The 72,089-nt window shown below is 43.3% G+C and overlaps 1 protein-coding gene across 1 annotated transcript; it reads left to right on the forward strand.

The window, feature by feature from the left end:
• The first annotated feature begins 4,305 nt into the window (after nucleotides 1-4,305).
• KCNJ2 (potassium inwardly rectifying channel subfamily J member 2) lies at nucleotides 4,306-16,456 on the forward strand. The gene is made up of 2 exons (XM_082213293.1): nucleotides 4,306-4,666; nucleotides 10,866-16,456. The coding sequence occupies exon 2, from the start codon at nucleotides 11,081-11,083 to the stop codon at nucleotides 12,356-12,358; it is 1,278 nt and encodes a 425-aa protein (XP_082069419.1). The 5' UTR covers nucleotides 4,306-4,666; nucleotides 10,866-11,080; the 3' UTR covers nucleotides 12,359-16,456.
• The last annotated feature ends 55,633 nt before the right edge of the window (nucleotides 16,457-72,089 follow it).

The following is a 72,089-nucleotide window of genomic DNA, read 5'->3' on the forward strand; positions in this document are numbered from 1 at the left end:
ATGTTCTAAGCATGGTGCGGGCTGTTGCCGCCTTGAAAACAAATACCATGGAATGCACTGAATGTGTGTTAAAAACCAGTTCTACCAAACTTTAAAATGTGCCCTTATCCTCAAGTGAATGAAAGCTTGGCCTCTGAAGCAGAGCGGTTAATCCGCCCCATTCAGAAGCCATGTCAGTCTCATAGTTTATTTGTGCTGCTCAGTGTTGTGTGGCGACACCAGCGACTGTCTATAACATTGTTTGGCCTTCAACATTCTTCACCTGGGCAGGAGGTGTGGAACCACACATGATCTCATGCTTCTCTCAACATTCAGAGCGTGCTTATACCTTACCTACTTAGCTGAACATTTCATATTTGTGATCAATTCTGGCCCACAAAGCCTTCTGCCATGATAAAATGGTTCCATCTTTTAAGGGTGTGTGTGAGAGAATATCTCTGCAGTCCAACTAGATCAGGGGTTAGCAAACATTTTCAGCAGGGGACCGGTCCACTGTCCCTCAAACCTTGTGGGGGGCTGGACTATATTTTGAGGGGGGGGGGAATGAACAAATTCCTATGCCTCACAAATAACCCAGAGATGCATTTTAAATAAAAGGACACATTCTACTCATGTAAAAACACCAGGCAGGCCCCACAAATAACCCAGAGATGCATTTTAAATAAAAGGACACATTCTACTCATGTAAAAATATGCTGATTCCTGGACCGTCCGCGGGCCAGATTTAGAAGGCGATTGGGCCGGATCTGACCCCTGGGCCTTAGTTTACATACCCATGAGCTAGATAATACACACATTACCATGGGGTATGGAAGATGTCACCTACTACTGCAATACATTAAAAACAAGGCAACTGAGTTTCTAAAAGGGAGTATTCCTTTGGTCCCCGTCCCCCCCCCCCCCCCGCTGGTGGTACCTACCTGAAATCTAACTATCCAAGATAAAAGTAACTTGAAGAGTGTTTAGGGCAAGTTTGTATATTACATTATCCACTGGAGTGACACTGGTTTCCTGAGAAATGTATTTTGTGACATATGCCATTTCCTCCCTTGTGACTGCCTCCTTTTAAAAATATGATCGGTAATGCAATAGCTTCGTTTTCAGACTGAATGTCAGGCGTACAGACCTTTTGTGTTAGCATCTGTCAGAACTCTTCCACAACTGCAATCTCTCCTCATGCTCCCTTCAAATATAGATTACTTACTGCACCAAACCAGAAACAGCTGTCCATTTAATCAGGCAAACAAATGGGAATCACCGGGGGGTGCCTTCTAGACCTGATGCCATCGCCTTCTATTGAGAATGTCCACCAAATGTGATCAGCCAATATGACGAGCCCGTGGAAATATGACCCACCTTCACTGTCGGATTCTCCAAATACAAATGTGTGGAATAAAAGATGCACTTACTGATGACCTACAAGACCTGAAAAATAAGGGGGGGGGAGGCTAGTGACTTGAATACAGTGGTACCTCAGGTTACAGATGCTTCACGTTACAGACTCTGCTAACCCAGAAATATTACCTCGGGTTAAGAACTTTGCTTCAGGATGAGAACAGAAATCGCACGGCGGCAGTGGGAGGCCCCACTAGCTAAAGTGGTGCTTCAGGTTAAAAACAGTTTCAGGTTAAGAACGGACCTCCAGAACGAATTAAGTTCTTAACCTGAGGTACCACTGTATATACTTCTGCTTCTGTTCACATCAGCATTTCAAAACCGAAGTACAGTGGAACCTCGTGTTATGTACTGTCCTCCTTGCGAATGCTGCAGGTTACGAGCTCCGCTAACCCGTAAGTAGATACCCCTTGTTGCAAACTTTGCCCCAGGATGCGAGCGGAAGTTGCGTGACGGCAGCACGGCAGCAGCAGGAGGCGCCATTAGTGGAAGCGCGCTTCATGTTACGAGTGGTTTCAGGTTACAAACGGACCTTCAGAACTGATTAAGTTCGTAACCGGAGGTACCACTGTATACATTCCACCCAAAATGTATTCTTGATCTTCTACTGTGTGTACTGAACTTTAGCCTTTCTTTACCGAAGTCCTATTTCTTAAGTCTAAATAATATAGAACCATAGAGTTGGAAGGGACCCTAAGGACCAACTAGTCCAGGGGTGCACAAACCTTTTTCAAAGAGGGCCAGATTTGATGAAGTGAACATGCGTGAGGGCCGACCAAAGTTGTTGACCTTTTTTAAGGACTGAAGTTGTGAGCTTTTTTCTTTTTTCACAGTTTTACCCCAAAGTTGTTGAGCTTTGGGATAGAAGCTGCAACCTTGGTGTTATCAGCACTACCCCTCTAACCAACTCAGCTATCCAAGTCCTCACTGGACCCTAAAAGAAACAATAATGCACAGAATTAAAACAGCACCATGTCTGTTTATAGCAGCAAAATGCACAGATGAGAAAAACTGGCTATAGACACATTACATGAGAGGCACACATTGGCTTATGCACACAAAATAATTCTGTATGTTTCCAACTGCAAATTTCTCAGGAGGGGAGAGAAATGAGTAGATATTTTCCTCATTTTCAGAAATGCATACTGATAGAAACTCCATATTCAATTAAAAATTTAGTGATATGAGGACATGAGTTGGTGTGGAACTCTAAAATATCCTGCATAAGATGATTCCACCTCTAGTTTGAAGATGGACATAGGATGACGGAGGCTATAAGGAACAGAATTTGTGCCTTTCATGCTCAGTGTCTTACTACCTGATTGGAATAACTGTGGCCACGGATTTATTTATTTCTGGACAAATTAGCTGGTGACAGGGCCATTTCGGGTGGTGGGTGGGAGAGAAAATAAACGGGTGCTTGAGATGAAGTCACTTTAATAACTTGATCGCACAGCTTGATTGTTCGAACGTGTTCTGTGATATTTTAGGGACAATAGTTACACAACCACGATTTTAACTGTTGCTAATTTGCTGCGTTTCGTTAACAGAGGCTCAGATTTTCTTTGTCTCCATTCCTCCCAGGGCAAGGCATTCGGCTTTTCACACACGTTCGTCAGCCGTTTTACTCCTCCACAAATAAAAGACCCTCCTTGCTTTGTTAATGTCTCATTCACTCACACTCTGCCTACATCGCTTTGCTACCATTCAGCCTCTCCCCTGAGCTCCCTTCAATTCCCCCCACCAACACTCCCAATTATCTCTCTCTGCAACCCACACAGCATCCCCCACACCATCTTCTCCCAGTTTTTCGCTCCGGTTTCTCCATCACGCCCCCGCCCCCAGAACCCAACCTCAGGTGCAATTCTCTATCAGCCCCTCATAACGTCTCTTCGCCCCATAGATTTCCCCCCAAAACCCGGTTTTTAAAAGAGTGAGTGAGCAGTCCTCGATTTTACCCCCACAGGCACCCTTCCCCCCCAACCATCCATTTTTTCCTGCGCTTCCCCCAGTTCACTTCCCAAGGGTTGCCACTTTTCCCTGCACCCTTTTAACAGCACGAAATCCAGAAGGGTGCCATTCTCCCTATCCCTGCGATTGCTGGATTTCTGCTTAAACCTCTTGTCAGGGGGGAGGGAAAGAAGGAGTGGCAACCCTGAGCTTGCCTTTGATGTTTCACACAACCCCCCCCAACCCCTCACTAGACACGCAGCTCTCTTCTCCAGACCACCTGCTTTAAAGTCTCTGTTCCTCTCCACGCCAACCTGCTCTGCCTCATATTTTGGGGTCAACCCACCTGCAAAAAGCCCTCGCGTCCAAGCTTGTAAAAAGGCAAGCAAGACCCAGCACCACCATCGCCTGTGCGCTGCTCTTTAGGGTGAGCAAGTCTCTCACTTCCTGGCTCCTCCAGACGTCCTCCCCCTTAAAGTGATTAAAGACACTTTCTTTCTCTTTCTTTCTTTCTTTCTTTCTTTCCTCTCTCTCTCTCTCCCCTCTCTCTCGGGCACCGCGCCCTCCTCCCGACCCTGCCGCACTTCCTCAGCGAGGAGAACCACCTAACTGTAGTCAGACTGGCTCCCCAAAGGTCCTTTAGTCCAACCCCCTGCGATGTAGCAATCTCCACTGAAGCATCCACGGTGGAAGTCCCCTCTCGGCCTCTCCCACGTCCCGCCACGCGTCCATCCACCGCCACCGGCCGCTCCACGGCTCCTCCCGCAGGGCCACAAATGCTCCGAGGGCGCAGCGGGACAATCCCTCTCCCTACCAGCCAGCTACCCCTTTCCCACCCGCCCCGTAGTAAGCAAACCGGGGCTGGAAGGCGCACTTCCCCCAGGGTCGGTCCTCCTGCAACCCCTTTCCCACCCACCCGCGTTTCAATTCCCTCCGAGCCGCAGGAGGACTCCGGAGCTGCTGGACGAGGAGCTGGGCGCAAGCGGATGGCAGTCCCGGGGAGGAGCTCCGTCACCTCCGCTCCCCTCTCTCCTACTGCCTGAGCGGAGCTGCGGCCCCGGAGCCCCAGGCGCTCCCGGCCCCGCCCCCCGGCGCTCATTGGTCCGAGGAAGCCCCCGTGGGCGGAGACTGGCGAGCCGGTATTAAAAATCACATGGGCAGCGCTCAAAAGAGAGGCAGTAGCTTATTCCGTTGTATCACTTGCCAGCGGCAGGCTGAGGCTAGGGAGCGCTTGGGGATGGTTTTCCTTTTTTTGCTCACCTCTGGATCTAACACCCTTTTTAACAATATAATTTTTGCCTAGCTTAAAATCCACCGACAGGTAAGGAAGCCTTTCTCTTTCTCTTTTTTGACCTTCGGGAAGCGGGGTGGCTTGGAACCTCTCAGTCGAGAGGAATATTGCGAACTGTTGCTCTTTTGAGTCAGAATGTAACCCTATAGCCCCCACAGATCGATAGGCTTGAGGGTCTTGAAAGAAAGAAGTAAGAAATGGTTTGTTTGTTTGTTGCTTGCTTGCAGCAGGGAGATTTCCCCGGAGGTCCAAAAATGGAAACATTTTATAAACTTGCTTTCAGGTACCAGATTCAGTAGCTGCTAAAATTGTTGCAGGTAGATTTGTCTGCAATTGCTGGCGGTTCTTCTGTGCTCTTAACTTTCACTGCATCTAATTGCCTTTGCAATGGACTGTTTTGGATGGAGTTTAGTAGAAAAAAATGCTGCCAGCTCTGCTGAGCTCTGGATTATTTTTGCTATTTCCTTTTTTTGCCTCTGGTTTGCAACTATGCTGTGACTCAGGAATAGGTCACAGCATCAAGACCTCTTAGGTCCTCCTGAAGCTCTGAAACATATTTCAAAACAGCCTAAAATACCACATGTCGACCTTTCCCCAAGATGCTCCGAAGCAGTTTGTGGATTGTTTGTACCCCACCCCTCTTATTTTTTTTATTTTTTATTTAAAAAAATCTTGGTATTATTCCATGCCAAAAGCAGGCATCGAAAGAAAAGATCAGCATGTCTTACGTTTGGGGAGAGATTGCATCACTTTAGCTTGATTCATCAGGGTTCCCCCCTCCCCGGGCAAAATATAAGAAATAAAGAACAAATCATTTTGGCTCTGCTGTAGCCTGTTACAGACGTTGCCATCTGAAAATAGTTTGTGCTGTAGCAGGAATGTTTAGAGCTTGAAGCAGCTTCTGCAGCTGAAAAAACTATTGTGAGGAAAACCTCTTCCTTATCACTCTTCTCCCCCCTCCCAATACTTCCGCTTCCCAGATTCTTTCGTTCTCTCACTGTGCAAAATTTCTGTATTCTGCCCCTTACCTTTTTTTCTGCATTCCTTTCTTTTTCCATCTTAAGCAGCTTGCCAACGACCCCCCCCCCTGGTGATGACTCTGGTCATTTGTTGTTAGTTTGTCATCATCTAGAAATATCTTGCCATCTTCTCCAAACAAGCAGGATCTGGGATCTGGGATCAAAAGCCTCTCAGCCTTCCCCCTTTCCCCTCACACACTTCCTTCTACAAACTTTCTTCTTGTTGTTGGCATTGTTGTTTAAAACCACCCTCATTGTTTTGGTCCTCTGTCTCAGTGAGGTATTGGAGGGCCGGTCCTGTGCATTGTGGTGCCTTAACAATAAAAAATGTAAAAATTAAGCTGAGAATATTAATAGACTGCCAGTAAGGGGAAGGCAGAATAGACTCCTGAACCACTTGAAGAGGAGGGCATTGCTCTGATTATTGATTTGAGCTCTAGCTCACAGCCATTCTGTTTACTCAGGGCACAGGAAGGTAGTAGTTAGGTTCACTTAGCAACATGTGCCTTGAACAGCCTCAGCAGAGGTGTGCAGCGACAACTGGGGAATAACTGCTGCTTGCTCATTAACTATTTCTCTCCCCCTGTTCGCTCAACCCTGAGCAGCCTGAGAGTGCTGATTTTTTTTCCTTTTTAAGAATGCTTCTCACCTATTTCATCATTGCAATTTTCAAACAAGCGTGAATGTGTTTAAATTCAGAAGGCTGCTTGTGCTCCAAAGCTTCCTCCCAGACACAGTTTGCTCAGATTCAGAGCCCATTATTTGGGGTGGAAGTAGGGGGGAAATCCCCTGACTCTCTCCATCTGTCAACACATACATGCAGAAACACATCTACAGAGGCAATGGGGAGTAAATGTAATGCATTGAACTTATTTATGGGGTATGTTCAGGTTGCATGAGGCTAGCTCAATACAGTGGTGCCTCGGGTTACAGACTGCTTCAGGTTACGGAATGCTTCAGGTTACAGACTCCGCTAATCCAGAAGCAGTGCCTCGGGTTAAGAATGTTGCTCAGGATGAGAACAGAAATCGCACAGCGGGAGGCCCCCTTAGCTAAAGTGGTACCTCAGGTTAAGAACAGTTTCAGGTTAAGAACGAATTAAGTTATTAACCCGAGTTACTACTGTATACAGCAGTGGTTTAATAACCTTAGCAGTGGCATTGGAATTGAAGCTTCATTCTGAAAGATTCTGATCCCAATTCTATTTAGGGTTTTGGAGGAGCCAGCTCTGGAGTTCTCTAACATGTGGGTTCACAGTCAACTTACTTCCCGCCCCCCACTTTTCTTCAAGTAGAGTGTGGGAAGACTGCTGGTAGGCAGGAGAAGTAGCAACAGCTTGGAAGGGGAGAAAAGCCTGCAGACTTTTACCCACCTCTCAGTACTGTGAACTTGTTGTATAGGAATAGAGCAGGTGTTGGTAACATGGGTTTGGTAAATTGTGGCTAGGAGAAGAAAGTGCACCGTCAGAAATGATGTTGGGCATTCTCTTCGGACAGTGAGTGGTGTCTTCATTTCCGAAGGAAGGTGTGTGTGTGCGTGCGTGTGTTGGACAGCTGAAAGGGAGGGAGAGTTCAGAATTTTCTGAGACTTTGCCACTACCCTATTAATGCTGGGGCTATATGCTCATAAAGCATTCCACAGGGCCTGACCCCTGTCCTGTCCAAATTCTACATCTGTGCTGTAGGTCTGCTGCTGCTGTATCAGTTCTGTTGTCTCTGTGGTTCCCACAAAATTCATGTGTGCGTTAGATGCTTGCACTGTTCTTCTAAACATCCCCAGAACCTGATTCTGCTTGGATAAATAGCAGGAATTTTGCCATTCACTTTGTGGACATAAGATTTCTGCTACTACTAATGTGCCATTGTCAACCTTGTCTGGTGATTCATCGTGAAGGTTAACTTGTCCCTCTGCCTGCTCCCTGTTTGTATCCTAGTTACAGTGGGAGCAGAAGTGGGCAATTTGTGTTGTTAAAAGAGAGGGTGGTTATCCTATCCTATTTGTGTTGTTAAAATAGAGGGTGGTTATTATCCTGTAATAAGTGTTGTGTGTGGTATGCCAAAGTTTTGTTGCATGATGAACTTCTAGTCTATAAACACTTGAAAGAGTTATAACCCCAGGCTCTTTGTTTAAGAATTATTTTAGCCAACCTGCACATAAAGGGTTTGCTTCCAGAGGCAGAGTGCCCGTAGTGGTGAAACTCTATTAGCTAATAATACCATGCAAATGTACAACATATGGAACAATTACTATTGCTGGTAGTGGAAATCTGCCAGTAATAGGTACTTGGTGCTATTTCTAGGGTTCTAATTTGAGCAGGCATTTCATAGGAAGCTGGTATTACGTTGGAGTGATGCTTGGAATTTGATCAAATGGCCAAAGGTCAAGGTAGTTTTCCAAAGTCTCATGTAGACCTTCTTTCAGTCTCTTTCTCTCTCTCTCCCCTCCCTTAAACTGGCTTGTTTTCCTCCTTTAAATCTGAGAAAAAGATCAGCCCAAACAGCATGCCTACAAATGTAATTTGAACATGGGCATGCAGCATGATGACAATAATAATAATAATAATAATAATAATAGGATGTGGTTTCTGACATGGAATAATCTGCAGACCAATAAAGCTATCTTTCAGTTAACTGTTTTTGTTTGTGTATAAACAGAAACCTGATTCTTTCTTAAACTGATATTCTAGACTACGTTTATACATCAACAGTAAAATAGTGCAAATTGAACACTGAAAGTAGTTTTGCCTAAGGGGTTAGATATTGGCTGAGCTATTGTTTAACTAAAAAACAAAACATTAGTTGCTGGAAAAATTGAACTTTTGCCTTACAAATGAATGATCAGACAGGTATAAATTAACTAGAAAACTAGTGCACATTTGAATAACCCTTGATTGTTGAAAGCTGCCAAAACACGTAGCATAATAATAAGTTTGACTAATTTCAAGAAGATGTCACCCATTACATACTGCATTTAGCACTCAGGGACAGATCTATCCTACATCTAGCCTAGACTTTCCATCTGTAATTATTATCGGAAGATCTGCTTTCTGTTATCTGGGAAAGTACCTAACATGTAAGGTTACCTTATGCAGCTGTGACCTGGAGAATTAGACAAAAGTTTATATAGCATCATCTGGAGCCATGCTTTGAGAGTCACTTGACCTATGAAAAATCTTCTATATTTGAATTGCTATTCTAGACTTTTAAGTGTTATTTGATGTTTGTTTGAGTTTGAAATTTTGCTGTGGGATGACCTGTGGTTTTGACCCACTGAGGATGTGCATCAAATTTCGTATGATGCAAAGCAAGTGCTCCTCTTCATTTTAAGAGTAAAATGTCAGCAATCCCACTGTTGTCTCACCTGCTGCATTTTAAATTGATCTTACGAGGAGTCACGAAAGGAAATGGAAACATCTCTACAGTTATAGTCCTAACCATTAGGGAGTAAGTCTGCAATCCTAGACCTACTTACCTGATCCCCATTTAATATGTTTTACTTCTGAGTAAACATGGTTAGGATTGTGAATCCAGTGGCCCATACTTCTGACTGAATATGCTTGAGGTGGTTAAGACTTCATGGCTGCAGTCTTATGCACACGTGCCTTACAGCAAGCCTCTTTTCAAATAAAGAAGCAGCATTCTGGGTTAGATTTTTTTTAAAAAAACAAACCCCAGCAGCAAACAAACACATAGGGACATGAGCCAGTCCTGACTATATGGCAGCTCCTTCACATAGCAAATTCACGAAGTTCCAACCACACAGTTCAGGCAGCTGAGCTGCAGAAATTTAGATGGCAGCAAAATGGATGGATGCAACAAAAGAGATCTAGACAAGGAAGCAGGCTTTGAAATGCATAGGCAGATTAGCATCCGATTGGCTGTGTGGGATAAGAACATGCATTACCATAGACATGACTAGTTGGGAATGAGCAGAGCAGGATGAGGGCCATTGTTTCACTACTATATTAAATGCCCTTGGAAATTGCATACATGTTGAATGCTGGTCTGTATATTTTGGTTCAGCCATATTTTGATTTAGGTCCCAACCTGTGCTTACTTAATTTATTAGTTAAAACAAAACAAAACACAAGCAATAAAGGTGAACCTGGATCTCACTCACAGTTCCATGAGGTTTGCTTCTGTATATTTGCTCTACTACTATCTTGCAATGATCACTATGTCAATGTCTAGCATCAAGCTGCTTTAGATTCACTAGCAACATATGGCTTTGCGGACTGAATTCTGAAAAAAATGAAAACAAAATTCAGTGCTTAGTTTCCAATCAACTTTCATTTAATAAGAGGAGGGATGTCAAATACTGCAAAAGGGTAAACTTGGATTGGATTCAAATGCATTATAGAAATATCGAGTTGGAAGAGACCTCAAGGGTCAGATAGGCCCTGCAATGCACGCAGTTCCCCATCCAATATTGAAACCATACCGGACCCTGCTTAGCTTTGCAAATGTGCTAGCAGTTTTATTGCTGCACCACTATCTTATGTTAAAACTGGTATAAATTACATCAATGATTCTCAGATCTAGGAATCTCAAAATGGATGGCTTAAAACTAATCAACAAGATACCAGACTATTGGCAATTCAGACTGGTGGCAGTGTAATACTAGAGTTTAAAGTGAGTCCCCTTTATACCCTTAAGAAAGGTTTTATGCAGCCAGAGACCAGAATTGGACAAGTGAGCCCCAATAGCAAAATGCTGGACAGTTTAAGGAGTGTTACCTTGTTCCTTATTTTTGCAGAGTAACTAAATGAGACATTCCCTGACCCTGACAAAAATGTGTTTCTGCTCATTGCATACTGTGTTAGATTAAATTCATTATATCATCTTTGGCTGAAGTTGTCATCCTGTATCGGCCGAATCTCCTGGGATCGCTCAGTCGGTAGAGCATGAGCCTCATAATCTCACGTTGGGCAAAACATTCCTTTGTTGCAGGGGGTTGGACTAGATGACCCTCATGGTACCTTCCTATGCTATGATTCTGCATATAAAAACTCGAGCTATTAGGTGATGCTTTCTTTTAAGATTAGCTGTGTGATTTCCCGTGGCTATGCTGAGTTGCCACTGAACAAGATGATGTCCTCTGGAACGAACGAAGCTGGGAGCGGGATCCATACAAGATCATGTGAGGGCAAAAAAATAGAAATGCGATCCCAACAGTTGCTGACACAACTTTCTCTCTCTCTTTTATGACAGGCCATGTCTCCTTGTGGCAGATGATTGGCTGCTAAGTTGGCTGCGACGATTGGAAGGCTCCTTGGCGCAGTCAAGGTCTGACAGAGGCCCCGGCTTCTCTCTCTTTTTCCTCTGAGTGTGTTCCCCGAGAGCATTCAAAACTGTTTCTCCAAAGGGTTCTGCAGAAACTCAGACTGTTTTCTAAAGCAGAAGCACCACAGTCCACAGCGGAAGCGATGGGCAGCGTGCGAACCAACCGCTACAGCATAGTTTCCTCGGAAGAGGACGGCATGAAGCTGGCCACCATGGCTGTTGCCAATGGCTTTGGGAATGGCAAGAGCAAGGTGCACACCAGGCAGCAATGCAGGAGCCGGTTCGTCAAGAAAGATGGCCACTGCAACGTTCAGTTCATAAACGTGGGAGAGAAAGGACAGCGGTACCTAGCAGACATCTTTACCACCTGCGTAGACATCCGCTGGAGGTGGATGTTGCTCATCTTCTGCCTGGCTTTCATCCTCTCCTGGCTGTTTTTTGGTTGTGTGTTTTGGTTGATTGCCTTATTGCACGGGGACCTTGATAAAAAGGAAGGACTCTGTGTCTCTGAAGTTCGCAGCTTCACTGCGGCCTTCCTTTTCTCCATTGAAACGCAGACGACGATTGGCTACGGCTTTAGGTGCGTCACGGATGAGTGTCCCATCGCAGTCTTTATGGTGGTTTTCCAGTCGATAGTCGGCTGCATCATTGATGCCTTTATCATTGGTGCTGTGATGGCTAAGATGGCCAAGCCGAAGAAGAGGAACGAAACTCTCATCTTCAGCGACAATGCGGTGATAGCTATGAGGGACGGAAAGCTGTGCTTGATGTGGCGGGTTGGGAATCTACGCAAAAGCCACTTGGTGGAAGCTCACGTGAGAGCCCAGCTCCTCAAATCCCGAATCACCACTGAAGGAGAATACATCCCGCTAGACCAAATTGACATCAACGTCGGGTTTGACAGTGGGATAGACCGCATATTTTTGGTGTCGCCTATTACAATTGTCCACGAAATAGATGAAGAGAGCCCACTGTATGACTTAAGTAAGCAAGATATGGACAACACAGACTTTGAAATTGTAGTAATATTAGAAGGCATGGTGGAAGCTACTGCCATGACTACCCAGTGCCGTAGCTCCTATCTGGCAAACGAAATCCTCTGGGGCCACCGTTATGAGCCTGTGCTGTTTGAAGAGAAGAACTACTACAAAGTGGATTATTCTAGGTTCCACAAAACGTACGAAGTGCCGAACACACCCCTCTGTAGTGCCAGAGACTTAGCGGAAAAGAAATACATCCTTTCTAATGCAAACTCATTTTGCTACGAGAACGAAGTAGCCCTCACGGGCAAAGAGGAAGAAGATAGTGACAATGGAGTGCCCGAGAGCACGAGTACAGACACACAGCCAGAGATGGAGCCCCACAGCCAAGCTGGTGTCCCCCTAGAGCCTAGGCCTTTAAGGCGGGAATCTGAAATATGACTGATGGAAATGTTTTCCGCTCTGGTTAAAATATATCTGTCAATAACGGGCAGGCTACATGCAGGAGTGGCCGCAAACAGTTTTTCAGATGACGGTACTGTCAAACAGAGATAGGCATGCAGGCCAAAAAGTCCTGCTAGGCTGGTTTTCAAAACGCTGTCTTCATGGGAGGTACAGCAAAAGTGTGAATTGGAACATGAAGCACTATGTCTGTGCTTGACTAGAAAGCACATATATGTTGTAGAATAAATTATGTATATATATTTTTTACAAAACTTGAACTTGCAGGCAAGCTTTGGTTGAGTGGTATTGTTTGTCGTCTATTTTTCTCTCTCTGTCTCCCAAAATGCTTCTCCCTTGGGAACAAGAATGTTTTTAATGGCATAACAAAGGCAAGAGACGGCCTTACTATTTTTTTAATGTTGCTGCTAACTACATGAACACAAATTGTAATTATTTTTTGTCGCAGTGTAGTATTTGTTTTTTTCCTTTTATATATCCTTTTTTAAAAAACAACAACAACAAAAACGCAAAACAAAAACAGAAAAGGGGGAAATTCTCAGTGTTGAACTTGTTAGTTTCAAAGCTCTCTGTCAGACAAAGTGACTGGTGATGTTAGGGAATCTGAACTTTTGATGAGGCCAGTAGATTGGTGGCTAGAATCAATTTCTCTTCGTACTATCCAGTTACATAAGAAGTATTATGTAACACAATGCCATGCAGTAGCCTACAGCAAGATATATATTTTTAAATTTGTGTTTGGGAATGGAATGGGAGTCACCCCCCCAAAAAAAAATCCAAAATGTGTTTTGATTTCAAAGCTACCTAAGTGAATACCAAAGAGAAAAAATGCACACATTTGCACAGCTTTTTACTTAAACAGAGCAGGTTGCTTTCAGACTATCTTTCTTCCCCAAAGGTCCTTACGCATGTAGTATTTTTTTTTAAATGCACCTTATTCTAAAACAAAATACTCCTTTTTTTGCCCCACCCTTTTCTGGGCAAATAAACTTCTGATCTTAAAGAGGAGGAGGAGAAGAAACTGAGTGAAAGGGAGCAAACATATGTTATTTCCTGTTTGCAAAACAGCAAGACTGTGGCAGAAAGTCAACTAAGAAGTCATGCATTCCAGACCAGTTTTTAGAACACAGAACCCTGTTAGAAGTGGAGCAGGATTTTGCAGGGACTGCAATCCTAGAGGCAGCTGGGGAAAAGCCCTATTAGTATGTCTTACTTCTGAGTGGACATGTATAGGATTGTATTGTGAGCCATCAAACGGAACCAAGGCCATAGTTACAATCCATTTGAGGTTTAATCCAGCTTTGCTACACGTTGGCAAAACCATGGTTTCAGCCATAGAGATAGACTTGACCATACGCAGTAGGCTGCCATGAACAAAGCAACAGGCTGCTCCCAGGAGATAGGAAACTGACGTGGAATAATCTGATGCAAGGAGATCAGTGGTTTTGTTTTCGATGGGACAGCTTCTCCTTGCCAGGGTGATGGGGGGGCGGGAAGTATGCTAAAAATTTTCTAGATTGCTTGTCAGGGGGCTGGGGGTGGGCAGGTGAGTTTGAAGGGAACAATACTGTAAAAGAGTTCCCTCTTTTTGTTTTCTGACGACTTGAGAAAGCCACGATGGGATGATCGACAGACATAGCAATATATCTTCACCGAAATCTTTAAACAGCTATTGCGACCGACTGCTGAACCATGGCTTTAATGGCATTTGGGGGCCCCTTGCCAAGAATGCTTTAAAAATTCTCCCTGCCTCGTAAGATCAAGTGTACCGTTTCAGTGGCACCCATAGGTTATAGACGTACGAGCCCTACCAGCAGGTGGAAGAAGAAGGTGATAACTGAGGGAATAAACCTTAAATTCTTTTACAGTATTGGATCTCCCTGTATGCCATTAAAAAATAGCTTGTTCTGGGTCTAATGCTGTTCCTAATAATCATCTGCGAAGCTTTCCGGGCCACAGTTGCCATGTCAGAAGGAGACAAATTCAGTAATGTGGCATTTCCCAGCTAGAATGAACTTTGCAGAGTTGGTGGGTTCGAAACTGCAGAAATTGGAGATGGTGTTATATAGGCAGGTTTGTTTGTTTTTCCTCTTAAGTCAGATATTGTTTATGTACCATGAACTGAGGCTAATTCTGAAGAGTGAAAAAAGGAGGTGGGGGGGCACAGTACTAAATATGCATGGCAACCTGACTGGAGTCTCTGGGTCAGGGAAACAATGAAAGCAATTGAACATGACTCGTGCTGCTATTGTGATATATTTTGCAAAGGAAAATAAAGAGCAAACCAAAGAGTATTTAGTGACATGTCAAACAAAGAAGGGAGGAAACTACTCCAAAATGCACAAAGTTCCCACTTGCAAGATTTGAGACATTAAAGGGAAAGGTGGTTTGAAAAAGTGTTGAATATATTTGTTTTAAAAACAAACACACAGAGAAAGGGATTTTGTTTTTTTTTCCCTTAAAAAAAATCAAATCTAATATTTCTTTTCTTTTCCTGGTGCAGAGTTGATTTTTCTTTTCCTGAGAAGCAGGGTTTTGTTTTTCAGAATTTTTTTTAACGAAAATGTACATTTTTAAAAATAAAGTTTATCAAGTATTTTCATATTTAAAGCCAAATGTAAATAGAGAAGTCCATTGAAAAAGAAAAACGATAGGAGAAAAGGCCAAGATGGCATCAGTTAGAACCTATGATGCTACTGGTTAGCATGGTTTTTAGCAAATAACTGCAAGCCTTATGGGATTTCTAATGCTATGAGTTATTTTTTTGTTATTTATTTAGGCATGGATGTTTAACTTGATTGTGTTTGTCCTCGCTATTGGCTTTTTTCTTTCCTTTTTACTTGCATTCAGATCGCTACAGACTTGATGAGAGTGTTGGGGGTATGTTTCTCTTCCTCAAATAACCCTTTGTCTTTACCTGTTTGCTTCTGCATGTGAAAAAAAACATGCTAAAATGAAACCTTCCTTTATGTATATATCATGGTACCTACTGGCCCTTAATTGTCCTCATGATGTTCTTTTTTAACAAACAAACAAGCAAGCAAGCTCAACTTGCCTTGGGAGGCTCAGCCTTAGGGTCCATGACCATTGTGAAGCTATTGAAAGATTATTTTTGAAGCAGCTGATCACAAGGGACAATTGTGCAAAGTGTTGAGCAAGTATAGATTTGTGGTGCAATAGCTCGCCACTTACACCGATGGGAAATTTCCCCACTGACATCACTGGAATGTAGACTGCATGCAGACCTGAGTCCTCAAGCCACAAATAAGAGCTTTGAGACAAGCAGTAATTTTCCTTTTCCCTAGAAATACTTGAATGGGGGTGGGGTGCGGGCTTCTCTTGTACGTAACTAACAGTGCAATCCTGAGCAGGTCTACTACTCAGAAGTAAGTTCCATTGCTTCAACAGGGACTTACTCCCAAGGAAGTGGGCACATAGTATAGGGTTGCAGCCTTATTATCTCGCTCGTGCAACAAAGGCTATGGGTTGCTGTTGTTTCTCAACCGTGGCCTGGTGTGCAAGGTTTTAAAATGAATAAAAATGTGTGTATTCTTTGGGTACATGGTTCAGTCACAGATTCACGCTCCCCCCCCATAACTATTCATTCTATTGCGCATGCATTTGGCAAAGACAAAGGGTTCTGAATCTGATATTTTTGCTCTCTTATTTTTGCTCTCCTTTTATTTGTTGGGGTGGGGTTGCAAAGTAAAAACCGATAAGTACTGTAATGTCTTCTTTTTCTAAAACAAAACAAAACAAAAAAACCCAAAAACCTGGCTGCTGTTGTTGATCATTTTTAAGGTAGGAGAGTGCTGCGCAGTTGCCACCCCACAGGCAACTGGAGAGACCTCTCTCTTCTCGTAAATGGATTTTCTGTCCTGCAGCTGTTTGTAAGGTGAACAAAACCAACAGGCATTTGACAATCGTTCTCCTTTACTTATTTTTCCTGTTTGCAGCCTTTTGTATCAAAGTCTTCCTAATGTACTGCACAAATCATGGACTGTACAAAATTTTTATATATATATTATGTCTTATTTTATTATTTCTTAAAAAAATAAAAATAAAAGTATTCTTGCATATTTGACGCCGAATCTCTTTACAAGCAGCAACACAGCAGCTTGATTGCATAAGCATGCTCTGCCCGTCTGAGTGCAATGTGCAGCTAGCTACCCTCTTTTTGGATGTGTCCCAATCGCTGTAGCAGATTCTCAGCCTGTATGAGATTATGCATTCTAAGCCTGTATGGGATAATGATCAGGCCCCATCTCATTTATGACAACACGAACAGTGGGAATCTAGATCACACCATTTGAGGCATGGGGTAGCTTGTGCTACAAAATTAACTTGCTCCTTATTTCTCTAGTAAGTGTCACTGTCAGGCCTGCACAAGTGTGTGTGTGTGTGTGTGTGTGTGTACAGTGGTGCCTCTGGTTACGAACTTAATTCGTTCCGGAGGTCTGTTCTTAACCTGAAACCATTCTTAACCTGAGGTACCACTTTAGTTAATGGGGCCTCCTGCTGCCGCTGGTGTGCGATTTCTGTTCTCATCCTGAGGTAAAGTTCTCAACCCGAGGTACTACTTCCGGGTTAGCAGAGTCTGTAACTTGAAGTGTTTGTAACCCAAGGTGTTTGTAACCCGAGGTACCACTGTGTAAACTGAGGTACCACACACACACACACACACTAAAACTGTGTGATCTTAGTGTCATCTTTTTAAAAGTGGACTCCTTTACAGTTGAAGCTTCGCTGTGTTTGTGAACAAAAACCTTATTCAGCTTTGCATATTAAATGTTCAGAAGCCTGATTGAAACCTGATGGGTGGTATCCAATTTTTACCATATGCTGAGTAGGGCCATTGAAACTGATAGGCTCAAATTAATCCCACTGATTTCAATGGGTCTACTACTCTGAGTTTCCCTTAGCTGGACGCCAACCTATCCTACTAGTGGTCTGCCTCTTCCTCTCCAGTGCAGGGGAACATTTTATATAGATAACATTTCAAAGTTGCAACCCTCCCCTCTGCTGATGTGACACTAGTGAAACATTAGGCCCTCTCCCATTGGCTACTACCATGAGCTGCAATTCCTCTTCCCATCAGATAGGATGCTGCCTCTTCTAACATGATGCTCTTTTAATCTGAAAATGCCACAATTGGGAGGTCATAGAATTGTAGTCCAAGCTCCTGCAATGTGGGAATATTCAGCTATCCCATACTACAGAGGTTTCCAACCATTCTGAGTCCATGGCTCTTGTCTTGACCAACTACATTCTTTCTGCGGCACCCCTGTGGGGCTCAGGAGCCCAGTTACGTCACCCCTTGCCTGCGGAGCTGGCAGCCTCTCACCCTTTTTCGAACACCCTCCCTTTGGGAGTGTTCCCTCAGCCCTCTTCTTCTCTTTCCTTGGGGGGTCTTCTGGGCAGCTGCTGCCACCACCCCTGGTCTCTTAGCTGCCCCAAAGAGAAGTGCCTTCTCACATTGTCCCACAGGGGCCTGGGACCAATCCTGTCCATTCCCAACAGCAAGGGCTGGCAGACTTGCTTGCTTACTCTAAGGCCGCTTCAGCTCCTGACAATCAGTACCCCCTGAGCGGTCCCATTCACCTGGGGAACATGTAGCTAAGCTGCTTCAACAAACAGCTGTGAAAGCCTTTGAGAGGCAGAGACATAAGAGGGCATCAGAGGAGGGAGGGAGGGAAGGAAAGAGGGACAGAGGCCAGCATTGCCCATGGCACCCCTGACCATCATTCAAGGCACTGACCATCATTCAAAAACCACTACCATATAAGGATCAAACCAGCAACGTTGTCATTATCAACTCCATGCCCCAACCAACTGATGATTCCAGGGCATAGGGCAGTTACCTGTAGGAGCTGTTCACATGCAGCCCTATTCAATTCTCACCTGCCCATCCATGCTTTCAATATCTGATAACCCAGCCCCACTTCCATACAAATTTCAGAGAGGAAATTGACCATTTGGCTGTTTACATGCAGTTCTCAGTGAAAGAAGGTGTTTGATATACTAGTAGCATGAGTATAAGCAAATTCAATATTTATGAATGCCCAGTGGCATTTTGGTTCCAAGATCTCTCCCAGTACTGATCTAGTGTGGCATAGAAACTATGTCCCTGCAGTTCAGATCTTTCCTCTGCCACAAAGGCAATTCTCCCTCCATCTCCCAGTCTCAGGCACTAAGTGTATTATGATAATAAGAGTGATCTTATACGGCTGGGTTCCATAGTGCATTGTCTAAGCTAGTATTGTTAGATGCAGACAACCATAGCACTTTCAGTAGTGGAGGCTGTTGCCCATAGAACTAGCTGGAGCCAATGATAGCCAGAGCCAAGTAATTCTAGTTTTGTCCCCATCTTTCTCCCTGCTGTGTTCTTCAAGGGCAATGCTGAGACTAAGATGGAGGAAGTTGACAGCCTGTGAGACCTCCTGGGCTGGTTGTAAGAAAAATGGCAGACAGGTTGGCAGGGGGTTGGACTTGATGGCCCTTGTGGTCTCTTCCAACTCTATGATTCTATGATTCTATGACTGCTAATGGCAGACTGTGGTTGCTGCCTCAATTGCCATGTCCAACAGGTAGATCTACTGGTAGATCGTAGGGTGTTCCTGGTAGATCTCTGGCCCCTCAGTGATCTACTCCCCCCCAAAAAACTCAACAACTTTGGCTTCCCCCCAAAAGACTAAAAACGTTGGCTTCCTTCAAAAAGCTCAATAACTTTGCCTTTCCTAAAAAAGCTCAGCAACTTGTGCTTCCATCAGATTAAGGTCCACTATTTGACTGCAGATTCAGAACTCTAAACTGTGTTTTATATGATCGACGTTTTTTTATGCTCTGTGTCTATCATCACAATGCTCATTCAAATCATTCACTTCATTCAATCATTTTTTAGATTGCAGTCTATTGGGAGTTGGACGTCCCTGCCCTAACAGATCTGCTTCCATTGACTTTCAGAGGCTATTTTACAAGCACAGTAGCAGATGGCATGGTAGAGTGGCAGAACACACCTAACCTGAGAGCTGAGTTACTGTTGCTTACTAGAGAGGAGGGAGGTGGGGAGGGAGGTGGTGTCGAGGTTGGCGTGATGGCAGACCTTCCGGCAAGCATGCCAGATTGCCTCTGCCATTGTGTCTGCACCATGCTGACCTTCCTGCTGCCTTGCCCCTCTCCATAAGCAACAGCAACTCAGGTCTCAGGAGGTCAGGTGAGCGCTTCTGATCCTCCAATCTGTCTGCTACTGTTTACAAATACACTCTTAAAGATCTATACTAATGCCTTTCTGGTGCTGTGCTATAGTCAGAGGTCCATATTAAGGAGATTTGCAGCAGATTCCCTCACCACCCGATACACGCATTCTAAGGAAAGGCCCTCAGGCATATTTCATGAACTCAAATTTGCATGCAAAAACTCAACTTTGATATTCTTCCAATTATTGATGTTGAGGGGGTGGGGGAATGGAGGTGTCAAAGTATAATTAGCATGCTAATGCTTAACCATATTGCTTCTAGCATCAATCTGACTTAAGATTCAGTTGTTGAATGCTATCCCTTAGCAGGATTAACTGAACAGGAAAAGCCAGAGCTCAGACCTTTGCAAGGAATTTCAGATCTTAAATTCACATGGTATTTTGCTTCATTATCCATGCGTTAATCAGGTAAACAACTCAAATATACTACATTTCCCCAAAGACGTTTCGGTATATTTTTTTAAAAGCTATAAGATAGAATAATGCATTGCAGCTATGAATTGGACTTAATAGGGAGTCAGCTGCAAAAAGCAAAACCACAAAATGAAACACTTTGGTGAATAAATGCTTTTACTACTCTGATCTATCATGAACATATTATCACAACATCCCTTCTTTTGCAGAGGAGTTTTTCCTGTGGGAGAAAATCTCTAGTGGTTGTAATTTATCTCCATGCCAAATAAGAGTGCTTACCTCATTGGTAGTCTTGCATTAACTGAAGTGGCTTATGTTTGCCCTACATATTCTTTATTTATTCTTTATATTTATTAGCTGGCTCATAAACTTATTTCTCTAGATGATGCCCAATGTTCACACAGAGATATTTGTTAGCTCCAGGGCAGATGCATATTCATATATTGTGCCCAAACAAGGTATCAAATACACCAACAGCAATCTCTTACAGCAATAAAATAACCCACAAAAAGTCGTAATGCATAAGAGGCTGGATGCACATAGCACCCCCAGAATATGACCTTGAAACCCCAAAATCTAATAATATGCAGCACACATCCTTCCTTCTCAATTTAGTTTTCTGCAGTGTGTTTCTACAATACATATCTGGCATTGGAATCTGTGGAGAACAACAAACCATGAACCATAGTTTAGACATAAAAACAAGGCAGGCTATCACTTGACCCTTTCTCAGAGTGGCAAGAATAGAGGAGGAACAGATTGGGTACTTTTGAGCAGTATGCAACTTGCATGCTGCTCATTCAGTTTAAACCATATTTTATGTTAACTGTGGTTTGATGTATGAACCAGCTCCCCAACCCTGCATGGCTTGAGTGGCTGCAGTGTAGCACATATAGACTGCAGTGTAGACAGAAGAATGACTAGACTCCAGTTGTTTTTCTTTCGATTGGTCAGCATAAGAATGCAGGAATGCAGATCATAAAGTAGCAATTATTCATATCGCAGTGACTGATCAACGAAAAGTTAAGTTGGTTTCTTCAGGAAGGAAGTAAACTTTTCCAGCTTTTTGATGTGCAAGCAATGTAACTTGAATTAGACCCAAATACATATGCTGTGTATTTCAACGAATAGGAGAAACCTATTGAAAATGGAATCCACAGCTTTGCCCCCATTTCTGTTCTATGCGGCTTGCACAGTCTGGGCGATAGTCCTTCTCTAAGACACTTTGTAAAATGACAGCATCTCTAAACTGCATTTCCCCCATTAGTAAAAGGGGAAAGAATGCTGTAATGAAGTCATGCTTCCAGGGAACTCCGTTGGTATTACAGGAGCTATTCATGTCACAGCCAGCTGTGCCTTCTCGGGGGAGATTTGAGATGAAGTGAGCTGTGATCATTGGTGAGCTCTTTCATGCATCTGTTGGCACCTAGCCATTAGCAGCTAGGTTTGCAAACACCATGTCTCCTTTATTCACTGTTCTGAGCTCATGTGGGCATCATCATTCTTTTATTACCGGTATATCAGACCCTCCAAGTGCCCCTATTTTCCAGGGACTATCTTATTTGAAGAAGCCATCCCAGTTTCCGATTTGATCCTGGAATGTCCCACTTTTCCTTAGGATGTCTCTATTTTCACTGGAGAAATGTTGGAGGGTATGGAGTTAACTGACCCCCCGAGCCATTTGAAGGCAATCCTGTACAGTCGTACCTTGGAAGTTGAACGGAATCCATTCCGTAAGTCTGTCCAACTTCCAAAACTGTCAGAAACCAAAGCATGGCTTCTGATTGGCTGCAGGAAGCTCCTGTAGCCAATCGGAAGCTGCAGAAGCCCCATTGGACGTTCGGCTTCCAAAAATAGTTCGCAAACTGCAACAGTCACTTCTGGATACACGGCATTCGGGAGCCAAAACTTTTGAGAACTAAGCTGTTCGAAAACCAAGGTACAATTGTATAGGGAAGTTATTTTTTTAAAAAATTTTTAATGTTTTATTATGTTTTTATATATGTTGGAAGCTGCTGAGAGTGGCTGGGGCAACCCATTAAAATGTGTGGGTATAAGTAGTAAAATTATCACTATGGAGTGGGATGTCCCTATTTTCATCGGAGAAATGTTGGAGGATATGTTATATAATGTAACCCTAACACTGATGCCTAAATATCTGCAGGTCTCTTTAAGAGAGAGTTTCTCAGTGAAAAAGATCTAAAAAGTGTGTTACATTCCAGACCACATTTTTCATCTCCAGTAATTATTTCCAAATTTGCATCTATAAATCAGCAAAAATAATCACATTTGTATCACTCCCTACCTCACTCCTTGATTTGCTTCAATCTGCTGTCCAGTTGCTAATTGTTGGTGAGAAGCTTCCAGGTCTTCCCTGCTCTCCCCTTTTAGGGTTATCTTTAAACTTAACTTGGACGGGACAGCCTTTCAGCTAAAGAACTATATTGCAACCAACTAGCTACTTACTATTGTTACAAAAGTTGGGTGCCACCCCCCACTCTCTGCTGAGTGGTAGCAAGTTCCAGAGGGTTCCAGGTATTCACCTTGGGACCGTGTTCCTTTGGAGAAATGAGACAGAGTGGAGACTGTTGTAGCTTTAAGAAATATGGCTTATTCACCTATTTACACCTTCAGTTTGCATGGAAGGAGTCCAAATCTTACAGTAGGGTCATTTCAAGAGGGGCTTATTCCCCACAGCACTGCAACCATGGAGTCCAAGGCATCTCTCCCAGCCAGCCTGCAGACAGCCTGCCCAACATGGATCCCACTCTTTCTTCTTTTTTCTTCTTCTTCCCAGAATACCCTGCCAAAAACACTGTTTTTCCTGTCACTCCACCCAGTTACCCTGGCAACCTTCAATTAACCCCAGTAAATGTTCACACCTCAGGGCAAAGGGTTATCTTGTAAAGTGGTACCTCGGGTTACAGACGCTTCATGTTACAGATGCTTCAGGTTACAGACTCCGCTAACCCAGAAATATTACCTCGGGTTAAGAACTTTGCTTCAGGATGAGAACAGAAATTGCACGGCGGCGGCACAGCGGCAGTGGGAGGCCCCATTAGCTAAAGTGGTACCTCAGGTTAAGAACAGTTTCAGGCTAAGAACGGACCTCCAGAACGAATTAAGTTCTTAACCCGAGATACCACTGTATTGCCAAATAGGTACAATCAATATCACTACAAGTGTTATCCAAAGAGAAGTTAGAGATTAATAAAGTTGATAAATACAATAGACAACATCTTTCAGTGCACAATCTTATAAGTTGAGAAAGGAATTAAGAAAAAATGAAATTATAGACCTTTCACGGCATGTGGTTCAAAGAAAGAAGTAATGTTTGCAGAAGTGTATGCTAGAAGAGTTAAGAAAAGTTAAGTCCAGCTATTGCAGGTGTGAGTATACTGTGCTGTTGTCAATGGTTGTATCAGTGGAAGGGGCAAAACCTTGTTTGCTATCTGCCTTTTCAATGGTGCTTGTGCCAGAGAACTTCTTGGTCTGTTGTCCTCCACCCTGTTTTACTAATGGTAATAAGAGTTTTCAAAGATCAAGGAGTCCTTGGCACCATTTCTGGTTCTTCAGTTACATCATTCATCAGCCAAGGTATTGTGTATCACATTTTAAGGTTGTTGTGCCAAGTGCCAGAACTATAGAAAATGTTAAGAACAGCATCGCCAAGCAAGGATTTGCTTTCTTGCTAGCTGTTTTCCAAGATACAACCCCTATGGGGATTTTTTATACATAGGTTAATGTAATTAGGAGCACATGACATCTTTAAATGTCTGATTCAAATCATATTTATTATTAACTGCTCCCTCACAGTGGTCAAGGCTGCTGCCACCTTTACTCAGGACAAGCACCGGCTCACATACATCCCAAAAGTTGATGGCAGTCACACTGATGGGGGAAATAAGGATATTCCAGGATCAAATCAGAAGCCAGGGTGGCTTTCAGAATTCCGGGACTGTCCCTGGAAAATAGGGATACTTGGAGAGTATGGAACCATAAAATATTCTTATTCCTGCACGATAATTTGATGGTTTGCAATTGGTTGCATATGCTACCATAATCATAACAGAATCCACTGATGTTCATATTTTGTGTGGGTAAAAGTTGAAGAAAATTTTGCTCCTCACAGATGATGAATGAGGGGTAATTTTGCTCCAATCTACCCCTCAGCAAAATCACTAGTGGATAGTTTTCTCCTAATTCATTTGTGGAAGGTAAAGTTAAAGGTAAAGGACCCATCTTGCTTCAGGCCAAAGAAGCTGACGTTTGTCCACAGACAGCTTTCTGGGTCATGTGACCAGCATGACTAAACCACTTCTTGTGCAATGGGACGCCGGGACGGAAACCAGAGATCACAGACATGCCGTTTATGTTCCCGCCACAGTGGTACCTATTTACATTCACTGCAGTGCTTTCAAACTGCTAGGTTGGCAGGAGCTGGGGCAGAGCAATGGGAGCTTACTCCGTCTCGGGGATTTGAACCACCGACCTTCTGATATGCAAGTCCAAGAGGCTCAGTGGTTTAGACCACAGCGTGTCAGCTCCTTAGGGCCATAGCTAGGGTGTGGTGAGGTGGACCCCCACCAGGAGCGCAGGTGGTGGGGCCCCCGCAAAATCGGCTAAAAAATATGTCCATATAAATATCGATTATTGCCTCATAAGAAATGGTTTTAAATAGAGGGTGAATTGAATAGATGGATGGAGGGGGGTTGGAGGAGAGGCAGAAAGAAGAGCTAATTTACCCATGGCTAGGGGGTGCAATCTGGATTGCGCAGATCACCTAGCTACGACTCTGTTGCTCCCTTTGTTTGTGAAACAACATAGTAAACAGTGGAAATTGGTGGTAGGCAGTAGATAAGTGTTGATGATTTGCAATGACTAATAATAATAATAATAATAATAATAATAATAATAATAAACAACACTACCCACTCCCCAGGTAGCAAACCCTGAGGTGAGTTCATGTTTCACCAAACTGCAGCTCAAAATGCAGACCCAGTTTGTCCCACAGAAATCTTCTGCCATCCCCTATCTCATTCACACACCCTCTGTCCTCCGCCCTCCCTCCTCAGTCCTGCTAAGAAAAGGATTAGACCGCAGGGATTAACTGTCACTGTACAGTACTGGGCTGAGGAAAGCAGAGCGCCTAGAGAGGAGATGGCAACACACACACACACGCACACAGCCTTCCCCTTGGCCTCGTGATAGTAAGGAAGAAAGCATGCATCTGTTTCTATTGGCTTCTGGTGCACATTCCCCTAAGATCTGAAGGCAAGAAGAGCACCTCTTGAGGCTAGTATATAAAGGGATGTCAGTTAGAAGTGGTGTGTTTAGGTAAGGCAAAGAGCAAGCTGTTGCCTCCCTCAGTGACGGAGAAACTTCCGGTTTCCTTGTGTGTTTGGGCAGGGGAGAGATTTAATGTCATTCAACCCGGACACTGAGATCCAGCGCCGAGGGCCTTCTGGCGGTTCCCTCATTGCGAGAGGTGAGGTTACAGGGAACCAGGCAAAGGGCCTTCTCGAGAGTGGCGCCTGCCCTGTGGAATGCCCTCCCTTCAGATGTGAAGGAAATAAGCAGCTATCTTCTCTTTAAAAGACATCTGAAGGCAGCCCTGTTTAATGAAGTTTTTAATATTTGATGCTATATTGTTTTTAACACTTGATTGGAAGCCACCCAGAGTGGCTGGGGAGACTCAGCCAGATGGGCGGGGTATAAATAATAAATTATTATTATTATTATTATTATTATTATTATTATTATTATTATTATTATTACTACGTGAAGTTTCAAAGGCTCGCTCTTCTTGCTTCCCAATGCACCCTGTTTCAGACTTCAATAACGTTGGCCATTGTCTGCCATGACTTTTATTCAAAGCATCTTCGAAGGACCTGAATCGCCATGGATGCCAAGATGCCATAGCTCCATTGAAAAATAATACCAGGGCAAAATTGTTCGTGGAAATAAGTGAATGAAAGATAAGACTTTGAAATTGTTTGATGTTGATTTGATGTTGTTTGATGTGTTCTTTGTTTTGTTTTGTTAGTTTAATGTATTAGTGTTATGTAGTGTTTTTGTATTGTATTGTATTGTTCTATTTTTTGTCTTTTTTGTTTTGTAGTGTTTAAATTGTTGGAAAACTAATAAATATTTTTTTTTTTAAAAAAAACAAAATTGTTATGCAACGGGCTAGCTGGCTAAGCAAGCGGGCAGTGTTGCTATGCATGGGTTCTTGGCTTTTTAAACAAAATACATTGGATATTTCACCTCAATGCCCTTTACAATGGTGTTGCATTAGCATTAGTGTAGCTGAATAAACAAAAGCAATCTGTCTCTTTCTCATTCTGATTTTTGCCCTCTGTGATGAGCTTCTCTGTAGGTGGCAATGCATGTGCCCAGTGTTTTCATTTTGAAGAGGCGCGACTGTCAGGTTCATGCTCATTTCATGGGGCACGTTTACAATTGCCCATGAGCTTAGCATGCCTGTAACTCTTGAGAGATCTCCAAGCCAATTTTGGGAGTGAGTGGGTAGGAGAGGGGGGAAAGGCCCATTACACAGGCACAAGTCTTTGCACATGGCTTGGTTTCCACTGACGGGACTTTTTGAATCCTACCCAGGCAGTCTAGCTAGATTGGCTATGAAACAGCAAGAAAACTGTAAGCAAATGAAGGGCTTGATTTTACAGGTATTTGACATCATGCCTTAAACATACACAAACACACAAAAACATTTCCAGTTGCAGGACCTCTGTGTTCCCTGGAGGTGGGATGGCCTCATGAATGCCACCTTCACATGAGATCATAACTGCACATTGATACACAGACGTTGGCATCTGATTAATGTCGATACTACAGAGCTGTATGAATCAACCTGTAACACAGAGCTTCACCACCGATGGCAGAATTCCAGATGTTCTCAACTACAACTTTCATTAACCATGGCAAACATCTGGACGGGCATCAGGTTGGCAGTCCAACCTCCAACTCTTCCTTGATCCAGGATTAAGGCCCCTTAATTAATTGTTCAAATAATATATTATCATCTTGTTAAGGGGGAGGGGGAGATCATTTCATGCAAACTAACCTCTCCTGTTCTTCCCCATTATAAGATGTGTACAGTTAGTCGTGTTCCTTTTAGAAAATCCTAGCAGCAATCACAGCCCCTACAATGCAGGAATCACAGCTAAGAAATCTTAGAATCACAGAATTATAGAGCTGGAAGGGACCTCAATGCAGGACAGCCCATGACCACCACAGACCCTTCATAAGCAGTGCCTCGCTCCTAGAAGACTCTTGTATATTATGAACCAATCCGTATCCCCAAGGTGTAAATAAATTTTCCTTTATTTTGTTTGCTGGTCTACTTCCAGATATTCCAGACATGATAAAAAAAGCTATAATTTACACCTCGGGGATTTGATAGCACTGCTTTTTTCTCTCTCTTCCCTAGCTTGACTCCTTATGATGTTGCATAACTACTTCTGCATTGTAAAAGGAAGGGTTCTACGTGCTCGGATAAGCTGCGTGAGGAAAGATGCCATGGGCATTCCTAAGAAAGCACTTTTACCCAAAACAGCACGTCTTTCTTGATGTGAAGCCCATAATAGAATAAAGAAACTAGAGAAATGCAAAAAGCATCCTTGATGTCACAGGACTTTCACATATGAAGTTATCAGTGTGATGGATTAACCAACGCTGGTCTTTAGGGTACTTTTTTGAATTTGAACACTCTAGCCCTTTCGTTACAGCATCTGCACGTTTGGTGAACGTGTGTTGATGGAACGTGGGATTATCTGTATCGCCAAACAACCTACTCATTGAGCAGTCATCCGGATTTGCTCGCGTGAAGCATATGCAAAAGTTAATTGCTGCATACATGCAACATTTTAGTCTAGAATCAATGAAGACTTGTTTTTCCTATGTAGTCCACACACAGTCTTGATCCACCTGTGTCTGCAGGCGACACTCATTGAACTACATCACTCTGTTCAACTGTTTTTATTTTATTTTATTTTCACACATCTACATCCTGTAGGTTCGTAGACTTTATTCTCACACCCTTGCCAGAAGCAGGGTAAAAGGGCACTATCTCAAACCCATTTCCACGTTTTCAATCTAGATGTGTACCCAAGGTTTGTTGGGTACCTCTGAGGCCATTTATTTACTTAATCTATATTCCATATTATTCATTCATTCATTCATTCATTCATTCATTCATTCATTCTATATTCAGCCAGGGACAGTCCCAGATTTACAGACGCCACCCTCATTTCTGATTTGATCCCGGAATCTCCTGCTTTTCCTTAGGACGTCCCTATTTTCACTGGAGAAATGTTGGAGGGTATGGAGTTATGTGACCCCCCCTCCCACAAGCCAAGGAGATAAGTAACTATGCAACCTATAGAAGACATCTGAAGGGAAGGGTTGTTGTTTTTTTTTAAAAAAAAAATTAATGTTTTATTATGTTTTTATATATGCTGGAAGCCACACAGAGTGGCTGAGGCAACCCAGTTGATGAGTGGGGTATAAATAATAAATTTATTGTAGCTGTTGAATAGGACATCCCTATTTTCATTGGAGAAATATCAGAGGGTATGCAAGCTATCTTGCCTACTGTGGTCTAGGCATTTTGGGTTACTCAAACAAATCGGGTTTTGCTCATTTCAATGAACTGCTGCTGGTGCCTGAGATAAGAGGAGTGTTCTGTATTCCCGCAATCTCTTTCCTTGATTTTCCTCTACCTAAACATATTGGGAACATCCTGCAGTATCTTTCTCAAGCCATGGCGGAAACCCTATTGCTCACATTAGCCTCTTGGCATGAGGACCGCTGCAGAACATCCCTTGTGGCGCTTCCTTCCCTTAAGATCAACAGGCTTCAGGGACTGAACAAATACTATCCGAACACCAGGAGTTTGACTTGGCACCAAATGAAACCATAAAAAGCTCTCTTAGCCCCATTGCTTTTGTGGATATTTGAGCTGGCTGTTTATTTCTCCCTTCCATGTGGATGATCTAATAGGTGCTGGGCCTGGATGTTTTTATTGTTCATCCACACTGCCACACTTTGAGCTGGAAGGGGCCATCTAGTCCTGCCCCCTGCAATGCAGGAATCTTTCTGCCTAAAAAGTGGGTCTCGAACCCAGGACCCCGAAATTGTCTAATGCTCTAGACCAGTCAAAGTTGATTTTCTTATTCCTAGGGCCATTTTGATTTTCAATAACATTTTCAAAATAGCTGAGTGAACTGGAAGAGAAGGTGAAAGCACCCCAAAGAAATGCTCAAAATGTGAATATGTGTCACTAATGATTTGCTTCTCTTGGGTAGGGTCATCCCAGCTCACTGGAAGAGCATGGGTTTTGCATGCAGAACTCAAGGAAATCTCTGGCATCTGCCAGAAGCATTGGGAAAGGTGCTGAAATACAGCTTGAAGCCTTGGGAAGCCATTGCTAGTCAGTTTAGGTGAGGGTGGATCTGTATAAATCACCTTCCTATTTGCTAAAAATGAAATTGCGGCTGCTTGATGCAACCAGGCAATCCCATTTACAAACACGTGGGTTTTCGGGAATCTAAAAGAACTGAACTATGTAAAGCAAAATCAAAAGCAATACAAACAAACAGATGCATTTATTTCATGGAGCATGAAATAAATCCATCGATTTTTATTTTATTTTTGGTATGGCCGGCACTTGGGAAACAATGCAAGGTGGTGTCTGTTCCATCCCACATACAGAAACCAATCAGACCAGCAACATTCTGAGGGTAAGAGCTGTTTGACAGTGGGACAGACTCCCCCAGGAGCTCCCTCTTTCATGGGAAGTATTAAAACAGTGGTTGGATGGCCATCAGTCAGAGATTGTTTAGCTGTGATTCCTTCATTGCAGGGGGTTGGACTAGATGACCCATTGATTTTGTGAGTGAACAGCTGTCTCTATTGCACCTGTGTTTTGGAATCAGGTGCCTCAGACAGATAAAGAGAGACTTTGTAGAAAAATGTAGGGAACATTCTGCTTTTCAGGTTGTTCTGATATAGTTCTATAATTAGTCTGTTCGTGGGCATTAATTTTTCCCCCTTGCCAGGCAACAGATTTCCCACCCACCCACCCCCAATGAAAAGTATATATTTTATCCTGATAGTGCGAAAAAAGGTCTGTAGATTAGTAGTTTAAATGCTGGGTGTGGAAAGAATATCAGAACGGTTTTGGGAAATATTAATAGAAACATTAAAGAGATAACTGAAAGTAAAAGATCGGTTGTTTTCTTTCTTTTGCTACGGCGAATAAGCTTGGCCCTCAGAGACAGAAGTGCATTCTAATTGCAGGCTGCTGAAGAACAACGCATGCTCTGTACTCTGGGAACCCAACATTAAGAAATACACAAAAAAGAAAGATGATGTGAGAATATGAGTTTGGCATTTCTTTCCTTATTGTCATTAACTATATGCTATCAGTTGCTCTCTGTGGAAAGCCAGCCACATCCTGCAAGTATTCATGAGACTCCACTCTAATGAATGCCTATTAAACACGGAGGCAACAAGTCACTACCTCTTTTCCAGAGAAGCTACCTGCATCTGATGAAGTAGTGGCTCCATGTTTATCAAGTGCAGTTGAACTTCAAAGAAGTAATTTCACAGAAGAACCATATGCTAACAGACCTTCCAAGTTTCCCTATTTTCCAGGCACGGTCCTGGATTTACAGATGGCGTCCCAGTTTCTGATTTGATTCCAGAATGTCCCTCTTTTCCTCAGGACGTTCCTATTTTCATCAGAGAAATGTTGGAGGGTATGGTAGGACACCCCTGTTTTCTTTGGAGGAATGTTGGAGGGTATGGAGTTATCCGACCCCTGAGCCATCTGAAAGCTGCCCTGTATAGGGATTTTTTAAAAAAAATGTTTGATGTTTTATTATGTTTTTATATATGTTGAAAGCTTCCCAATGTGGCTGGGGCAACCTAGTCAGATGGGTAGAGTATAAATAGTATTATTATTATTATTATTATTATTATTATTATTATTATTATTCTGTTATGGAATAGGACATCTCTATTTTCATCAGAGAAATGTTGGCAGGTATGTGAGAAGCGAGCAAATAAATTAACTTGATGTGGCTTCACGATATTTGGAAAACCTCACAGAACCTCCCTGCAATGGCCTGTATGTTAAGTATCAGGCTTAGGAGATTCTCTCCTCCCCTGGTAGCATCAAGGATCAAGGAAGAAGTAAGAAAGTTTGTATTTATGGTTTTATTCAGTATCATGGCGCAAGACAAAGAATCCAGTCCTTAACTTCATTATGACGTTGCTTACATTGAGCTCCTTCCCTTCTTTCCCCAACAACAGCCCATGGTTCTACAAGGGGCCCCAGGAGTCAAACATCTTTGAGCCCTTTGCTCTTGAATTCTCAGAGAGCGGCGAGTACGCGGGGATGGCGGTGCTTCTATGCTTTCCAAGGATGTCTCTGCTGGCAATTCTCCCCCTCCTTCTCCTAACACCTCCTAACTTGGCAGCTCTGAGTTCTGCTGCAGTTGATTCCTGTCTCCCTCTTCTCTTGAAACTACTTTTTGGAAGGCACTTCCCGGCCTTTCTCCTTGGGCAGTCCCTGACATTAAGTCATGTAGCACAATACAGAGGTGCCTGAGTTTTCTGGGCTACATAGACAAATTTCCCAGCACAGATTGAACAATTGGCTAGTTGCATCTCTGACCTCTTGCTCTATACCATGTACAGTATGATAAAGTCAATCAAAGAAATAAGTGAAATTATATTATTGCCTTCACCCTTTTTCAAAACTCACTTCTTTCTCTCTTTCCTTTTGTTATTTTTAAATCGGTGCCCGTGGAAGTAGCAAGACGTTCTTGGAGTGTTAAGGCTGTGTATCCTTTCACTGTAGGCTCAGGGTGTGTGTGTGTGTGTGTGTAAATAAGCCCTATATCATAAAGGCACCACAGTCTCTGCTATGCCTCATTTCCAAAAAGGAAACACTGTTTGGAACCCTTGCAATCTCGTACAGCTCAGAGATTGGGAGTGGTGGCAGCATGCAGCAATATGTACCGGCCATATTTCATCATGCTGAGGTCACTATTTGTGTCACTGGTTTCAGTATTCCCTTGGTGGATGCTGACAATCAATGTGAAATACTGGATTTAAGATCCAATGACAGGGTTATAGCGCTGACTTTATCTGACCTTATCCTTTAGCTGACTGACAGCCCAAGGCCATTTTCCATATCATCTACATTCAGGAGTTTCCATTGACTACACTTACAGAGACTCTTATCACACCAGACCATTGTTACATGCTATTTTACCTTTGAGAAAAATGAAGAAAAAGATTTTTTTTATTTTTTTTAGAATTCCAAAGTAAACATTCTTTTCCTCTGAGGGAAAGGAAAGGTGATGAAATACTGTTCTAGTGATATAGATGAAAGAATAGAGGTTTTTGAAACAAAAAAGAGAGAAACAAACCCATCCCTAAAATTCTATAGAAATCTGTTTTTGAGATTGTCTTGATAACAAATCTGGATTAAACAAATCTTACAAATTAACGCAAAACACATTATAACTTCTCTGGGTCCTTTACAAGCTAGTATTTGGTATATTTTAGTCATTTAAAGCTTTTATATACTGTGACCTAAACCTGGTTCACCTGTAATAAATGCCAATTATAGCAGAATCTTTCATGGATCACTGCCATGTCATGGTGAAAAGGCTTGAATAACTCAGAGAAGCTATGAGCTATGCTGTGCAGGGCCACCCAAGATGGACAGGTCATAGTGGAGAGTTTTGACTAAACGTGATCCACCTGGAGCAGGAACTGGCAAGCCACTCCAGTATCCCTGCCAAGAAAACTCCATGGACCAAGACAACAGGCATATAAAAGTTATGACGCTGGAAGATGAGCCCCTCAGGTCAGAAGGGGCCCAACATGCTACTGAGGAAGAGCGGAGGACAAGTACAAGTAGATTCAGAGCTGATGAAGCGGCTGGGCCAAAGCTGAAAGGTTGCTCAGTTGCGGATATGCCTAGAAGCGAAAGGAAAGTCCAATGCTGTAAAGAAAAATATTGCATAGGAACCTGGAATGTAAGAACCATGAACCTTGGTAAGGTGGATGTGGTCAAAAATGAGATGGCACGAATAAATATTGACATCCTGGGCATCAATGAAATAAAATGGAATGGAATGGAAAAATTCAGTTCAGATGACCATCATATCTACTACTGTGGGCAAGAATCCCGTAAAAGAAATGGAGTGGCCCTCATAGTCAACAAAAGAGTGGTGAAAACTGTACTGGGATGCAATCTCAAAAATGACAGAATGATCTCAATACAAATCCAAGGCAGACCTTTTAACATCACAGTAATCCAAGTTTATGCACCAACTACCGGTGCTGAAGAAACTGAAATTGACCATTTCTATGAAGACTTATAACACCTTCTAGAAATGACACCAAAGAAGGATGTTCTTCTCATTATAGGGGAATGGAATGCTTAAGTAGGGAGTCAAGAGATAAAAGGAACAACTGGCAAGTTTGGCCTTGGAGTCCATGAAGCAGGGCAAAGGCTAATAGAGTTCTCTCAAGAGAACAAGCTGGTCATCACAAACACTCTTTTCCAATAACACAAGAGACGACTCTACACATGGACATCACCAGATGGGCAGCATTGAAATCAGATTGATTATATTCTCTGCAGCCAAAGATGGAGAAGCTCTATACAGTCAGCAAAAATAAGACCTGGAGCTGACAGTGGCTCAGATCATCAGCATCTTATAGCAAAATTCCAGCTTAAACTGAAGAAAGTAGGAAAAACCACTGGGCCAGTAAGACACAATCTAATCCAATCCCTTATGAATACACAGTGGAAGTGCTACTGTATTATGCACTAGGTGCAGTTTCTGGAGAATTTCCAAGGGCAGCCCAGCCTGCAACTACCGTATTTTTTGCACCATAACACTCACTTTTTTCCTCCTAGAAAGTAAGGGGAAATGTCTGTGCGTGTTATGGAGGGAATGCCTACGGGTGGCATGCCTACGGATTTTCCTCCTCTAAAAACTATGTGCGTGTTATGGTCGGGTGCGTGTTATAGAGCGAAAAATACGGTAATTATAGTTGTCTATATTTCTGTACTCCTTCATGGATCACTGCCTTGTCATGGCAAAGGGGCTTGAATAACCCAGAGAAGCTATGAGCTATGACATGCAGGGCCACCCAAGACGGACAGGTCATAGTGGAAAGTTTTGACTAAACATGATCCACCTGGAGCAGGAACCGGCAAGTCACTCCAGTATCCCTGCCAAGAAAACTCCATGGCTTGCTCTGGTCCATAGGGTCACAAAGAGTCGGACATGACTAAATGACTAAACAACAACAACAACAAACAACATATTTCTGTTACTCAGGTCATTTGGAGGAGAAAATTTTTGTGTGTACAGTGCAGGAGATTACCCCAGGAGGTGTGGAATGGAAGCAACTTTAGTCAAGAGAACCGGCAGCTTATTTAAGGGCATGCTGGCTCATGAGAAATGGAAGGCTTGGCAATGCTTTAGTCAAGTTGACATCATATACCTTTGCAAAGAAGATAGGAGGTGTGATACTCCCTACTGCCAGCTATGCTGGGTGATCCTGTTCTGGAACATAAGATCAAAACGTCTGGCAAGGCTTTAATCAAGCTGAGATCATACGCCTGGATGAAGACTCATCAGTGGCTCCGAGTCGCCTTCCTGACTTTCCTTGTACCCCAATAAGGATCGAGAATGTGGCACACACCCAAATAATTAATTAAGAAACCGAAACACCTGTTTCACAGGAATTTGCCCCTGACATTATTGACCGATACAGATTTGAATTTCAGTGGAGAAAAAATTCGGGGGGAGAAAAAAGAGCAAATCGGGAGGTAGGAAAATACAGAGACATAGGTAGGTGGAAAGGATATTGCATCTATCGGCACTCAGTGCATTTTCCATGGCAAGTGTCAACCAATATGTGACCTGATGGATGAATTTATCAATTTCATCTGCTTTTTGTTTCTCTTTCTTTCCCTCAGATCTTAAGTTCAATTTTTCTGATTTTGCATCAGTTTGCTTTCTTTTATGATTGCCTGGAAATTCATCTACATTTTCACGTGCATTTTACTTCATAACCACATTTTTTGTATGCAATTTTGCTCCAGATACTCACCTTTTCACAAGCAAGTTTTTCTCATAGATCTTTTGGTTTTTTTTTTTTACTAATGTCAACATTTCTGTATGCATTTTACTATAATACACACTTTGTTGTAAGTAGCTTTCGGTTAAACAACTGTAGTGTAAAAATAAGAGAACGGTGAATTTTTGAAGGTGCATAGAACCACTGTCCCCTTCATGGATCACTGCCTTGCCGTGGCAAAGGGGCTTGAATAACTCAGAGAAGCTATGAGCTATGCCATGCAGGGCCACCCAAGATGGACAGGTCATAGTGGAGAGTTTTGACCAAACGTGATCCATCTGGAGCAGGAACCAGCAAGCCACTCCAGTATCCCTGCCAAGAAAACTCCATGGACAAAGACAACAGGCATATAAAAGTTATGACGCTGGAAGATGAGCCCCTCAGGTCAGAAGGGGTCCAACATGAAGAGCGGAGGACAAGTACAAGTAGATCCAGAGCTGATGAAGCGGCTGGGCCAAAGCCGAAAGGACGCTCAGTTGCGGATATGCATGGAAGCAAAAGGAAAGTCCAATGCTGTAAAGATGGAGGGCACAAGGAGAAGGGGACGACAGAGGATGAGATGGTTGGATGGTGTTCTTGAAGCTACCAGCATGAGTTTGATCAAACTGCGGGAGGCAGTGGAGGACAGAAGTGCCTGGCGTGCTCTGGTCCATGAGGTCACGAAGAGTCGGACACAACTAAACGACTAAACGACTAAACAACAACAACAAAAAAGAACCACTGTGTCATAGACTGATGCCCCGTTCTAAAATCTTGGATTGTGCCATTCATATATTGCGGTCCAGACACCAGATTTTGATTGAGAAATCCATCAGAATGGAAACAGAAAGCATATTTTCACAGCCTTTGCATTGATTTTTGACCTCCAGCTGCATCAGTAGCTCTTTCTGCCTCAGGGCAACCACAGACAGTTGGTAACTCTATTACAGATTGTAGCCCGGCTGATCTGACTTCCCACAGAATGACATGAAATATTTCCTACCATAGAAGAATGAAAATTTGTTTGATGAGAGTGGAATCCAGAATAATCTACTCTAAAGCAGTCAGTAGGCAATATTCCAGTGAGACATTGCCTAATAAAGATTAAGTCTCCTTCCTAGCATGTCAGCACTTGGGAACTGGAGATATACTATATACAGTGAGAGTTACAGCTGGAAAACAGGTGTTATTAAACACTATGTGGGCTATGTGAACCCCAAAATAGCATATCTGTGAAAGGCGGGGCCTAGTTTGGCACTGAGACTGCTTCAAAACTGGGTTCTAGAATTCAGAGAAATTCTATTTTGTATTTGATGGATAGAAAAGTGGAAAAAAATAGGTAGTTACCATAGACATTATATTTACCTCTGGACTATCCAACTTAGAACAGCTTATGCCATCAACAGAATCAGCTACACAAGCTTTTTCTCCTGTTGAAAATGTGTGTCTTCTGCAACTTTTAATGTTCCTTGCAAAGATATATAAGGATGTCTCCAACCCAAAGTGGTAAAATCCAGGACAAGATTTTATGCTTGATTCTGCTAATGGTATAATTGACCCTCAAGCAAAGCCCTTGATGAGGTGTCTGACTTGAACTTGGTTTATGTAGAGATTAACAAGGATTGTATAGCTTTCTGTAATACCTCACCCTCACCTAGTGAGGTAAAAGGCAGAGGAAATAAGATTTTTCATTAGTTGTTTTAAAAGTGGCTGTTTTACAGTTTTGCAAGTGTTTGGACTGTGTGCTCTTTTTCAGGGGGGAAAAAACTAAATCAAAACGTAAATATACATGGCTGTCAAATGCTCAAAATGATAGGCAACTCTTCTGGTGTGCTTTTTAAAAAGGTAAAGGTAAAAGTTTATTCTGGTGTGCTTTATAAGCCCTTTTTTGCAATGTGCACTAGGATGACAGTCCAAATGTGTCAAAAATAAGTAAAAGGGGCCACTAATGCAGCAAGAAATATATAAGGCCAATGTATGAGTAATGTTTGACTTCCTTACTTAAGCATGTGAAGTTTGGCTTGGAGGTTCCATTCAAATAAATGAAGATCTAGGTGGAAATGTTTAAGCACTGATTTTCTTCCTTGCCCTTCAGATGCTAACAGAAGTCTTCAGTGTGGGCTACAGTGCAGGAAAATCAATATATTCATTCGATGAGCAATGCCTGCTTCTTACTTAGTACGTGCTTTGTCTGTTCTGGGCGAAAAATGAAAACAGGACTATAGCACTAATCACTGGATGTGGAAAGCATTTAATTCCCTCTCTACTCTTTACAGATGACCACTTGCATTGTGTTCTAAATCTGAGATGCAGAAAACTCTGCACAATTACATTTCACCCTCGAAACTCAATTACTTCCTGCAGTCATTATTGTCTGTAGACTGTACCTGGTGAAAAGAAAGCGAGGCTGCGGAACAGAGAAAACGTTGCTTTGTTTGAAGAACATGCAGGCTCTATATAGATGGCAAATGCAAGGAACTATATGCATGTCATTTTGTGTGTGCTGTTGAGAGCTATTATTCTCATTCCAAGTCAATAGTAAAATACAATTCCACAATTGTTAGTGTCGTCTATACAAGTGCTTAATATTGCTCAAGAGGATGAAGCGCCCTAGGTTGTGTAAATACTATTTTAATGTTAATTCTACACACCCATACCTGGCCTGCTGTCAATATTACCCAGCCTATGATTCACCCTTTTTGAAAGAAGCCCTCACAACATTCCCACTTAATCTTTTAATATGCCACTGCCTTATTTGTCTAAACAGAGGGAGCCTTGCAAAATGTGATGATCTCTACTGTAGGCATTCACCCAGGGAATTTTGTCTTTGTGAAAGAGGGGGCAGAAGCACTCAGGCGAAATGGCCTGGGACAAGCTCTTGAGCATCAAAGATGACTTCAGTCCTGAGGTGCTGCTGCTTGGAGGGGCCAGTGCCACTTCTTGAGGTGGCATAACCATGCAGGGCCCCCGCATGCATGCACACTGCCAGAAGCCCCTCACCGCTGCAGAGCCCTCTCCGCAAAAGGTAGCAAGTCATAAGCTCCTCAGAAGACACCTATCCATCATTCAGCCCGGACACTGAAGTCCAGCTCCAAGGGTCTTCTGCTGGTTTCCTTACTGTGAGAAGTGAAGTTACAGGGAACCAAGCAGAGGACCTTCTTGGTAGTGGCACCCTCCATATGGAATGCCCTCCCTTCAGATGTCAAGGAGATAAAGAACTGCACAACCAGGGCTGGATTTAGGTTTGATGAGGCCCTAAGCTACTGAAGGTAATGGGGCCCTTTATATGTCCAGCTGTCCTTTGCCAACAACAAATTGTAGCTGTTTTTTGTGTTGAATATTTGCTATATGGTAATTTATGGACCTAATAGGTCCATATACAACACAAAACACTGTTGCTGCATGTAGGTTTTATTTGATTTGTTTTTTATCTTATATTTTGGAAATGTACATCCAGTTTTTTTCCTTATATTTTTTTTTTGGGGGGGGGGGCCCAAGAGAGTGGGGCCCTAAACTATAGCTTGTTTAGCTTATACGTAAATCTGGCCCGGTGCACAACTAACATCTGAAGGCAGCCCTGTATCAGGAAGTTTGTAATGTTTGATGTTTTACTATGTTTTTATATATGCTGTAAGCTGCCCAGAGTGGCTGGGGAAACCCAGCCAGATGGGCGGGAGATAAATAAATCATCACCATCATCATCATCATCATCTGCACCTTCCTTCCCTTCTTGGTAACTAACAGCAGCATGCAGTGTTCAGAAGCCACATGCCCCAGCCCCAGCTCCAACTGACAACTTCTCATATTTCTATTGTTGTAGCGCACTCTGGGACCTTGTACTAGTGTTAGCATCACCATCATCATGACTGCCTAAAAAGATAGAGGACAAGGATGGGAAGGTAGTACTGCATTGTTGCCTTGGCTCCCCAATGCCACACAACGTTGCCAGTTCCCCAGAGAGAGTAAGACAAGGCAAGGCAAGTGGACACAAGGGCAGAGCCAATCCTATGTTTTGGATCCGGAACTGCACTGTCCCCACTGCCTTGCCCATGCCACCCTGCCAGCTGCTACTGGGGCCTTCATTGGTTTAAAGGCAGAGAATATGCCCTCCAGATGTTGAACTCCAACTCTCATCAGTCCCAGCCAGCATGGCAAAGGTGATCAGAACTTTCCCCCCATGACATCAAGAGGGCCAGAGGTTTTCCATTCCTGTTTTTAAGCCTTCCAAGTAGAGATTGATCTCCAGGAGAAACAGGGGCTGCGATTCAATGGGCACAGGAATGCTTGGCCAGATAGTTTGGGCATTTTAAGACTGGATTAGGACTGCAACCCGTAAAGGAAATTGGGAAATGTGCCTTTTCATTCCAAATGCAGATGTAAAGCGTCTGCATTTAATTTTAAAATGGCAGACACTATTTTGGAACTTGACCTATTAAACATTATCACTCCACAGGCACAATGGTACAGATGCAGGATCGCTGATACGTTTAGGGTGTCTTGTTTGATACTGAGCCCCAAGTTCAGGGAAATATAAGTCGCCTCTGATATGTTAGATGCCTGTTTTCGATCCAGCTGACATAGCGTGCCTGTAAATTGAGACGGACATTCTTAACTTTAATTAATTAAGATGGTAATGATGGTCCAGTGATTCTAAGATGAGGAAGTCGCATCATCTGGATTGTTTGGTCACCTGTATGGTGTATTTGAATCAAGGCATGAGTTGTTTGCAAGTAAAGGGTTCCCTGCTCTCTTTCCAATACCCAAGTCCAGTGCTGGGGAACCTATAGCCCTCCAGATGTCATTGGACTCCAACTTCTGTCATATTCCTTTAGCATGGGCAGTGGCCAGGGATGACCACTGTTCAGCAGCATCTGAAAGGATACGGGTTCCTCATCCCTGTTCTAATCCCTGGCCTTTTTATTTGTGACTGTGGAAGGCATGTCCAAAGTTGTCACAATGTTAATACTTGTTGATGTTGTGGAGTTGGAGAAGGTCCAGAAATGGACAACCAAAGTGATCAAGAGGCTAGAGCATTTTTTTATTTTATATACTGTGGTCCTTTTATGTGAACTGCCCTGAGACCTCCGGGTATAAGGCAGTATTGTATATAAATTTAATCAACCAATCAACCAATCAATAAAAACTCCTCCACGAGGAAAGGGACATTTGGGACTTTTTGGTTTAGAAAACAGGTAGGAGGAGACACGACAGAAGCTATTCATGGCTTGCAGAAAGTGGGCGAAGAGAAGCTTTCCCCCCTCTCTTGTAACACTAAAACTCACTAGAACATTTGCTAAAGCTGAATGTTGGAAGATTCAGGGCACTTTTTCATGCTCAAAGGAGCTGGGTATGTTTAGCCTGGAAAAGAGGAGGCTGAGCGGAGATATGATAGCCATCTTCAAATATCTCAAGGGCTGTCACATCGAAGATGGAGCAAGCTTGCTTTCTCTTACTCCAGAGGGTAGGACTTGGACCAATGGCTTCAAGTTGCAAGAAAGGAGATTCCGGCTGAACACCAGGAAGAACTTTCTGACAACAAGAGCTGTTTGACGGTGGAACAGACTCCCATGGGAGGTGGTGGACTCTCCTTCCTTGGGGGGTTGTAAGCAGAGGTTGGATGGCCATCTGTCATGGATGCTGAGATTCCTGCATCACAAGGGGTTGGACACTTGGGGTCCCTTTCAACTCTATAATTCTCCAATTCTATGAATTTGCTTCCACAGGAAGCTGTGATGGCCACCAAAATTCACAGAGTGACTATCAGTGACTACGTTGATGGTCCATGTTGGCAATGTTCTCCCTCCACCTGCAGGAGCAGTATGCTTCTGAAAACCAGTGGCTGGGCCTCACAGGATGGGAGGGTGCTCTTGCGATCATGTCCCATTTGCTGGCTTCCCACAGGCATCTGGTTGGCCACTGTCAGAAGAGGTTGCTAGACTAGATGGGCCATAGGCCTGATTCATCAGGGCTCTCCTTATGCTCTTATAATCCCACCGCAACTCAATTATTTGTGAATGTGTGTGCTTGCGAAAAGCTTCTGACTGAAGCAGGATGCTTTTATTTATTCTGGGGGAGAGTAGCAGGAACCTCTCTGGATAGCAACACCATTGTGTGAAATAAACACATTGTGTTGTTTATATTTTGCTCAGGCATCACCTGCCTCGTAGACCTTATGCAAAATAAACAGTCGAGACAGATAAAAGGTGGGAAAGGAAGGAGAATCACTGAGAAATGAAGAAACTTCTCAGATTATTCAGTGGTAGGGACCCAGACGGTGGGAAGGGGGGGGATATCCCAAGCTTCCTCATTCTATGCCGTGGTCATGGTAACAATATATGACTTCTAAGCTTGAAGTAACAGGCCTGAGGTTAATTATATTGTCTCTATATCAATGTTCAGAAAGCTATTAAGAATCTCAGCATATTGCATTGCTGGAATTAATCCTGCTCCTAGTTTACCACTGGGAAGTCCAGTGTCTCCATCAAATTCCAGAAGGTTTTGTTTAGGTCCAAGTCTGACCGAAATAAATATATATGTTTTTTTTTTTTAAAGTCCGGGAGAATTTCTCAGGAGCAAGAAAAGTTAAGGTAGCCTTGCTGGCTGCGATACACAGAGCTGGAAAAACAAACAATAAGTTTAACACTCCCAGAATGGGAGGATAAGATACCACTTGCCAAGCAATCAACAGATAGAGTTGCTGAGAGATGAAACAAATCAGTTGTAATCTCCATTTGTTTTAGGAAAAGTCTGCTAGTTATTTATTTATTCCCCTGACTTCTCTTTCTGAAAAGGGAGACAAGCATCGAAATTCAGGTTGCAATTTAAGCTACTGGTGATGTACAAGGAGAGAGAGAGAGAGAGAGAGAGAGAGAGAGAGAGAGAGAGAGAGAGAGAGAATAGCCTCTGCTAGTCAATGTTGTCTCCTCTCTCTCTCTCTTTATATACTGTATATATCTGTATTCATTTTCAGATACAGAAATGCAAGGTAAGAAAAACACCCCCCATCATCATCTCAAGGAGATAAAGAACTACACAACTTTTAGAAGATTTCTGAAGGCAGCCCTGTATCGGGAAGTTTTTAATGTTTGATGTTTTACTTTGTTTTTATATATGCTGTAAGCTGCCCAGAGTAGCTGGGGAAACCAGCCAGATGGGTTGAGTAATTATTATTGTTATTGTTATGTCAAACAATAGGAAAATATAAACACCATCCCAAAGCGTCCTTCCAAAGAAGTTCATGTCTCCCAGGCAGGTGAAAACATGTTCTTCTGTTGCAGCGTATGAAATAAAGCATGACCAAATAGTATAAATCTTGTTTGCTTCCTGTTCGTTCCTCCTGACACATAGTTCATGAGTCATTTTCTCCATTGGAGTTAATTGCCGTATTTGCACACTCCATTCTGCAGCAGATAGCCAGTGCTTGGCTACAGTCAGTCTATACTGTAGACAACATTGAGCCAGACAAACCAATTTCTTGACTCGGTGTAAGACAGCTTCCAAAGTTCCTGTATTTTTCCTTAGGTTTTAGGTGTCTTGCATGACTGGAAAGGAGCTTCTGCTTTCATGAGGCAGCTGAGGCATATTTTTCTGGTTCTGCTCCAGCGTTGTTTAGATCCCTACCACTTTAATTTCTGATGGAGGATTTATTCTATGAATTGATGGGAGAGAATGCAAGTGGAATTACCTTCATCAGACGATGAAAAAGAAAAGAAGGATTATGTCTGTGTGCAAGACGTGACTACAAAGCTCTCAGGTTCAGAATACCGTGAGGATGATTCTTGATTCTACAACATTATTATGGCATACACACACACACACACACACACACACACACACACACACACACAATTAAATCTCTGTTAGCACACTGGTTAGAAGCATCCTACGATTCAAGTGTTTGTCTCCAGAGAGCAGGATTGATACTCATAATTAGGCATGAAAATAAAGGGCTTGTCAAGAAGAATATTTCTTTATAATGAAAAGAAAGATACTGCTGTTTAAAACCACAGGAATTTTTCCCTTTTTAAGGATTTTTAAGCCAGGCAAAAATTGGACTGTCTGAGCTCTGTATAGCATGCAGAAGGATGAGAATGCTGGTTGAGTAACAAATGTAACTTTCTATATGGAAAAAAGAATAAAATATGATTACAAAAAAGACAGAGAGAAAGAGAGAGAAAATGCTGGTTGCTGGTGAAACGGGAGTTTCACAAATGGCCTTAGCTGAGATCATAAAATCAGCAATTAAATGCATAATAATTATAGGTAAAGGTAAAGGACCCCTGGACAGTTAAGTCCAGTCAAAGGCGACTATGGCGTTGCGGCGCTCATCTCGCTTTCAGGCCAAGGGAGCTGGCATTTGTCCACAGACAGCTTTCTGAGTCATGTGGCCAGCATGACTAAACTGCTTCTGGTGTAGTGGAATACCATGACAGAAACCAGAGCACACGGAAACATCATTTACCTTCCTGCTGCAGTACCTACTTATCTATTTGCACTGGCGTGCTTTCAAACTGCTAGGTCAGCAGGAGCTGGGACAGAGCAACGGGAGCTCACCCTGTTGTGGGGATTTGAATCAAGAGGCTCAGTGGTTTAGACCACAGCACCACCCATGTCCCTTATGATTATTATAATAATTATAATACTGTTCAATTGTATGTACAGTCATACCTTGGCTTGCAATTGCTGGGGGCTGCGCATTTTCGGGTTACGGACGCGCCGAAACCCAGAAGTACTGGAACGGGTTACTTCCGGGTTTTGGCGCTCGCGCATGAGCAGAAACACTAAATTGCACTTTGCGCATCTGCAGAAGCGCGTCATGCGCGTGCACAGACTCAGCGCTGTGGGTTGTGAACGCGCCTCCCGCATGGATCACATTCGCAACCTGAGGTTCCACTGTACACACACACACACAAACACACACTTGGCTGTGAACTAGGGCCAAGCTAGCACTGTCATAGGAATAATGTGTATGGCTGCAGACACCAGAAAGTAGTAGCATTTGGCATGACCTTTTAAATTATTTCTGTAGCGCCTGTGTAACATTTGCAGAGCACCGTACCAGTACAAGTCCCAGCTGTATGACTCTGGCCTGCTGATATGCATATCAAGTTCTTCATTCACTTCAATGTCCAGGGACTTCTCTGCAGCTGCATATATGAAATGCTTCGTACTGAAACAAGTGAGGAAACCTCTGCTGGGAAGCATCACAAGTTCTGCGAGAAGGCAAATTTGCTTCTTTTAAAAATCCCTGTGCCTTGGTGTATGTGTAGTTGTGGTTATTAAAATGGGGAAATAGTTCAAGTCTCAAGAGGACTAGGTCAAAGGCCCTGGTGTGTTAGATCAGTGTTTTCCTAATGAGAGGTGAATGCCTTGGCAAATCATGGTGGATGACAAGGGAAGACACACCATATTTTTTGCTCAATAAGACTCACTTTTTCCCTCCCAAAAAGTAAGTGGGAATGTGTGTGTGTCTTATGGAGCAAATACAGGCTGCGCAGCTATCCCAGAAGCCAGAACAGCAAGATGGATGGCAGTGATCCCTCTTGCTGTTCTGGCTTCTGAGATTCAGAATATTAATTTTTATTGTTTTCCTCCTCAAAAACTAGGTGCGTCTTATGGTCTGGTGTGTCTTATAGAGCAAAAAATACGGTAATAAAGCTTATTTGGCTACATGGGACAGACAAATATATCAAACCAGGTTGGATCCTGGCTACGATATGAAATTGTATAACTCATCAGTGGGGCAAAAACCTGACAGTCAATAAATCTTACGAAACTTAAAAGTGGGGATTGGCTGAACCGATCGGGACTGGTGCATTAAAGTCATCATCATCTGATCAGATAAAAAACTAGGGATATTGGGCCGTTTCAAGTGGAAAAGATAGCTCCCATAATTGTGGGGGGGGGGGTTGGGGGGGAGGTGGAGGGGAGAATATATCTAATATGGAGTAGACAAGTTCTTGCAAACATTTGTTTCATAGTGACATGACAAACCAAATTTCCCCTCTGCTTTGTTTGTATGGTTAGTCTAAATAGACATAGGATGGATTAAAGGCTTGTGGGCAGCTGCCAAAACATTACGTCACGCTGTGCTAAGTGTCTGCTAGGAGGGATTCCATTCCAACAAATGCTATACAAATATCTAATGAGGGACATAATCGCCTCCAGTTTCCAAAGTGACATGTAATAGGAATGTGATGTTCTTCGTTGACCTCACACAGAAGTCTAATTATGGCACTGTCTCTCATGAAATACTTTAAGACCTAAAATTTAGGGATGATTCAAATTATCACATTTTGCCGTTCTTTTCTTCTCCATGTGTGGCGGCACCAATACTTTGGAACTCCTTGCCTATTGATATTAAGGCAGGAGCCTTTGCTGTATTCTTTCCGGCGCCTGCTGAAGACATTCTTATTTAGACAAGCCTCCCCAGATGTTTAGAGAGCTTGCAAGCGTTTTGTTTTAGTCTATTCTGTTGTGGTTTTAACTTTTCACATGAATTTGATTATGGCTGTAATATTTTCAGTGATTGTTTTATTCTTTTTCTTTTCTATAAACCGATGTGAGATTATTATTATTTTTTGCTATACTCAAGCGGTATATAAATGTTACAAAATAAACAACAACAACAAAAAAAGAGGGTGGGGAGGGTTTGTCACCAGAGATTAAACACTACATCCCCTTGCTGTTTTCTGAAGAGTTCCTGATTTTGCAGACCACTACAATATATATATGGTTCATTTTGTATATCATAAATCCCTGCATATTTTACATAAACTAAACCATTCGGTATTCCATTATTACATCTACCCAAACTTGTTTACACTGTTGAATTTATCTTAATGCTGTCAACGTTTTCAAGTGTACACAATTTCCCTCCATATATTCAATAAACATTTCCCTGTCTTCTTTAAACGTATGTTCTTCTTGTTCTCTTATTCTATATGTTAAATCCACAAGCTTAGCATATTCCATCACACAAATTAATATTTTAGAGCAGTGGTTTCCAATAGGTGGTCTGTGGACTCCAGAAGCCTCATGTAACCCACCTAGGGGGTCCTTGACACATACTCGTCAACTGTTCAGGGCATCCTGTTTTGGGGCGCTGTGCTCTCACAGCCAGACGTATGTCTCACATGAGATCGCTGCACCCAAATATGCACATTTTTGGGCATCATGCTCTTTTGTGGGTCACGTGACTCGCATGGCAGTGCAGCCCAGAAGACACACATCCTGGTTTCGCACATGGAAATGTTGGAGGGTATGATGGCATCATTCACATAAGAAAAACTACTGCAGAAATATCCACCTTTTCAAAAGTAGGGGGCCCGTGGCTTGGCTTTCGAAAAACAGGGGAACCTTTTGCAGTGGCACGCTCAGTCAAAATCTGGATGCATGTTGGCACTGAGCAGGTTAAAATGAACACAGTGACATTCCCACCCCCCTCCCAACCTGTGGTGACTGAATGAAGTGTGAACTCGGCTAGGAAATCACCAGCGGCAGCCTGTTGCATTTTGCCACCCAGGGCAACATGGGAAGATGCTCTGCCCTCTACGGAAGGCTCACTTACTGGGGTTGTGAGGCAGTGGTGACTTCTGGTTTCTGGCAAGATCTTGCTGGAACCTGAAAGCCGCTTCTTCTTCTCTTTGCCCCAGTCTGCCTCAGGGATTGTGACCTCAGATTTTCCATCCCTCTATTTCACCTATGCTCTCCATGCACCAAGTGAACAGCAGTGGCAATGTTACAACCTGGCTGAGGATGGTGTTAACTAAACCCAGGCCTGGAGATGTAGAGGACCTGGAACCAGGAGTGTGATAAGCATGCTGTGTTAAATAGGCCAGACCAGGAAGCCAGCTTCTTAGCATCTGTACGAGTCCTGGCCACTCCATGGGCTTCCTACTGCCTGACGGCTGATTGCCAGTTGAAGCTGGACTCCCCTACTTCCTTCTGCATTTGTAAAAACGTTTCAAGAGTTGAGCAAGCTCTACGTCTGAACCTCAAACCATGATGTTCCCTGGTTCGAGCCCTGTAGTTTCCGACAAATAGAACCATAACAATATTTTTTAAAAGAATTGTAATTAAATTTATGTGCTCTTAGGGGCTATATTAAGATACTTGTAATTAAAACCACAGGACTACTGGAGTCTCTCTGATGACCACTTACAACTTTCCAGATGTCTTTGGTGCATGAATAAATTGCAGCTGGACCATAAGAACTTGCAGGGGACCCAACAAGAAGGGACATTTATCCTTCAGATCCCATCTTCTGTGGCAGGTGAGATAAGCTAAGGAGTGGAAGCCAGAATTGTGAATTTTCTGCCTTTAGAAATAATGCACAACCTCCAATAAGTTCTGATAGGGGCCTGGGATTTATGGTGTGTGTCTGTGTGTGTGTGTGTGTGAGAGAGAGAGAGAGAGAGAGAGAGAGAGAGAGAGAGAGAGAATACTAGCATTCTCCTGCCATTCCATTGTTGTTTCATCCCATTGCCCCCTCTATCTCTCTCTTCAAGCCACTTTCTCCCTGCTTGATGCCCAGAATGCTGCTGCAGTATTTTCCCAAATGCCAGAGATGCTTTGTTGTTGTTTAGTTGTTTAGTCGTGTCCGACTCTTCGTGACCCCATGGACCAGAGCATGCCAGGCACTCCTGTCTTCCACTGCCTCCCGCAGTTTGGTCAGACTCATGTTTGTAGCTTTGAGACCAGTGAAAATAGAGACATCCTAAGGAAAAGCGGGACATTCCGGAATCACGGCAACATGTGCAAATGGCTTTCAATACCTATTAGGTCCATAAACTGTTGTTGTTTAGTTGTTTAGTTGTTTAGTCGTGTCCGACTCTTCATGACCCCATGGACCAGAGCACGCCAGGCACTCCTGTCTTCCACTGCCTCCCGCAGTTTGGTCAAACTCATGTTGGTAGCTTTGAGAACACTGTCCAACCATCTCATCCTCTGTTGTCCCCTTCTCCTTGTGCTCTCCATCTTTCCCAACATCAGGGTCTTTTCCAGGGAGTCTTCTCTTCTCACGAGGTGGCCAAAGTATTGGAGCCGCCAGAGATACTAGGAAGTGCAATTTCCCCATACATCTGATGAAGTAGAGGCTATAGAATCAAACAGTTGGGAGAGACCCTGAGGGATCATCTAGTACATATGGGGATCGAACCAGCAACCTTGGCATTATCAGCACCATGCTCTAACCAACTGAGCTACGCACAATTGCGTTTCCCAGCATCCATGGCTACAGAAGCTTTGCAAGTACCAGCAAGGGAAGAAGAAAAGGCAGAAAGACCTCAATACTGCAGTTATAGCCAGGTGAATGGGTCAGGGCTGGGTTCTTCTCCCCACTTAATTAATTAATTAATTAATTAATTATTAATAATAATATTTTTAATTTATACTCCACCCTCCCCAGCCAAGACTGGGCTCAGGGAGGCTACACCGAATATAAATACAATAAAAATATTAAAAACCAAACCAAACCAAACCAAACCAAACAAACAAAACCAAAAACCAAAAAAAAGTTGATTTAAATATAAGTTACAATACAGTTTAAAATGCAGCTTAAAATGCAGTCTCGTTTTAGTGGTAGCCTATAGATTAAAGCCATAAGGGGAGAAAACGTCAAATATTCACCGGGGCCAACTATCCATGCTGGTCCTACATGGGCCAGCAAAAAGAGCCGAGGGAAAATTTATATACAAAAATTTGTGACAGAAATGGCCCAATTCAAGATAAGTTGTCATCATTGACAACGTCATTGTCGTCATCATCATTTATTATTTCTACCTCGCCCATCTGGCTGGGTTTCCCCAACTACTCTGGGTGGCTTCCAACAAGATGTTAACAATACATTAAAACATCAGTCATTCAAAACTTCCCTAAACAGGGCTGCCGTCAGATGTCTTCTAAAATTCAGATAGTTGTTTATCTCCTTGACATCTGATGGGAGGGCATTCCACAGGGTGGGCGCCACTACTGAGAAGACCCTCTGCCTGGTTCCCTGTAACCTCACTTCTTGTGGTGAGGGAACTGACAGAAGGCCCTCGGTGCTGGATCTCATGTTTTATGAGTGTGACAAGTTCATATTCTAGAGCAAGCATTTTCAGTTTTGTGATTTCATTGGTTCTTTTTTCTCAATACTTGCCATTATATTATTGCATTTTGGTTCAGGTACTACCCATTAACTAACAGAAGGGTTGAGTATGTGATCAAACAGGCTGCAATCCAGTGCACAGTTAGTCATGGTTTACTCTCATTCATTGCAGCAGACTGGATTGCAGCCACAATGTTTCAGTTAATAGGCTCTCCAATCACTTTAACCTGGTTTGTGCTTCTGCTATGGGTACTAGTGTGCAAGTTTGCATTACTGTCCATGATCTGTGCACATTGAGGAAACCAGCAGAGAATGGCTTCAAAAGCTCTTCTGGATAACTGATGAGTTTGTAAGTGCGAACTACCGTACTTCTGCTGGCATAACGGAACACCTTATCGATTGACTGAAATACATACATGCATACGTGATGGAACACAATGTTTTGCAGGTGAGAGCATCAGTGTAGAAAAACAAGCCTTCCTCTTCTGACTTTGGGAAATTGGTGTACCATTCTAGAAAACAAGCCATTTTTTTAAAGAAAAAGTAAACACGCCTTGAAACAGCAAGCACCATGTCCTCCCACTTGATTTCCTCACCCCCCCCCCTTTCTAATGAATGTTGCTTCTGCAAAGTTGAGGATGGCATACGGCATAGACCTCATCTAAATGCACCATTGGAGAGATGCAGTCTGCATAGCAACATCTCATTTTTTCTTTCCTACACCCCCTTCCCTTTTCCTTTTAACATACCCAAAACCGTAGATGAACAAAAGCCTTCTGGTTGGCCACATTATGTGTGCCTCTTCTCTGCCTCTCTCTGGGAATATTTGTCTTTCACTTGTTAAAAAGAAGATCTGTGGCCTTAGAGGAAAAGATATATGAACAAATTAACCCCTCGGGGATCCCATTTGCTGCCTTCGGTCACATTGTGTGCTTTAGAATCCGAGTACTTTGTACATCAGGCAAGGCTGGCCACAGATGCACTGCATTCTGTAAGGAAAGGATCTTGTATTGGTCACATTCCACTACATTTCTGATTATAAAGAAACCTAGCATTTCTGAATGCACACTAGAAACACAAATCTCCAAAATGTACACACAGAAAAAAGTCCTAGTCAGCTATTAGTAAGGTGGTTTGTGGCTTGTAAGATGTTTTATGCATTGTTGCACTCTGCTATACAGTGGTGCCTCGGGTTACATACGCTTCAGGTTACATACGCTTCAGGTTACAGATTCCGCTAACCCAGAAATAGTACCTCAGGTTAAGAACTTTGCTTCAGGATGAGAACAGAAATCATGCTCTGGCAGAGTGGCAGCAGCAGGAGGCCCCATTAGCTAAAGTGGTGCTTCAGGTTAAGAACAGTTTCAGGTTAAGAATGGACCTCCAGAACGAATTAAGTACCCCAAGGTACCACTGTAATCTGGAAGGTCCCTTTTATTCCATTGAATTTAGATTACACTAAGAGAGGGGTGGCCATTTGCACAAATTAGATCAAAATGCTTGAATTTAAACCTATGGCCTTAGTATAGGAAACAGTCAGGGTCCCCATCTTATTACTATCTGGACTAGCTCATGCGTGATAAAGTTGTACACATAAAACACATACCTTGATTGGGATGTCAGTTTTTAAGATGTAAATCAAGATATTCTGGCAGAGAGCCAGCACCATGTAGTGGGTTGGAGTGTTGGGCAATGTCCAGAGAGACCAGGATTCAAATCATGATTGCCATGAAGCTCAGTGTGACCTTGAACCAATCCCTACTTCTCAGCCTTCTGTACCTCGCAGAGACGTTCAGCAATGGAACCACCATAAATTGAACAACATGGGAGAAGCCCTGATGGATTCCAGAGTTTCCCAAACTTGGCTCTCTAGCTGTTTTTTGACTACAACTCCCATCATCTCTAGCTAGCAGAATGTCAGGGAATGGACTGAAGAGGAGAGCTGGGAATTGCCCCCTCCATCACCTCAGCTCCTTTCGGAAGAGGAGTGGGAAGATTCTCCTTCCCCTTTCTTCAGCAGTTTCAAGAGGAGAAGAAAACAGGGTTGATTTACAGCTGAAGGAAGACCTGCCAAGTTACGAGATAGTGGGAGAGAGGGGAGAAGTAGGAGAGCAGCCAGCAGACACTTCGTTAGAGAGTCTGGGAACTCCTCCTTCTCCAAGGACTCGTTGATCACTTAGAATTCAAGAACAACAGACGTTGCAGAGTTTGAACCCTGTGGTGTCCCGTAGATTCACAGTTTGTTGTTGGAGAAGAAAAGGTAGGGGCTCAGAGTGAGCAACGTCCTAATGGCGTCCAGGACCAGATTCTTTGTTCTGCTCCACAGTTACTGAATAAAACCATAAATACAAACTTCCTTGTTCCTTCTTTGATCCTGGAGGCTGCTGAGGGAGAAGAGAATCCCTGGAGTATGACACAGGACCATTCCTAGCTAGCAGAAATTAGACCAAAGGTCTCTCTTGGCCAGCATTCTCACAATGGTGAGCCAGATGTCTATGGGAAGCCCACACGGAAGACCTGAGTGCAATATTACTCACCCAACTCCTGCTCCCCCAGGAACCAGAATTTGGAGACATAGTTCCTAAGAACATAAGAACAGCCCTGCTGGATCAGCCCAGGGACCCATCTAGTCCAGCATTCTGTTCTCACAGTGGCCAACCAGTTGCCTATCGGAAGTCTCTGACACTGGAGGCAATGCAATATATTTCCCCCACAGATTTGTTCTGTCTTTTTTCTTTCCTCATATGGAATGGAATCGTCACCATTTGCACCCTGTGTGCCCTGTGCAGCCATCCCTGGGACAGGAACTGCCCATTTACATTATTTTATCATATGCCTGCCTCTCTTCCTTTTCTTTGCCCATCACAGATGTCGCAGAAAAACTTGTACTCTTGTCATACTTGTGATATACTGTAGGATCCCACCATGCTGGAAGAAATTAAGGCAAATGCCAGCAGAAAGAAGGAAAGCCTTCTGGCAGATAACTGACATAACTGCAACCTGTTGCATCTGTTGGAAACAGAGGGAATTTCTGAAATGCGGCAGTTTTCTTTTCAACCAGCGGCCTTTTATTCTTAGCAGGAGAAAACGGTTTTCTTTGCACCTCTGAAGAAGACCAAGTAATTATAGAACTGGATGATGATAAAGTTTTGGATATGTTAGAAGCAAATAAATCTGGATCTCACCTCTAACCAGCAGCCCTCAGTTGTTGTTTTTCTCAAGCAACTGATCTGAAAATTTGACAAACGTGAGATGGGAGCTGGCAGAATGTTATGTTTATATCGATATTCCTGTGGAAACTAGGTCAGTTGCCATCTTTTTAAAAAATGCAAGCTGTTAGCCATCATTTACTGTTGGTCTGCAAGGTTACACTGGTTCATTGATTTGCAGAGATATTTATTTATTTAGGGTGATAAATAACAAATCAATATCTAAAATATTCAAACGAGAAGGGAAAATGCTGGAATGTGCCACACCGAGCTGCCCATTTTAGGAGGCCAGGAGGGAAAACATTCCCAGGTGGCTATTCATCCGGAGAACTTTTCATCAACTCTTAGGTCCCTGTGGAATGCAAACAGTTAAACAAATAGATACACAGGGTGTGCTTCCTAAAGTGGCAAATCCCCCTTTTCCAAATATGTGAATGGTGTCTGCAGAGGAGGTGACCAATGGTGTCTGCAGAGGAGGTGACCGTCTTGTCCTGTTATCACTGATGTTCTTCTTGTGATAAAAAAAGAAGTCCCAACACTACATTATATGCTCTTATATTATGCTGCTCTATTGGCTATTCAGTCAGCCCTAGAATGTATGCAATAATAATAATAGAAAGAAAAATATATATTTATACCCTGCCCTCCCTAGCCAAGACCGGGCTCAGGGCAGCTAACAACCAATAATAAAAACAAGTCGATTAAAATACAACTTAAAAAACAAGATTAAAATACAACATTAAGATGCAGCCTCTTCACAGGAGGAGAAGGAAAAAAGAAAGAGGGGGAGGGAATGAAATTGATTCTAAGCCAAAGGCCAGGCGGAACAACTCTGTCTTACAGGCACTGCGGAAAGAAATCAGATCCTGCAGGGCCCTGGTCTCATGAGACAGAGTGTTCCACCAGGCCAATGGCAGAGTTGAGAAGGCCCTGGCTCTGGTTGAAGCTAATCTGACTTCCTTAGGGCCCAGGACCTCTAGGGTGTTGCAATGTATGGACCTTAAGATCCTCCGTTGGGCATACCGGGAGAGGCGGTCCCGTAGGTACGAGGGTCCTACGCCATAAGCATGTGTCACCTCTAATGCAGGCCTGAAAAAGGTTTATATTCTAGGGAGACTCAAATGAAACCTGAAGGGCAGGTCTCCTCTTAGTTTGACTTTCACAGTCCTCCTCTTTGGCTTACCCAGAGCAGGCCCTACCACTGGGCAGAGGGAGATGCTTGCCTCAGGCAGCAGATGCTGAGTAGCAGTGGTAGCCCCTAGCCATTCTCATCTCATCTGAGGATAGATCTGTGTGTGCCACATCCCCTAAATTAGCCTCCTGCCCCCAGGTATGCTGCTCTGCTGTCTCTAGTATTGAAATAAAATGCACCTGCTAGTCTTGTCATCTCATGTTTGACCACATCCAGCTTACCATGGTTCATGAATCTTACATTCCAGGTTCCTATGCAATATTTTTCTTTACAGCATTGGACTTTCCTTTCACTTCCAGGCACATCCGCATCTGAGCGTCCTTTTGGCTTCGTCCCACCCGCTTTATCAGCTCTGAATCTACTTGTACTTGTCCTCCGCTCTTCCTCAGTAGCATGTTGGATGCCTTCCAACCTGAGGGGCTCATCTTCCAGTGTCATAACTTTTATATGCCTGTTGTTATTGTCCATGGAGTTTTCTTGGCAGGGATACTGGAGTGGCTTGCTGGTTCTTTTTCCATGATCACTGCAGATGGTGACAGCATGAAAATAAAAGACGCCTGCTTCTTGGGAGAAAAGCAATGACAAACCTAGACAGCATCTTAAAAAGCAGAGACACCTCCTTGCCGACAAAGGTCCGTATAGTTAAAGCTATGGTGTTCCCAGTAGTGATGTATGGAAGCGAGAGCTGGACCATAAAGAAGGCTGATCGTCAAGAATTGATGCTTTTGAATTTAGCTACTGGAGGAGACTCTTGAGAGTCCCATGGACTGCAAGAAGATCAAACCTATCCATTCTGAAGGAAATCAGCCATGAGTGCCCACTGGAAGGACAGATCCTGAAGCTGAGGCTCCAAGACTTTGGCCACCTCATGAGAAGAGAAGACTCCCTGGAAAAGACCCTGATGTTGGGAAAGACTGAGGGCACAAGGAGAAGGGGATGACAGAGGACGAGATGGTTGGACAGTGTTCTCGAAGCTACCAACATGAATTTGATGAAACTGTGGGAGGCAGTGGAAGACAGGAGTGCCTGGCGTGCTCTGGTCCATGGGGTCACGAAGAGTCGGACACGACTAATCAGCTAAACAACAAGTCCTGTCATGGAATTGTAGGGTGGCGTCTCTATTTTGTCCTTTGCCTTAGGCAGAAAAGTGTCTCAGGTTGGCCAGGGGCTTATTAGTACCATGGGCTCATTCTGTGATATAGCAATGGGAATTATATTTAGATCTATATTCATTTATTTATTGTAGGGGGAGATGAGCGATAAGCTCCCCAAATTACGCACTTGAATGTCTAAGTAATTCTCTCCCTTTGACACCAACCTATTCAGAACAAATGCCACTACGGTAACAAAATTTAGCATGCTCCCAATAATTCCTTCAAGCCCTGTACGAATGTTATTTATTTTTTTGAAGCGAAACCGGCAGTGCGCCAACCTCTTGGTGAGATGCAGTAATCCAATAAGTGTATAATTTTCATTTGCACACTCACAAATTAAACTCCAGCTGCTACCCACCGTTAACCTGATCAGCTCGGAGAGGCATCATTAGTGGAAAACAATGGTGTGTTCCATTCTTGCAAACAACACAGAGCTACGAGGGAGAATAGGAAAGTGGGGCGAGGGAGCCAACCTCTGTCCCTTTTGTGTTGGAAAGGTGAAACCTGTGGTATTAAATAGCCAGGTTAATATAGGTCAGTCACAGTTGGAAAGAAAGGAGATACACGCTTCATTTGTGTTATCTTTTGTGCAGGCAAGATATGAACCGATTAAGCATGAAAAAACCACACACCACACATTGAACTTATTTTACCCAATACAAACGACTATTTCCTTATCATTCTAAATTAATATGTCAACACTCAATATTAAAATGTGATTTAAATGAATGAAACACGATGTAAAATTCATATTTGTTAAAGGAGAAGAAGCCAGATGCTTTGAACACCCACTAAGATGTCATGAATAATCCAGTAAATGTGAATTATTTCTGGACCAGGATCCCTCACTTGAGAGATCTCACATAACCACACTAATGTGATACCAATTTTTTATTTTCACTGCAAATGTCCCTGCATTAAGGGGGGCAGGGAAGAGATGCTTGCAATATCTCTGCCTTCCACATTTCTGTGCTTTTCCTGGTTTCCTATCTGCTCCTGTTTGGACATGATTTTTATTTTATTCTAAAGGATGTGCTAAAAGGGACGCGGGTGGTGTTGTGGGTTAAACCACAGAGCCTAGGACTTGCCGATCAGAAGGTTGATGGTTCAAATCCCCGTGATGGGATGAGCTCCCGTTGCTCGATCCCTGCTTCTGCCAACCTAGCAGTTTGAAACCACGTCAAAGTGCAAGTAGATAAATAGGTACCACTCCGGTGGGAAGGTAAACGGTGTTTCCATGCGCTGCTCTGTTTCACCAGAAATGGCTTAGTTATGCTGGCCACATGACCCGGAAGCTATACGCCGGCTCCCTCGGCCAATAAAGCAAGATGAGTGCTGCAACCCCAGAGTTGGTCATGACTGGACCTAATGGTCAGGGGTCCCTTTACCTTTAAAGGATTTGCTAGTCAGGGATGGGGAATATTTTTGGTCATCTGTATCATTTTTTTGCATGTTTTTACCCATTCCAATTTGCTTCTACTTTAATCTTTGAATTCCTAAGTTATAGTTAAACTTTGGAAGCTTAGTGCAGTGGTTTTCAGCCTGTGTGCCATGGCACCCTGGGGTGCCTTGAATGATGGTCAGGGGTGCCGCGGGCAACATTGTCCTCTGTCCCTCTTTCTTCCCCTTTCTCTCTGATGTCCTCTCTTGTCTTTGCCTCCCAAAGGCTTGCACACCTGTTTGTTGCAGCAGCCTTGACTGCAACCTCCCCAGATGAATGGTGCCTCAAAGAGGCGCTTCTCTTTGGCGTGGGGTGGGGACAGCTCAGAGATCAGGGGCAGCAGCAGCGGCTGCCTGGAGGACTCCCAAGTACAGTGGTACCTCGGGTCCGTTCTTAACCTGAAACTGTTCTTAACCTGAAGCACCACTTTAGCTAATGGGGCCTCCTGCTGCCGCCGCGCCACCTGAGCACAATTTCTGTTCTCATCCTGAAGAAAAGTTCTTAACCTGAGGTAATATTTCTGGGTTAGCAGAGTCTGTAACCTGAAGTGTCTGTAACCTGAAGCGCCTGTAACCCAAGGTACCACTGTAGAGGGCTGAGGTAACACTGCACAAGGGAGGGTGTTTGAAAAAGGGTGAGGGGCTGCTAGCTCTGCAGGCAAGGGGTGACATAACTGGGTTCCTGAGTCCCACAGGGGTGCTGCAGAAAGAATGTAGTTGGTCAAGGGAACCGTGGACTCAAAAAGGTTGAAAACCTCTGGTTTAGTGATATCAGAAACTTGCGGTGCCGTACTTTGCAACAGAAGAAAGCCCTGCTATATCCAAGCACAGGAAAGTTTGCATAAGATACAGCCTTAGTGGAAGGAAATGGATTTTAGACCGGGAAGAGTTTTCATTTTGGATGGAGGCAAGTGCAAAATGAGAAATCGATTCTGTTCTCAGAAGGAGGTGTGCTTGAACAACATCGTTCTGATAGACCTTTTCGCAGCTTTTAAATGCAACAGAGACACTGAAAATCCATAAGTGCACTGGGAGTTTGCTGTGTTCCCAAAATAGAGCTATATGCTGTTTAATGCAAAGTAGCCCCCCTCCACTGGACAGAAGGGAAGAAAAGATTTGACAACGAGCCCACTGCTTTATGAGGTACCTTGGACCATTGAGGCCTACTGCATTTGGATCCAGCCTACATTATTTCCAGTCCCTTTGTTTGTCATCACTGACCTCATTCAACGCCATGGTACATTGACAATATTGTAGTTGAGCCATCCATGGCTACTCCCAAAATCTCTTTTTCGATTTGACATTACTAGAAAACACCCTATAATGACCGCTCCACGCTTAAAACGGGGGGCGCCCTTTGTGTGGACGCGCGCAGCCCCTAGATCTCCAACAGCATAGGCTTGGTTTGCCTTCCCTCAGGTGGGATACCTGGAGCTCTCCGCCTACCTCTGTCAGTTGTCCAATCCCACCTGGGGGAAGCGTTGCCAAGGAGACCAGGCCAGGTAGGGGAGGGATTACCTGCCCACACAATAGAGGGAGGATCTTACCTGGGAATCCTCACTTGGCTCCAGAGCTTCTCCTACCCCACGCACCCTCAGTTAATGTCTTATTTACAGGTTAACTTTTCTTCACAGGTTTTGCAGGTTAACTTTTCTTCACAGGTATGCGGGCGCTGCTACGTTAAGGTCCCTGTTAAAGGGCCGGAAAGGAATTTCCCTGCATTGGCAGGTTTCGCCTTTCCCGTAGCAAAACGTCACAACTTTGGCGGTATCAGGCCTTGGGCGGAATCCTTTAGTCCATCTTACTCTTTGCGGCGGCGATACCAGGGTTCCCCGTAAAAGGGGTTTCTGAAGGGAGGCTTTGACCGTATGCAGAAAGGTCGTCATTGCTCTCCCCTGCGGCGGCGGCGTAACGGGGGCGGCTATCTCTGCTTGAACATATGTTCTCCAGAGCCGCCCCCCCCCACACTGGATAACCCTGATGCTCCCTAGGTCCCCGGCTGGGGACCAGGGAGGGAGAACGCCCAATGCCTGAGCCAAGGTCTACCCACATTTGAAATTTAATAAAGTTGTGGCCAATTTAATCCCATAGCACGTTGTCTTGAGTCGTTATTCCACATGACAGGGGGGACCGCACGGGATCTGGGGACTCCGCCTGTCCACGCAATTCCTAATGCTGGAAGTCAGGAGGGTTTGCCCTAATACGTTCCACTTTACATTTGCAGCGGACCTCATTTGCCAGGTTGTTTTCCACCCACACCCTCAAATCCTTTTGGAGCTCTCTGCTATCTGCTTGGGTTTTTATCAACCCCCCAAAATGACTACCTAACTGCTCACTTTCTTTGTGCTTGAATACTAATGCAGATCCTTGGGGATCCCTGGTGCTTACTTCCCTGTCCATGTAACCCTGACCCCTGCTTCCTGTTCTTTATTCAGATACCAGTCCACAAAAGGTCCTGTCCTCTTATCCCATGGGCCCTGAGTTTATTCCAAATACATTTGGTAATGACTTTGTCCCACTTTTATTTTGTGCTTTAATAAAGACACAGTTGATTTGCAGGAAGACCTCTGGCGATGGAAGAATTTAAAGATTGCATAAAGAAAGCAAAACGTTTTATTTCCTTTGCACTTTGGGGTTCCTTACTGTGGCCTATTTTCTCAAACAGAAAAAACAACAACAAGCAAGCCATGCATTTAGTCAGTGGTTGGTCACTAACAACCTGGCAAAGGGATTGCAATGCATGCTGTCAAAGTGACAGTATCGCACAGAATGGATTAACTAAGTCATCAATTAATTAATTATAAAGGAAAGTTACTCTTGTAACACAAATCTGTTCAATGGCTCTTGTTTCCCAAAGAAAACATGTACCAAACCAGCTAAAGAAACAGATCTGTCATCACTTCTGGCAAAGGTGGACTTTGTTATTCTTAATTAACTTTTCCACCTGCGCCTTGTATTTGGAGGAGCAAGACCTAACAAGTGAATATTTTCCAAAGTGCCCAAAACGTCTGAGAAATGTAGGATTCCCTTGAAACTGGGGCAGGAGTGTCTTTAACTTTCATATTCACCAAATCGGCAACCTCAGAGTGTAACTAGGACAACATTGCTGTCGTTTGGCTGCCCCCCTGTGCCTTATAAATCATCTGTCTAGGTGAGACCACTGCTTCCATATCATCAAACACCTGGAATTTATTCATTCACTGCAACAATAGGCACAATACGTCTCTAGCCTCCTCTGTCTTCCGGCCATCTCTCTGTATGCTTTGTTTTATAACTGTTAAGATAGGTAAATGGCAAGGCCAGGCAAACTCCCTAGGAAACAATGGTCAGGGTCAACCCTAGCATGTGGGTAAGTTTTTCAGTGCCTTTGAGGATACTGTGTTCTGCTTTAAGGTGTCAGAAACCTAAAATCTCAGTTGAAAGGAGTAGCTGCCACCACGACACTGATAATAATATGAAATCACAATTCCAAATTTAACTTTGTAGCCACTTATAATTGCCTTATCAAACTACAGCAGCCGTGCCAGGCATGTCGGAAAAGGTCTTCCAGTTTTTTGCGTGAATGGTATTAATAAAATGCACACCACCCTGGATTCAACCTCTTCTGTTCTTTCTTTGTACAGTAGTACCTTGGTTTGAGAACAGCTTAGTTTATGAACAACTTGGATTAAGAACGCTGCAAACCCGAAAGTAAGTGTTTTGGTTTGTGAACTCTGCCTTGGAAGCAAAACATGTTCCGCTTTCTGTTGAGTGTGTTCCATTTGTAAATTGAGTCCCCCCGCTGCTATGGGAAAGCACCCCTTGGTTTAAGAATGGACTTCCGGAACGGATTAAGTTCATAAACCAAGGTACCACTGTATCTGCAAGGTTGCAAAAGAGAGAGAGAGCGCCTCTGTTTTCTCACTAATTCTCTTCCTTGTGGGTCATGCATGTAAAATCCGTTACTTCAAAGTCAATGTAAAAGAGTCAGGTGCAGAGGTCATCCTTTTAATTAGTTCAGTGCTGCAATATGTCTTCTGATTTTTCTGCCCATTAAGCATTGGTTGTCTCCCTGGTCAGCTGCACCTCCAATTCTGAAAAGAAGACGCATGGGAGGAGTTTCCTTATGACACATTTCCCTGATGGTTTCTAGAATGAAAGAAAGGACACTCACAAATACTCCAAAAATAAGACAAACACAACCAAAACCCTGTAGCCCACCTGAGAATTTCACTGAGATTTCCTCTCCCCCTTAATAATTTTCAAATGCAGTTTCTTTTCTCATTAACTGATGGGAGAATGCACAGAAAAACACACACACACAAACACAACTGTAATTTTGGCACAGTACAAGTTTGAATAATCAAGGAGTTTATAATATAATTTTGACTGTGTGGTAGACAGCAGAGGAAGGAGTGATGAGAGCAGTAAAGGATGACGTTAGCTGACAAAAATATGAATAGGGAACAATGAAAAATTAAAATAAAGTCAATTTTAATGTGGCATTATCCTGGCACTACATTGCATTGAATTGGGCAATATTTTTATAGCCTCCCAAAAGCACACAGCAGTATATAAGTGCAAATAATAGCAGTGACTGCAACTACTGTCATTAATAAAGCAACTCATATTCCTGTCTTGCTGTTCAGCAGCTTCAGGCGGATGAAGTTATAATGGGAATAAAACTTTAATAGAATCAATTGACTCGTAAACCAGCAGGCTGCTTGTTTGCTTCTTAAAAATACTTACATAAATGGAGCCAGCATTTACTCTAATGAGAGTTATCAGCAAGCCACCCAAGCTTACGTATTAAGCATTATATTTATAGCCCAGTCTTATAATCTGTCACTCAAGTGCTAAAGCATCTGGGAATAATCTCCAAGGCCTGCCTGTTTGGTGCAGGGACCTAAATGGTGCCTTGTTCCAGAACTGGGAGGCATCAGCTATGGGCGTTTGAGAAAAGCAAATGGGGAGAGGACATAAGGCAGCTTAGTTTGTGGAGGTCCTTGAGGAGCAGCCCCCCACCCTGTTTGCTCCTGAGCATCACATTCCCACCTACCGTGTTTCATTCCACCTTATGCAACAAGTGTGACGCTTTTGCTCTCTCCCTTCAAATGCCAACCACAAATTGCTAGTTTATAATCAGGTTGTAGTGGCAGTTTAAGGTGGGAAGATGGAACTGGTCGGACAAGGAAACTGTTAAACTCAACACTTTTCTTTTGCTAGAGAGACACAGGTGGCGCTGTGGTGTAAACCACTGAGCCTTGGGCTTGCTGATCGGAAGGTTGGCGGTTCGAATCCCCACGACAGGGTGAGCTCCCATTGTTCGGTCCCAGCTCCTGCCAACCTAGCAATTCGAAAGCACGTCAAAGTGCAAGTAGATCAATAGGTACTGCCCCAGCGGGAAGGTAAATGGCGTTTCCAGGCACTGCTCTGGTTTCGCCAGAGGCAGTTTAGTCATGCTGGCCACATGACCTGGAAAAACTGTCGGCCTGTAAAGCAAGATGAGCACCGCAACCCCAGAGTCATTCGCAACTGGACTTAACTGTCAGGGGTCCTTTACCTTTTCTTTCTTTCTTTTTCTATCAAAGAGATCTGCAAATATGTGACCACCTTAACTTTGTGCCATAGAAAGTCCCCCCCCCCCCGAAAATGAGGAAACGTCTAGTTTTCAAACTTGCACTGAAATGTCAGATTTTGTAGGCAGGTATTGCAAAAGGTCTGAAACATTGAAATTTCAGTTGTCACTCTCCCCCTAACTGCTATAGCCCTATTAGCTTCTATGGGTACAATTTGACAGAAAGTCCCATAAATATCAAGTTTCACTGTTTTTAGCAGGATTAGGATTATGTTCTGTGAGTTCCATTAGCCTATTCCTTTCACTGCCTTTCCTCCCCAGTTCTGCAAAAATCCCAACACTGTGCAACAAAAAGCAATTCAAACCCTTATACTTTAATTATGCGGTGTAGAGTTTTTGGTAATTCCCCTAGTTGCACTTTAATTCCTTTTCTATAGTACTGACCAAGCAACATTCTTGTTTCTGCAGGTAAAAAGTCCCCACATCCTCTTTTCTAGTGTTTGGCTGCGCAACCATGAGTCAGCATAAATTTCAAGAAAGTTTTCTGTGATGTAATCCTTTCCTATTCCTGCTGTAATTTGGTCTTCAAATGTATCACCTCGGATGGATTTCTCAGACGCACAAATATCCAATGTTCTCTCTTTTTTAATGTTTTAAAATTATATTGCCATTTCATGTTTTATTGTTCTTGGTTGCAGTGGGTGTTTTGTGCACAAAGACAGGGCAAGTGTTGAAATAATAAATGATAAGCAAATATAATACAGCTGACTGCTTTAAAATATGTCTCAAAAGAGTGCTAAGGATGGAGGATTCCATATCTAGGTACTGGCTCAGTGCCCCTTATTGGCTTTGAGTATGTATCTAAATGCTGTTACAATTGGTCAAATGCGGAATTCTGTTCTGAGCACATTGTGCTCTTTGAACGGAGCTATTTTCCTTAGCCGAGTCTATGGGCTTTCACTTGTTAACAATATTTCTCATGTCTGTGCAGCATCAACATTCTGCTTCTGGTGAGTGAAGTGTGAGATGCTTTACATGAATTCCAGTGGAGCCGGCATTCAAGATCACATGTTGCTTATATTTCACATTTATATAACCTAGTCATGAGACTGATCTCATCTCATGGCCACTTGTTCTCGAGCAAGAGGAGATGACAACCTTGGAGATGTACATGTACACAGCTTTTATTTTGGAGTTTCTGATGGTACAGCCAGACTGATATTGAGTTGCCAGCAGGAGCCTTGGGGGATCAATCTTCACACAGCCAATGCTATGATGCGCGGTTATATACTCTCCAACATTTCTATGATGAAAATAGGGTAATTCTATTCCATCATCATCATAATAATCTTACTAGGTTGTTCCAGCCACTCTAGGCGGCTTTCGACATATATAAAAACATAATAAAACAGTAAACATTGAAAATCTTCTCTATACAGGGCTACCTTCAGATGTCTTCTAAAGGTTGTATAGGTACTTATCTCCTTGGCTCAGGGGTCACTTAACTTCATATCCTCCAACCTTTGTTTGGTGAAAACAGGGATGTCCTAAGGAAAAGTGGGACATTCCAGGATCAAATCAGAAACAGGGACAGGTTTTGTAAATCCGGGATTGTCCCTGGAAAATAGGGACATTTGGAGGGTCTGTGATTGTGGTGTAGTGGTTAAGAGTGGTGGACTCGTAATCTGGTGAACTGGGTTCGCGTCTCCGCTCCTCCACATGAGCTGCTGGGTGACCTTGGGCTAGTCACACTTCTTTGAAGTCTCTCAGCCCTACTCACCTCACAGAGTGTTTGTTGTGGGGGAGGAAGGGAAAGGGAGAATGTCAGCCGCTTTGAGACTCCTCAGGGTAGTGATAAAGCAGGATATCAAATCCAAACTCGTCCATGTCCTCCTCGTCCTCGTCCTCCTTGTCCTCCTCCTCGTCCTCCTCCTCGTCTTCGTCCTCCTCGTCCTCCTCGTCCTCCTCCTCTCCTCCTCCTCCTCCTCAGACAGTTCACCCACCATTACACAGAATGGAACTGGATGGTAAAGAGGCAAGCTGAAAGTTTGATCCTCCGCACTGTAGGCTGTATGTACAGTGACATGCTGAGCAAGATTTGGATTAAAATGATTTACTGCAGACGTGGCTAACTTTTTCTGGACGCAGTGATGGCCAGACACCTTTCTGAGGGTCACATAGCAGCAATGGGTGCAGCCATTGTATAGGCACACATGCACTCACATGTACACACACACGTACTGCACAATCAGCACACATAATCAGATATGCTAGGGCTGCCATTCGTCTGGAATTTCCTGCACATAGCCAAGATTTGGCCCTTGTAAACAGCATCCGGGCGGAAATTGCTGAAATGTCTGGGGAAATCCAGAGGTATGTGTAGGTGTAAATTTTGGCGAATTTCCTTAAAAATAGCTCAAAAATAAACAAAAAACAAAAGCAGCTCAGCAACTTTTGTATCCGGATTTTTCACTTTTTGAAATATGGCAACCCTAAGATATGTAGGCACACTCACACATGCAGTCACACTCTCTCTCACACACAAGCACATGCGGATGAGTCATTCTAGGCAAAGGAAAAGGCAGTGTTTCTCCCTACTCAACCGCCAGTTTGGGGCATGTGGAAATGCTGCCTTCTCTTCTTAAAGAATAGGCAGGCTTTATCTCCAATCTTAGCACCAGTGGACTCTGTCTGCGCCTTACAGATCACTAACTAAAGAGCAGACAGAGTGCTTTATCTCCCGATGAGATTGAATGAAAACAGTGGGACTTCCAAGTCCATTGGTAAGCCTCTAACATCTAACTGTAGGGTTATTTTATACTGATTTAACTATTAATATGCCATTACTGATGGGATCTCTTATATTTCAGCAGGGAGATCATTCCACAGCCCTGGTGGCACCAATGAAACAACCCACCTCTATATTGCAACAAACCAATAATCATTAGGCCATGGCAAATCTAACCAGCTTGGGTCTCAGGGAGGTTCACAGAATAAAATCAAGATATAAAACCACAAAATACCTAATAAAAATAAAAACAACAACCTAATAGCCCCCCCACCCACAAAAAACACATTTTAAAAGGGCATAGGATGTAAATCAGATCAACCAAAGGCCTGGTTAAAAAGGAACACCTTTGCCTGGTGCCTAAAGATGTATAATGCAGGTACCAAGCAAACTTCCCTGGGGAGAGCATTCCACAGACGGGGAGCAACTGCAGATAATAATAGAGAGCCAGTTTGGTGTAGTGGTTAAGAGTGATAGACTCGTAATCTGGGGAACCGAGTTCGCGTCTCCGCTCCTCCACATGCAGCTGCTGGGTGACCTTGGGCCAGTCACACTTCTCTGAAGTCTCTCAGCCCCACTCACCTCACAGAGTGTTTGTTGTGGGGGAGGAAGGGAAAGGAGATTGTTAGCCGCTTTGAGACTCCTGAAGGGGAGTGAAAGGTGGGATATCAAATCCAAACTCTTCTTCTCTTCTTCTTCTAAGAGACCTGAAAGGTATTCTTGCCGAATCCTCTCATATAATTGCTATAGCAATTATAATGGGATATTCTGTATTTAATGTGCACCTTTTAAGGCCAAATTACATGGTGAAAAATCGGGTCCTCCCTTAAAGAGGGCATGTATTGCAGTGAAACCTGGAAAACTGACACCCTGTGTTGTGGGTAGGTACGTTTGGATAGCCACAACACCTGATTGGTAGGTGCCTCAAAGCTGGTTGCAATCTGGCCAATGGGATGCAGGCTAAATGGATCAAGGGACCTATATATACCCATGCATGTGACCCAGAGCTTCCTCTTTTGGTGTGTGCATTCAGAACACCTGCCCACCTCTCCCTACCTTTAGGGTTTTGCACTTGACCATGCTATGCTGTTGCCTGTCATTGGGACAGGGGCATGGCAGGAATTTTCCCCACTTGGCTGATTGTCTGTTGCCATTTGGGTTTCGCCTGCCACGTAGCAAATCATCACAACTTGTAAGGTTGTGGATAGGCTCTGGTTCAGGTGATAGGGATGGGAGAAAGCTCACACCATCCCTATGTGAAGGGTATTTCGTTAAAGGAATCCAGGGACTCAGTGGTTTGGTCAACCCCTGAGAGAGGGTTGTGCCCATGCCTGAGTCCAGGGGGACATTTGGGTGGTGGAGATAGCCTGTTCCCGGCTTTCCACTTATCCAGGTGTTCACCCTTGGCTAACCTATTCTGGAACCCTGGGTCAGCGCTACTTGCATGGCAGGGAGCTAGTCGAACCAGAGCCTATGCAACCAGTCACTTTCTGTAATCAATAAAGTTGTGGCCTAAATTCTGCCAAAAACCAAAACCAAAATTTGAGTCAAGTGTGAATTTATTTAGAGGGGAGGTTTCTGGGTCTGAACACTCAAATAAATAACCTGTGTGTCTTGATTTTGCCCATTACTGTGGAAAACGCCCATGTGCTCATGAAGCAGAGACCTACAAACTGTTCTTATACCCAAACATTCCTACTCTCTCTTTCCTTCAAGTGAATCATATCTATATAATGCAACAGGACCACATCATGTATTGCCCTTATGTTCTTGAGCTTTATGAAGAACATTTTGGCCTCAGTGGTGTTCTGAACTACTCCTGTCTCTTCAGTAACAGTGAGTCAGTTGCCGTGAATGCCAGGGTTTGTAACAGTGGATTTGTTAGAATTTCACGCGTTTTCAGTAGTCAGTACAAACACACGAAATGACATCTTCCTCTAAAAATAGCATTCTGGAGTTTCAGAGTACGTTCATTTTATCATTACTATTATTTAAATGAGTAAGGGATGATGCAGCTGAAATGATACTTTGGTGACATAACAAAGAACATTAGAGGTCAGGCCAGATTAATTTGCCACGGGATCAGCTGGAGAATATTAAACCTCTTAGCTGTAATCCTTTGATAACCAGTCCTATAATGTAATCATCAGTGTACATCCAATAACATCCATGTTAATTACTTTGGAATTATTCATTTGCTATTTAATCAGAAGGAAAGTTTCAAGAAGCAGGCACACAAAAATTAAAATACTACATTTGGAAAAGAAAAGGTGGAGGCAGGAGGGTTTTGGGGGGATAAATATATGTTAATAACAGAGTTGCAGGGAAATAACTTAAGGGTATGTTTGCACAAAATGAGCAGCGGCAAAACACTATGTGAAGGGATAAATGGAACCAATCTTGGAACTTATCCTAACCTAATTAAACAATGGGTGATATCCAACTAAGTCACACTCAGTGTTAGGCCCATAAAAATCAATGGAGTTAAATTCTTGTTGCATATCACCCCAATCTCCAAGCGATGCGAGATTCCAGGGATTCCTAGCGCTTAGCATGGGTTCAGATTTCCTTTTGGAAATGAGGCACAGCAGAGACTGTGGTGTCTTTATGATATAAGGTTTATTTACCCATATATACAATCTGAACTTGCAATGGAGGGGCTCACAGCATTAACAGCCCAGAAGGGTCTTGTTTCTCCCGTAGCTGCAGCCTTGGATTTAAACAGAAATCAAACAATGCTCTCAAATGTTGTTCTGACTCTCCAACTTGCTGCTTCACACCACCCTCACTTTCAACTTCAAACTCTGCCTTTTTCTGTTGAGTGAGGGGACCTCACCCCTTTGCCATCTTGCACTGAGCCCCTTAATCCCTTTTAATGGCTCATCACTATTGCCTCATCGAAAAGGCTAGCCTGGCTATTCCAGGAATTAGAAGTTGGTTAAATTCTTGGTTAAATTCTAACACTCACTGGATCCATTGATTAGAGGGGACTGGTACTCAGCTTAACACCACAAACTCATAACATTACTTAAATCTGTTGATTTCAGTAAGTCCTCCCTGAGCATGACTGACATTGGCTATCACCTTGTATGAGTGGATTTACATGAAATTCTATTGGGATTAATATGAAAAGTAATATTGATACTGACAAACAACTTATTGATCCAGGCTATTATAATTGGGCAAACCATTTCAGTGTCAGATCTGCTGTGCTGCTGATGTGTGTTCCCTTTAACTCTGTTTAATTGAGGCAATAACAGTAGCCATTAACATTCATTGGTATGTTTTTAATCTTGTTTCCTACCATTATTTGTGGGATAGGGGAGGAGAAGGGCAACTCAGGGTCTTTTTTCTTTTTCTTTTTGTAAAAGTTGTACACGAACACATGCAGTTCACCGCGATGGCATTGACATTCCAACAGCTGATAATAAAAATAATACCATTTATTTACATTACTGGGTTAGCCAGAAATCCATTCCTCACACGCCTACTCAGCAGTAAGTAAGCTACCTCTGCTCTCCAATTCTATTTACCATTTTGTTGCTCGCATGAAGACCAAATTAAGGAGAAGAAATTGCAGGTGCAATTTAAAAGAGACAAGACTGTTGCTTTGTTTGTACAAAGACACAGCAAGATAAATTATAATACCCCTGGGGATATCCAAATTGTTACATGATGACCATGGGCAATGGTGAACAGCAGCAGAACTGCAGATGGAGAAATCTGTTGTGCAAGGAGTTCTCGCAACACAGCCCGCAGAATCAAAGTCAGCTATATCATTTTTACAAAGCGCGAGACAAGCAGTTTTACGAGCTGTGGACCAAAATGAACTGAGCTTATCCTGTGTCACTGTGAGAAAAAACAAATGAGTACATACATGGTTGTGAATCCCATCCCTTGTGACGATGGGGTTCCACAGGCCCATTTCAGCTGTGCACTTTAGAACACATCCCAAAATCCTCGGCAATTGCCCAGGAAACAAATCCACCTGTGAAGTCTTTCCTAAGACCTGGAAAGTCAAAACACACTCTGGATCTTAACAGAGATGGAAATAAGTGAACAGGGACTTTGATTTGAGGAACAGGTGACCTTGGGACTTGGTTTTATATGTGGTTGTACTCATTAGCTGAGCGGTAATTTCCTGTACTAAGTGAAAACATTTAATAGAGTACATTTGTGTACTTTGCAATGGCTTCACAAGTAGCATGGCACTACCAACCCTCTCCACATAATTTTCCATCCATGCAGTGTTGATTTTCATATCCCTTATCCCTCAGTCACCATGTCTGCATCAATATTCTTTTTTTTTTATCATGCTTCCTTGGAAAATTCACACTAGGTTTACAAGAAGCAGCCTCAATCAAGGGCAAAGGTTTATTTGAAGTAAAATATTGCCAGGATCGGGCACGTGTAGAAAACAAGCTTCCTTTGTAATCGGTACTTAGGGCAACAATATACGTCTTTAGCTTTCTTCTTACAGTAAATGATAAAGTTAAGACCCACACAGCCATTGCTAGGAATTTACTATTTTAGGTAAATTCTGATATCGCTGGTACCAGAGACAAAACTTTCATATCACTAGATACCTCACACACAGCCAACAGACCTTTGTTTTAAATATAAAGGAGAGCCAGAGCAGAACCAAAAACAAAATAAAAGGAAGTTTCCTGGTAAGCCATCATTCCTAGGAATCCTATGTTCCTAGACAAAATGTTTTTTCATTATAAATCCAAATTAAGCAACCAGAGGCTCTACATGACCCTCTGCTCATAAAGGATGTCTCTGTGTCGCCGTTGTTCTGGAACAAAAATAAAAGTTGACTTCGGGGTTTATTCTTGTTCTTGTGCCCTGCCGCGTAACCCAATAAGATTTATAAATCTTTAATCGTTGCTGGTTTGCTCTAAATGCTTAATGATGACACGATGTTTGCCTGGGCGCTGGAAGCACTAGCAATGCGGCAGGGTTACAGATTGGCAATGCTGTAAATAAAGTCGGGGCGGGCAGAATCTGTGTGGGGTTTGCCATAATACCACAACATCTGTGGCTTTAATTATAACACCACAATAGTCAGTCTCTCTCTCTCTTCCTCCCTCCCTCCCTCCCTCTTGTGTGTGTGTTGTGTGTAATTATGTAACAGTACCTCTCTTGGGTAGCACATGATTGGCTGATAGCATGGTAGGTGGTGGGGGAGATACATATTTTTAAATAACGAGGCGGTGTGTGGGAGAGGAATGAGATCATTTGAAAGAAATCATTTTTTTGTGGGGGTTTTTAAATTAAACCTTAAATTATTCAGCAAGAAGTGTCAGAATAAGGGTAAAGGCAGACCCTCCAAGTGTCCCTATTTTCTAGCGACCATCCCAGATTCACAGAAGCTGTCCCAGTTTTTCTGATGTGACCCTGGAATGTCCTGCTTTTCTTTTCTTTAGGGCGTCCCTATTTTCATCAGAGCAATGTTGAAGGGTATGGTAAAGGTATAGGTAAAGGGACCCCTGACCATTAGATCCAGTCGTGACCGACTCTGGGGTTGTGCCGCTCATCTCACTTTATTGGCTGAGGGAGCCGGCGTACAGCTTCCGGGTCATGTGGCCAGCATGACTAAGCCGCTTCTGGCGAACCAGAGCAGCGCACGGAAACGCCATTTACCTTCCCGCCAGAGTGGTACCTATTTATCTACTTGCACTTTGACGTGCTTTCGAACTGCTAGGTTGGCTGGAGCAGGGACCGAGCAACGGGAGCTCACCCTGTCGCGGGGATTCGAACTGATGACCTTCTGATCAGCAAGTCCTAGGCTCTGTAGTTTAACCCACAGTGCCACCTGCGTCCCTGAAGGGTATGGTAGGATGTCCCTATTTAATCAGAGAAATGCTGGAGGGTAGGGAGTTATGTGACCCCTGAGACAAGAAGAGAAGTAACTATGTACCTTTAGACGATATCTGAAGGCAACCCTGCATTGGGAAGTCTTTTTAAGTTTGCTGTTTTATTATGGTTTTTATATATGTTGGAAGCTGCCCAGAGTTGCTGGGTCAACCCAGTCTGATGGATGGAGTATAAATAATAAAATGATGATGGTGATGATGGAATAGAACGTCCCTATTTTTATCAAGGGAATGTTGGAGGGTATTTTAAAGGGCGAAACTCTCCAGAAATGGGTGATTTAGAGCAGGCTGGGAACCTAAGGCCCTGCAGGGGCTGTTGAACTCCAGCTCCCATCAGTCCCAGCCAGCTTGGCCAGGGATGATGGAAGTTGTAGTCCTACAAGCTACAGATTCCTCACACCTGATTTACAGCATCAGCATGATGGGACACTTCCAGAATCCTCAGATTAAAAGGGGGTGGGGACTTTACAGGCAAGAGGCAGGTCAGGGTAGACACAGGGCTTAATCTCAACTCACCAGGACAGAGTCCTGCAAACTATTTTTTTTTTTAGTGCAAGAGCTCAATTCTGGATTTAAATGGCATTTGCTTTGTGCTAGCAGTTTTCAAGATGTTGCTACTCCTATGCTACAGAATTATTTGAGTATGCATTTATTAAAAATGATTTATAGCATTGTACAGCATAAAAAACGAATACCCCAAAATGAGAAGTGGAACATAATATTTCCTTTCCGAAGCTGTTTCTTGTCTGTTAATATAACACATCCCTTAGTGAAACTTATATTGCTTTATTGCTCCCTCTTCCCTGCGCCAACTTGGATAAGGTCTAGAAAGGAAAATATTTGTGCCAACCTAGGTTTAAAAACAAAACAAAACAGAACCAAATAGGGAGGGGGCCTGGTGCTGGGTAATACACAGATATTTCCTTCTTATGTACTACCAATAGTTATTTGGCAGCAATGCAGCCCTCTGCTTAATGTCAAAACTTGCATGCAGATGCCCACATGTCTTCCTGGACATAGGTGTGAGTAGCACTGCCTAGCGCTTGAGGTATCACTTTCCTAATTGTAAAAAAAATAAAAATAAGATCTTTTGGAGAAGCAGGTTTGTTGTGCAAGAGCTCCCAATCAGCTTTAATTGCACGGCCTGAATTTGCTGGCATGTGTTTGAATCCCACTCGAAAAATGCAAGAGTCTGGAAGCATCCTTAGCCTTCCTCCAAATTACTGAATCTCCATTCAATTTTCTTCTTGGAAAGGAGCAAAAAAAGGCACTTTGAAGCAGTTGCACTCCCCTCTTATCTTTTAAGCGCTGGAGAAGGGCATCCTCCCATGTAATCTACAGTGCTATGTTTAAACTTGCCTGGATTAATAAATCCTTGTGGCAAAAATCTTGCTTTCTGGACTCCAGTCAGTTATCTCCGAGGAGAGAAAAAAGGAGCATATATATCCTTCTTTGTTATGTCATATATTCAGCGGCAGGGAAAGCTAAAGTCTTCTGGGCGTATAGCTGGGGCTACCCATGTGCCTTTCCTTCATTATTTCTCATGGGTAAATCCA

Source organism: Podarcis vaucheri, assembly GCF_965113315.1.
Source record: "Podarcis vaucheri genome assembly, chromosome: 2".
NCBI classification, from domain to species: Eukaryota; Metazoa; Chordata; class Lepidosauria; order Squamata; family Lacertidae; genus Podarcis; species Podarcis vaucheri.

Bases quoted from the DNA above. Each gene is read 5' to 3' on its own strand.
- KCNJ2 (XM_082213293.1), top strand. From the start codon at position 11,081: ATGGGCAGCGTGCGAACCAACCGCTACAGCATAGTTTCCTCGGAAGAG.